The sequence below is a fragment of the Mya arenaria genome, chromosome 13 (assembly GCF_026914265.1).
Source record: "Mya arenaria isolate MELC-2E11 chromosome 13, ASM2691426v1".
NCBI lineage: Eukaryota > Metazoa > Mollusca > Bivalvia > Myida > Myidae > Mya > Mya arenaria.
In genome coordinates this window covers 26,216,032-26,276,979 of record NC_069134.1, presented here as the reverse complement: position 1 = coordinate 26,276,979, position 60,948 = coordinate 26,216,032, and the positions used below count along the sequence as shown (strand labels likewise).

General features: G+C 33.6%; 1 protein-coding gene and 1 long non-coding RNA gene across 3 annotated transcripts; one reads left to right on the top strand and one right to left on the bottom strand.

The window, feature by feature from the left end:
• Window positions 1-295: 295 nt before the first annotated feature.
• LOC128214002 (protein patched homolog 1-like) lies at window positions 296-45,251 on the bottom strand. Of its 2 annotated transcripts, XM_052920159.1 has the most exons (21): window positions 44,889-45,251; window positions 44,350-44,542; window positions 36,048-36,234; window positions 35,481-35,550; window positions 35,065-35,159; window positions 31,737-31,935; window positions 27,258-27,527; window positions 26,889-27,020; window positions 26,144-26,302; window positions 23,444-23,542; window positions 19,504-19,629; window positions 17,106-17,224; window positions 16,649-16,890; window positions 15,612-16,400; window positions 15,085-15,365; window positions 13,671-13,808; window positions 13,389-13,531; window positions 5,033-5,447; window positions 4,682-4,784; window positions 4,298-4,398; window positions 296-3,992 (listed from the first exon to the last, which is right to left on the bottom strand). In XM_052920159.1, the coding sequence occupies exons 1-20, from the start codon at window positions 44,991-44,993 to the stop codon at window positions 4,304-4,306; spliced, it is 3,960 nt and encodes a 1,319-aa protein (XP_052776119.1). In that variant the 5' UTR covers window positions 44,994-45,251; the 3' UTR covers window positions 296-3,992; window positions 4,298-4,303. The 2 variants fall into 2 exon arrangements, with proteins under 2 accessions (XP_052776119.1, XP_052776120.1); XM_052920160.1 differs by lacking the exons at window positions 36,048-36,234; window positions 44,350-44,542; window positions 44,889-45,251 and adding an exon at window positions 35,728-35,750.
• Window positions 44,001-45,901, top strand: LOC128214003 (uncharacterized). Its single transcript, XR_008257846.1, has 3 exons — window positions 44,001-44,247; window positions 44,516-44,600; window positions 45,182-45,901. It is a non-coding gene; the product is annotated as an uncharacterized LOC128214003 (long non-coding RNA).
• Window positions 45,902-60,948: the final 15,047 nt, after the last annotated feature.

Here is a 60,948-nt window from a genome sequence, read left to right as displayed (position 1 = left end):
GACCAAAAAGCAATGTTTCAAATAGAACATTAAAAACTTTGTTCTTTCAACTGAACAACCCTCGTATATATATATATATATATATATATATTTATATATAGGCCGTAACTATCAATATATTTTTTTTATTGCTGCACCATTTGACAATGGTGGACATGCACATGGAAACAATCTCACATTCCAGTAATTATGATATTTAAGAGTAGCGTTCCATTTTCTGCCCTATAATCTTTGAGGTCTAGGTCAGTGGACAATAATAGCTGATTTTTCTAAAGAGGTTTTCAACAAACAAATGTAATTTTTACAACTTTTTATTTGTCATATTTTTGTAGTTTTGAAAATATCAATGCCCATGTGGGGCTACCCTGCACAGTTCAAGTACAGAGCGGTAACATACTGTACATTACATTTATGAGTATTAAATACACAACAGGAAAATCACAGCCAGAATATAAGACATGACATAACTTTCATTTTGTTTTCTCCTTTCAAATTCCATATCTATTTACTTTCAATGATATTTTTAATCAGTCGCTAAGTTTTGGCGACTACATATGCAAAATATGATGCATGGTAAAACCACTCCTTTTTTAGTTTTTTCTTCAAATTTCAAGTAATGAAAGTAATGCCCTGTCTTCCAAAAGATTATACACTAGTTATAATAATTACAAGTATATGCATCAATCAACATATTTGTCAAAATTTGCAACAGCATCTCAAGAAAAACAAAACCTATACATTAATCATTTTTGATGTTATTATATATGTGAAAAAAGTCGGCTATTTTGACAAGTATGTTGATTCAAGTCTTTAAAGTAAACTAAGAAAGTATGAGGTAATTCTGTAAAGCAAATTGACTTCACCTTTTACTGTACAAAAATCTCAAATGCATTGTCAAACATGAATATTGGATTTTTAAAAATTCAAAACAATTCCATAAACGATAAAATATTTTCAGTAACTGTTGTTACCAAAATTCAAGTCATGTACAACTTCTGAGCAAGTAATTTTTACTAAGTGTAATATCAATTATGTAATTAGTTAATTATCTATTCATTAAAGTAACTTGGACAATGTTCTTCCCATATTTTTTCAAGGAATTTACTAAAAAGCTTCATAGGGAAATAAAATTTCATTTAATGAGACCAGAACGTTTACTGCATCTGTTAATCAAGTACATGGAAATGACTTTAGGCATTATTAAATCAAGATTCCTGAGAAAATGTAATCCTACAAAATATTTCTTTGGTTATAAACTAACACCCTGTTTTAATGATTTACGGAACAGAATGATTACAGCACACACGACCGCTACAATGGGCTGGTATATAGTTTAATTAGTTAAACATTGCTGCCAAATTACAGCACAAAAAATATTTGCTCCATTGAAAAAAGTAGTACCTCATTAATGAAAAATAATCCTAATCCTTTTTTAACAATGGAAATGATTGAAAAAAATCATATTTAAACAAGTAGATAAACAAATACTTCGAGTTTTTGTTAACAGAAAACTAAATACCAGCCCAGGGATTGAAAAAGTTGACCTTTATTCCAATTTAATGGAAATTTGTCCACGTAAACTACATGTATTGATACATTTAGTTAAGAATATGTGAACATGGAACTTTTAACACTTAAACACGAATGAACTCAATAAGTTGCATACACTTATTAATAATTTACAGATTTTAATAATGTTTCGATACTGGCACTTGTAATAGAATATAAATATGTATTTCTATACAAAAAATGGAAAGAATCAATGTGAAAATGCCATTATTTGTCGAAAATGCATATTAATTAAAAATATATATCTCAGTTAGATGCGAAAAAGATCCAACTTCAGATAGCACTTATGATAGCACATTGAAAGTGATGATAGATTAAATTTTACACAGATTGCATAGCACTTTATTGGAAGACTAAAATGTAAAACATATTCAGTAAATCATAAAGCACTTTGTGCCAGTAAAAATGCATATTTTCACGCTATCTTCATTGAAGGTTTAAAACGTACAAAGATCATATTAAATCAAACAGCCGATGTATTAAAATATCGTCTACAGAAAAATGTAGCTTAACAATAAGAAAAAATACTAAACAGGATATGATAAATGTTTTATAATACAATGATTTGTTTGTGTCAATAAATATGATTGTAAGAATACATCAAAATTTACCAATATACACATAACTTTGTTAAAATGAAATTACGAGGTTGTATGTTGAAAAAATGACCCTGCAAAAACCTGAACTCAATATATGCACCGCACCCCCTCCATTGTGTTTGTCAATAATTCTTTAAACAGAATAATTATAAACTAAACCATTTGTATGTTTTCTCTCCGGTTTCAATTTACTATAATTAGGCTCTGATGTTTTATCAATCCCATTTCTATGCAAAGCATAAACTGATGTAGGTACATTCACTTAATGATCATGTTAAAAATAACTGAATTGAATTTAATTACAGCTTTTTTTTGTACACAATATTTTTTTTATAGTTTCACTTAAAAAAATGGGAAATCAAACTTTAAATATGGTTTCAATTTAAGTCCATAATGGGAGTTTTAAGGGGCTCTGTCATGATCATCAGTACAAATATTTATATAAACAAAATTACTCGTAAAGAATATGACTGGATGCAAAATAGAATTAACACCTAATCATTGTGGATGATGATAGGGCTTTCATAACTTACATTCTGTCATTCATATGATGATGAACATTACAGTAAAATTACCCGTACATTAAAACATTGCCATAACATAATACATAATTACAAGGTCATGGCTGACAATATCAAGTGATGAACATAATAATACTCTTTTTTGACGCCCAGCTGTAAAATGTAAGTGTTTGAAAAATACCACATAATAATATTGAAATTCATGTCCAACAAACCTTCTTATTAATAAAAGTTGATAACATATATTCTATAAAATAATTTAACAACAAACTTCCATCTGAATGACATTTTCATATCATAAAAAAGAAATACTTCAAATTGTAATTTTACACAATGTTTATGTGTCATATCCTTGCGTTAATTTAACACTTATCATTAACAAAATTTTACGGAATTCTGTGAACAGTGGAATCTACCACAACAAATATATTGCATTTAACTGCAAACTGAATTATTGGCATAGTTTGTCTTTCAATATAAAAACAATGGCAAATGGTAGTTAATGTTCACAAAACAATACTGACAAAATACAGGCGTAGTTCCTGAAGGGGATAAAGCTTAAAATCTGCGTAAATCCGGAAATACCCATTTTCATTTTCTACAATTCGTAACTTGGTCAATAACTGTATATTATTGAACCATATGCTAAAATTTGTAAAACATTATGTGTATCATTGTGCTTCAACAATGAGGAAAAAAATCGCCCTGATTTAGAATCGTTCAATACTTCGTAGCTGCCTTCACTCCCCAAAATTTATATCAGTCATGAAAATCAACACATAAATAACATTACAAGTTTTGAAAAAGAAATATCACAATGAACATCCAATGTCCAGTCAGCAACTTCCAGCAATGCATGCTTCATTTTTCTTGCTATTTTTTCTTCCATACTCATAACTCACTTGGAAGCTTTCTTGGGTTAACAATGTTCATAACCAGCTTGAAACTCCATTCTTAATGTTCTGTATGTCCGAAAAACTTTCTTTTGGTCAACCTTTTCATTATAAAGCTTAATCAAGGCTCGTTCCATTCCATTCTGTATAATTTATCCGTTGGTTTTTAAAGACATCGTTTTCCATCCACATTCCGATTTCCCAATTTTACTATCTCCCGCATTAAGAATCAAATTGCAGGAAAACACTGGCTGAACACTGGATAAGAGGTGCATTGAGAGTCCGAAATCTCTCTCGATGAATCACATATAAATACTGATAGGAGAGGTGTGTGTGTGTCACATATATAAATATAATGCTTTCTGTACAAGTGTATTGCAGATATAGCACCATCGTAGCGCCCAGAAAACCTGCAAATAAAAGAGAGAAACTTATTTATTATGTTACACAAAGACTATAATAATATACATCATATGATAAATCTAAAGCAATTTCTGATGTGTTAAAGGCCCTGCAAGAAAATGGAGAACCAATGCAATGTCATTTACTTAAAAGAAATTAACAAAAAAATCATATTAAAAAAAAATCTTGACAAACCCTTTTCAATCCCATTTACGTGTATAAACATACTATACGATGCATTGAACAAAGTTATGATACATGTACCGGGTAAGTGTACACTGATGTTGAAGTTAGCAAACAGATAGATGTTTACCTAATGTTAGGAGCTACTGGAGGAGGAGGAGGAATCCGAGTCACTGTCTATCTCCTCCCTCCGTCTCCGTCTCTTGTAGTCCTGAAGCTCAGGTACCGTCCCTATAGAGAGAAAAGTTGGGAGGAGTTAGTTTCATTAACTAATTAAAGATGTTAATCAATCAGATTTCTTTTTTAGATTCTACGGCCATTTAGCTTATGATAAATTGTATCAAGCAATCTTAAGAATATGCATATTTTAATTTTGAGTATATGACTGGACAGATTAATTTATTTTTTTCTTATGCAAATACATTTATACATTATTTGTAACTTTAACAAAAATAGAGTCAAATTTAATCTTAAAAATATTTTTATATGCCTACTACTAGCAATTTAATTGTACCTGGTATAGGTGTGTGAACTTCCACCTTGACAGTGGCTGTGGCCCTGACCCTTGTCACATGATGTGTGGGTGGGGTCGACATCACTGACCCTGGAGGTGTACTCTGTAGAGAAATCACAATAATATTATACAAAAGACTACACCATTAGTTGGTAAAGCAAAGCGTTTTGTGGAAAGTAAAACAAACACAAGTATGCATTTCTGTTAGATTTGATTTCATACCCTTTTGTTACAAGGATATTTTCTGTTCTGTTCTAATTTTCTCAGGTTGTTGTGAAGTGAAAAATAATACTCATTTTTTTCATTAACCCTCTTATTAATAAATCTGATATTTATACACAAAGTACTCACATTTTTACTCTGTGAACTATGTCTACTGGTAGAGTCATCTGCAGACCTCTGTGACGTCTGCTGATCGTTTCTCCCGCCATTATTTGGCACTGATGTTTCCACAACAACCTCAGGATTGACAACAATCTCTGTGGAGGAATACTGTGACGGCTCCTCAGAAATTGTTGTCAGGGAGAGATCCGAGGGGATTCTCTGTGGGTATCTCATCTTCCGACTTGATCGCGTGGCCCGTACTGGCAAGTTGCGGATTTTCGCCCTTGGTGAGGCTTCTGGGGACGGGGTAGGGATTCTGTCTGTGTCCTTCTTTGGCCGCACCTCCGAAAGTGGGCCGCACATCGATAAGATGACAGGTAACAGGAGTAGACCATTGAGTAAACCAATCACCACCAGACCCGTCAACACCAAGAAGAAGTACCTGAAATATAAAACAATCCATTGTAAATTAAATGTGGTGATTAATATGTAACATTGCCACATTTTGAGAGCCACCTACAATGTAATTACCAATCTGTTCTTTAAATTGTTATTCTAAGAATGATCTTACTCATACAAAGCAATGACAGTACATGGAGTAATTTTCGTTTTCTTTCTCTAAGTAATGAACTAACATACGTAGTTAGCATCATCAGTTAGAATAAAATGAGAAGATAATTTACGACAATTATCAATTAACTTTTTGCAATATAATAAGAAATTCATAAATGTTTGATGATAAAACTGGCATTGTCAGGACCAACTAAAGCATTTAAACTTTCTCTTTTTGCAAATTATCTTACAACCATGAAATAATTATCAATTATCAAACTATTCCATAAACTCACATGTGCATGTTATTTTGCTTTGCTTTAGTTAATTTCATTACATAACGCTCAACAAAATGCACGCTGGTTAAATGCATATATACTTGAAATGCACCCGGAAAGCATGTACTGGCACACCATTTCAAGAGCTTAGAGTTAATTATAATATGAATGCTTTCTCAAGAAAATCAGGTATTTTGATTAATAAAACCCCTGGGTGGGCTTGTTATTGCAGATTTCATTTGCCTGTCAAGAACTTCTACTGCTACACCCACTATCAAAAACATAGACAGAAATCTTCAAAAATGTTACCCTTCCGGTAACAAGCGAGTGTTATGCCTTGAGAAATGATATACAGCTATAAGCCTACATACTTGTGTTCCAAAAAACAAAGCTTGTTTCCCTTCATTGTCAGGTCTCAGTTTAAGACCTCCCATAAATCGCCTTGTTATCCGACCTGATTAATTTGCTAAGAACTGTGTTGAATGACAGCTAAATAGAAAGTTGTCTGTCGGCCAAAATCCACAACAGTGTATCTCAGATAGAACCAAACTTGCTGCAATGCCAATCTTTTACTGACTGACAATGTGTCAAAAAATATCTCTTCGAAAAAAGGAAGCACTTAATGTATATAAAGAGATCAAATTTAGTATATTATGTATGGCGTATTTATATCAGTCAAAATATTGCAGTAACCCCTATCTTTCGGCACTGCAAAATGTACACAAAATGAAACGAACGTTCAACTCTAGACCATATACCAAGTTGCTCAAAAACAATATAATTTATACCAGGCCCTTTCTGCATCTCAATTAAAACAACAACATTAATTAATTGATTCACATATCTTTCTAAAATTAAACATAAACTGAAGAATGGACAAGGAACAGTAACCACGCAATAATAATATCTAGCACGCATTGAGTTATCTACCCTGAATCAGTAGCAGCCTCCAAAGAGCAGTAATTACATTTTTTTGAGAGAAAACCTATTATCTCACACATTCTTTTCTGCAATTTTCAGATGATAGTTTTTGTTATTAACTGTCACTACTATCATTTGAGGAGGTATGGCAAAAAAGCAGGCTGTTAAGGCATACAACGCCACCTGAACCACACATACTGTGATTGCAGAGCCAAGAAAATGCAAAACTGACATAAAATAACAAAGACACATTGGGAAAGACTTGAAATAATAAATATTCTTGGATTTTGCTTTCTTAGCAAATTTTTTAGATAAGATTTTTTTGTTTAATTTCAATTAGTAAACCTAGATTTCTGCCAAAAGTAATTCTCGCAGAATTATATGTTAACTCACAAAATCAGGAAATTGGTCATTCTGGCCATTATGGAAAACATCCCCCAAAAAAAACATCAAAGAAATAAAGAATGTGTTTGTTTATATGCAGTGATCTATGGACAGACATTGAATAAGCATTAATCAGCCATTATAAGCCCCTGTGGATTGGCAGCCAGGCAGGCAGGCATCAGTAAGAAACAAGAGGCACAGATTCAGGCAAGACACTCCGGCAAGCCACTCTGAGACCTCCAGGGAAGATAGGGGAGGCAGATTATGGCCTGTAAGCTCAAGAAGGCCGTATCTTTCCGTATCTCTCCTATCTTCCTATCTGTGCTAGTGAAGATGCTCCCCATTTATCTCAGCCTTGTAAATCTTGGAACAGGTCTGCCTCAACTTTTCTGATTTGTGTGAGTAAAGCTGCATTACAAACCTCTTCATGCATAGTATGTTGATGATTTTGTTTTTTTGGTCAAAAAGACCCTCTTTTGCTGTTTGGTTGGTCAAATGTCCATGTACCGGTACTTCACACAATATTTTCATATTCTTTATAAGGTCATATTCTTAGGTTACAAAGTACTATAATGTCAAACCAAATTTATGAAATGATAAGCAATTAGGCTTTAAAAGTAAGTTTCACTTTCATATTTTTCTCAGATAAAATAAAGACATCTTGACAAAGACAAATTAAGTCCAGCTCATAATTTACAAAAACAATGAAAATGTCTTTAACTCAAGACCTCACATGATTCTAAAATGCCTCGCGATCTCATCCAAAATAATCCAGTAAAGAATCGGCTCCAGAAAACCTCTAAAACTTTGCCCCTTCCGAGAGCAGAGCTACAAAAAATATATCCCAGACAATTTTTATAACTTACAACCGCATAAACAAAAGAAATGAGAAGAATAAAAAATAGTGTGTTGTGATTATACATCTAAACAGAGATTTCCTAGAGAATGGAATTAAAACCAAGTCAAGACCAACTTCAGATTAAAACCTACATTTCAAACCAATGAAATTCCATATAGTACCATGCATAATCATTAAGACTTGCAGTTTAACAACTTGACAGACATGACCTCATAATTAGGTTCCCTGCTGAAAACACCTTATAAACCAAGTCAGTTATAAGATATTGTTTCGCAGAGCCCTTCTTAATCATTATGGTTTAAAATAATGCTCCGCCCTTTTTAATCATTAAGATTTTATATAATATATTCTTACAAGCACTTGGCTACCACATACCAAGCATTTAGGGGTATTTGGGATGGGGTTGGGGGTTGAAATTGAGCAATAGTCAAAAAAAGTATCTGTACTAACCAGCTTACAGAGAGGTATACCAATATGTGGTATTCTTTGGCAAATAAAATAGTGGCAACAGGGATACAGTACAAAAATCATATCCGTTTGCATAGTTCAGAGTACCTCGCATTTACTGTATTCAGTGGTACCCAACAACCTCATATTTATTGCAAGAAACAAGGCAGCACAAAAAATTGTTTTATATGCATTGTAGAATTGTATATACTGGTTCCTTTAGAAAAAAAATTGATAAAGAAAGTCTTAACATTTTATTACTGTTATGGTGGCTCATGGCATTAACACACTTGCATGCTAACTTCTGTTTTATTTTATAACTCGGGAGTGTTTGCATTAAAACCTCAGGGTAGCTGGAAAAATAGACTTTTAACTCCAAATTCAATTAGCTTTCATAGGTATATGTACATAAAATGTTTCTGTTTATTCTGAAATCAATCAGGAAAATAAATCAACGTCAATTCAGATATGTCAAATGAATATACCTATCTGGGTTATTTTATTTAAAATCCACTTTCAATGATTCAAAAATTTCATTAACTTTTTATCAGGGCTGCCATCACTCGAATGCTTTTAAGTTAGAATAAACATTTTTAAAACCTCAATCTTGTTATAATCTGGAAAGCGATGAACAAATAAATTCTTAAACAGATCAAGCAGCAGTGGTAGGCAAATTTTTTTTGGAAGATCTTGAAATTCACAAAAAGGAAATTCAGATAATTGAGAAAAGGCATAGCTATACAAGTATTTTATGTAATACCCTAGAGAATCAAGAGCCTACCAATCTTGGCTCCCTTTTTTTTGGGCCCTTTTTTCTGTCATTTATCAAGCTTACTTTATGCAATGTGAGTTTCCCCATATCACTAGCTGTGCCCTTCTTAGCACTAATATTTCAGGCCATGAAAAACAGTGATCAAACCTTATTTCTTTTTACTTTTTCAAATTAAAAAGTACTTCTAAACATTGAAATTCGAAAACTTTAAAAGCCATAAACTTAGCAAATAGAGGAGACTTGAGGTGGTCTAATTGCTTCTAGTAATGTAGTAATGTTGTACAAAACCTTTGTGAAGTAATACACAACCTAAGATCTTACACTTGCCAATTATTTGTATAAAACTTACATCTTTTCTATCATCTCAGTGTGACTGGATTGCTCATTGGGTGGTCCATCAAACAAGAATGGGAAGTTTGTTTGTGCACTGACAAGTGTATAAAGATGTGGCCAACCGACCAAGACATGGCCCATCTTAATGATCATATTGTTCATAGTGATTGGCAATGAACAATCGGCAATAAACGACCAAAATGAGCAAAATAATTAATGTTCTAGCCTTGAAAGCAAAAACTCAATGTTCATCAAGTACTTTATACTCTATCTCAGATATTAAAATCTGTGTTTGTTGGTACTTTAATTTAAACCCAGGACACATCCAGGGCTTCAACATGTGATAGAGTCCTTGAATTTTGACGCATGTCATTAATTTTTTTAATTCATAAATTGCAAACTATATATTTATATAAACATGTGCATTAATTACAATAATAATCAACTTAAAACTTTAAGGCATGTATTACTTTTTTACAAACAAACAAGATTAGCCTTGCAATATGTTAATGAAGTAAGCATGTGCAAATGACATGTCATTGAAAACCAAAATCCCAACAACATTTTTTTGGTAATTGAAACATCTCTAAGCCTGTTTTTGTCCAGAATTCTTTTATCCTATTTTATTTATTTTTTTAGGAATACCTGTAAGTGCAAAAGACTTGAGCTACTAATCAAACTCAGGACAAAGAAAAACTGTAACATAATGGTGAAAGAAATACCCCTATTCTTCAAATGGCTTCAACTTTACCCTCTTCAAATGGCTTCAACTTTACCCTGAATTTGTAACACAACATAATTGTTTGATGTACAGGTTGAAGAAAAACAACAATTCCCCATTTCAAGAGGCAAAAGAACTTGCCAATTCTGCCACTTTTTTCACAACTTCTCAGCTTCTTTATTACAATATTACTACTTGAAAAATGCGGAGAAAATTTCAAGAATTCTCCATCAATAACCTATTGGCGCTATTGTTCTGGATATTTTTCTGGCTAGGAATCATTGTATTAAGTGGTTGTTTTCTATTTTGATGTAAGTGTATCTTGGCCTTACTTTACCGATATTTCACTCTTCCCAAGAACCTAATTCAATCTTTGAATTGTCAGTGACATTCCATGAAATGTTTTCCTGTATCCCACCTACCAATGCTAAGAAAAGAGCTATCATTGGGATGATATGCAGATCAACTTCTATAAAATATTTTTTGGGGCCTGGAATGTCTCAAAACATATTTTTCAAATGGGCCATCTACACCCCATTAGCTACAGGTCTGACCAAGTGAAAGAGCACTTGAACATTAATGCTAGGTCACTTTGCTCCGAGGTAATGGTATTCACAGGTGTAAGGATACATCCACGGCCAAATGTTTAATGTAGCCCACCTTCATGTAACAAATAACTGACCAGAATAAATTAATAAACCAGGTGTGCAACCATCACAGTGTGTACATTTTGTATGAATATAAACTTGGGTTTTTCATTTTTGTTTCCTTTACATTTGTTGAAAAACATTGTAAACATGGTTGTTGTAATATATCTAATTAAATACTCCTTTCAATTTTACCACCATGTTTATATCTTTAGAACATGTTATTATAATTGCGCATTATGTATGTAATTCAAATGAATAGACCTATCAAATCTTTCATGCACTTATCTTTGCATCTAAAATCTCTTTCTTCAAAGAATTTACAAAGAAATCTTCAGTTCATTCAAAAAACCTAAAATCATGATCCTCAATGAGAACTCATCAAACAGGCTAAATTAATTTTGAGTATCCAGCATGTTTAATTAGTAATTTGTCGAATTTTTCCCCCAAAGTAGCCCCCACAAGCTTGCGGCTATCTGGAGAGTGTCAGTATACGTCTAATGTGGGTGGTCCAACTAAACAGAGGCCAAGCTAGGCCACTTATCCACCGAACGGCTGTGTAAAACAATCCTAGCTGTACAGTAGGGCACAAGAGTGGCGTAATTGGTTCTACCAAGTTTATCAAGTAGCTGCTTTTGCCACTACCTGTTGCAGACAAAAAATGTTACATACAAAAAGCTACTGTTTTCAGCATAAAAGGTTTACTGATGAATGTAGAATATAAAGATTAAACAGATAAATGTTAATGTAAAGACAAAACATGACAGGTCTTTAACAAGGGTCCAGACACTGTCAGACCAAACAAGGCCTACTAAACTGTCAAAAAGATTTCAACATTTGCTCAATCAGTGTATAGGTTATGTTTTAACCGCTTTAAGTGCAACTGGTGTATTTTTTACAAACTACAACAAAAATGCATGCTTTATGTTACAATTTATATAAAACGTTCATAAACTACATAGAAAAATACTCTTTCTGTGTCTAAGTTGCACCTTGGGCAAATTTGGAGGATATAAAAAGAGCTACATTTCAGATGATAAAAGTACAAGTTGCCAGAGATTTTTGGTTCATTTTATGGTCTGGTGATTGGAACAGATTTTCATAAACAGAAGCCAAATTTATTATATCATTTATCCCAATCAAGATTGATATAGAGCTACAGTTTTAACATCCAAATTCTTTCAGAACTTATTTTAAACATCTTTATTTCTAGTCAACCATAAATCAAATAATCTTATTTCAAGATGAATAATTCTAGAACCGAAAAAAAACCCTGTAAAACTAGGAAGAACTGATTTGTTTCATGTGACCTCAAAAAAATTCTTGTACCTCATAAAGGATATCAAGAGATTTTGCGTAATACAGCATTGACATAAAGAAATAGCTTAAAATCATAAAGAAACAGTTTCAAGTCATACCAAATGCCACAAGCCATGAATGAAACTGACAGGAAGAAGGAAATGTGAATTTCGGAAGTTGTCAGCAGCTGGTTGCCTGTGTGGCACGTTTCTATGACATAACCACGGAAATATGTCAAGGCACACCCTGGCTCCGCTCAAATTAGCAAACAACTGGTCAACTATACGAAAATATTGGTAGCACTAACAACAAGGACCGTTTGAATAAAAGTAAACACCGTCAAAGTTAAAACTCCTTTTGGCCCTTCACCAAGTTGGCTTAAATTTAACACGTTACATATTGACCATCTTAAGCAAACACCCCAAGAGTCCGTGAAAGTCCACCTAATGAATAATCTGTTTACATCAAAAGCAGCTTTCTTTTTTGGCGCAAGGCACTTGTTTGTATTATAACCCGTCCATTTCTCACCAACAGTACAATGAAGATTGGATTAGATCTTGAAATATTTAATTAAATTAAACATTCCATTTTCTAGAGTACAGCTACAATGATCTTCAGAAACTCTTGAAACGTTTATTGCTATTTTTTCAAATTAACATCGGTCAGTATCATAAAAGTGAGGGACACTAGTAAAAAGTAATGATGAAGAAAAGTATGCATTCAACTCACGGTCACATGAAAGAAACTATCAACAGAGCATTTGAAGTTTTATAAAATTGTTTAAAGGAATGATTGTGGCTGTATTTGGTATTAAATTAAAAGGCTATGCAAGGGCACAAGTTTGATTGGTCTTACAATTAAAAGACCAATGACTCATTTTGAATATGAAACAGATTATGAGATAACATAAGTACTGAAGCATTCCATTTTTATTGAATAACTGATTTATTACAATCAGACTATTATTCATGTATGCTAACTAAATGTATGTCTACCAAATCCAAATAGTTGGTCAAATCACCCAAGAAAATGTTTACAAATCAAACTTGTTAGTATTTTACACATAAATATCATAACACAAGTCCAAATTTAAGGGACAATCTTTTTCAACAACCCAAGAAAACTTTGTAAGACGGATCTACACATTAAAACTTTCAAATCAAAGCTCACCTGACAATGAAGTCAAACTCTGCGCCGGCCAGCATGATAACACCGAGGAATGTAGAAACTCCGCCGTGGAGAACGGGAGCAAACGTGTGCTCCAGAGCCTTGGCCATTCGCGAATTTCGCGTCCCGACTGTTGACAGGAACGCCTGTTAAAAATATGACACCAGTTAAAAAATCATGTTACATATACTCCTTACATTCAAGCTCATAATTAAACTTCTTTTTTTTTTAAAACATAAAGCACAAAATAATTTTAATGGAAGATTTTCTCAAACGTTCACTCACCACAGAGAGATGGACAGTGAAATCGACGCCAATACCCACAGAGGATATAAGGATGACGGCGGGAATGGCGCTCAGCTTCAAACCCACGATACCCATGAAACCGAACAGCTCCACGAGGACGAGGGTCAAAACAACAACCTGAAATATTAGATCGTTTTATTGCAGACAGTGACCTAAACTATAGTATTATCATATTATTCTATGGCCTATGTTCAAAATAACTATTGTTTGCTTACATTTATTTCTTGGAATACAAATTAAATATACCGTTACTCTTATCCTACTGATGATATGAATTTTCTTTTTCACTTTCAAGGTACAGATTTCATTCAATACCAGGAAGAAACAGAAATGTTACAGATAAGGTGATAATTCATCTAAGGTTTGTTGAGTGACTACTGCTTTAGGAAAATCAAATGCTGAATGATTTTTAATTTTTGCTGATGGTTATTCTAAATGAAAAACATTACCCCCAAAATGACTACAGTTGGAAACTTTATATAAAAAAATCATTTGTTTTCAATTGTATTTGGCCAAAATATAATTTTTTGAAAGTAAATATTACAGAACTTTTACCTTAGGCAGACTAAAAAATATTTCAACACAAAACATACTGCATTATTTTCCAGCGATCTACCGTATTTCAAAGTTATTGTGAAATATACTTCACAAAAAATTATGGCAAGTCATAAATGCCTTATGCCAGGTCAAATCAAATACAGACGATCTTCAATTTAATTAAATTCTGTAATATAAACACAACTTCCAAAAAAATTCTAATTTGAAATCTGTAATAAAAATGGAATTATTATTCCCCTATCAGATGAGGAGCGATATGTACAGCTTTATTATGGAAATAAACACATATGTTCCCTGCGCCCTGGGAAATATACAAAAGCCCACCTAGAAAAACACTAGGCAATTATAGAATTGTATACCCGCCAAGATAGGCGAACACCGTCATAAGCCACCAGTTTTAAACTGACGTTTTATTATTCCTAAGTTTGCAATTAATGAATTTAAAGTCACCTGTTTTATTCAGATTTTGTCTTTGAAAGAGTGCAACAAATTAATGAATATATCATTGTTGTTTTTACGATGATAATAGCTGATAATCATCAAAAATCTAGTAGAAAAAATAATTTTTGAAAAACCAATAATTTAGTCAGAGTAGCTCATTACCATCAAAAGACCCTCAGAAAGTGAGACCGCAGTAACTTAAAAATCCTTTAATATAGGAAACTAAAATAATATATTGGACACTGAATGATTTTGAAACTGTCAATTCAATGTTGACCACTAGATTTTAAAGAGATGACAATTATTCCTTTCTTCCCATTTCTTATCAAACAAGCACACAAAAAACATTTGTGCCTGAATCCGTAAATTGGAAATTTAAAAAATAGCCACTTACAATAATTCCGGCCATCCAGGGATTTACAAGAGTAACGGAGAGAACAATGAAGGTGACAGCTAGGATGCACAGCAGCGCCATCATGAGGTAGAAACGCAGGTGGATATACTGTTCCCAGAATGTGAATGGTACCCCCACAGGGTAGTTTGGGAGCCCACGGGCGGAGAAGTCATCGCAAATCTTCCGGATTTGTAATACAACATTTAGTATTTCCTCCCCGCTTGACAGTTTTGTCAAGAAGAATGGAATCTGGGCATACTTGATGCTCTTTGCTTTTGGCACTGAAAGACAATTGCATTTTTTTAGTCCTAATTCACACACTGTGATGTTTATTTGACCATTTCAAAATTATTATACAAGAAAATGAGTCTTGCTAATTTTTTTTTAACAAAGTTGAAAAATTACGAATAGATCTCTCATATACAAATGGTTACAACTAAATTAACATCAACTTTACAGCAATAAAAATTCTTTAAAAAACATTCTACCAACATTTACCATAATATAAGAAAGCAGTACCATTTTACCTTGTACATTGTTATATGAGGCATCGAAAGGCCAAGACTGAGTTGTGGGCCTTATTTCTGCCATTGTGTATGAATACGCCAGGGCGTCATTAGACACCCACACTGTGAGGTAATTGTAAAATGCAGGCGGGTATATAATCCCTTCCTTGCTCACCAGACGAACATTTTTCACCTGGTTAAAGTCTATAGAATTGTCCACGTCACCCGTTTGGACAAGCAGAGTGAACGCCAGTATGGCGTCATACGAGGCATTCCGATGCCAACCCGTTGAGTGGAACGTTCCATTGGCATAATCTCGATCAAATGCTTCTTGTAAATCAACAAGCCATGATCGAAATTCATCAAGCCAAAATATTGGCAGTTTGTCATTTTTCTCACGAAGAATGTTATCCACATTGCTGAAAGCGGCATGGAACTCCCGAATAAGTCTTTGGTTATTTGGATAATCAAGCTCTTGAGTCACTAAATAAATATTATAATATCCAAAGTATTTTGATTGTTTTTCCAGAAAATCATATTCACTAGTATCACGAGGGACAACTTCTGTCAAATCGAGCCCATCTTTCACTTGGGCTGTGCCCCATGTACCGATTATTAAAAACACAACAAAGAAAACTATGGTGAACACTTTGACAGGAGTCTTTTGAAGAAATGGTGCATATTTCTTTGCAGCTAATGATGTCAATGATGTGGTTAGGCACTGTTTTTGAAGAATAGCGAACTTCTCTTTGCATGTCACACGCTCCCCATCTGTAAGGCACTGGCGGGAATTGGTAGCCGAGTCAAACCCTGAATCAAATAAAATTTATCTTTCAGTGAAAGAAATCTGATGTGGATAATAATACAACAAACATATTCAAAACCTTTCTACAGTATAAAAGCATTTCAATTTTCTGACATTCTTTTCAATTTTAAACACATGATGTTTAAAAATGTAAACAGCCATGCTAACATTTCTATTTCTTAAGTCATTACAGATCAATACTATCAAATGATCAAAATCCAAAGAAAAAAACATCATTGTAAACTTCACGAACCTGGTACGGGAGACCCCATCCTTGTGACAAACTGCCCCTCATGAGGAGCCAAGGTTGTCTGGGCGGGCCCGCCATTGGGTGTTGACTGAGCAATCATGTCTCGGGCAAGAAGGTCACTGTAGGGTGGGGGAGAGTATGCAGGGCGAGGCGTGTAGCCGGGTGGGGGACTCGACTCACGTTCCATGGTGTCATGAATATTAATGTGAGGCTGGAGCTCAATCACAGTGTTGTTGTCTGTGAAACTGGAAAACATGATGAATTCTCTTTAGCAAAAGTAATTTTTTTATCAACAATAAAGCTACTTGGTATATTAAGATACCATATTAAATCAGTGAAATTAAATAAGCATGCAAATAATTTTTTTGGCTTACATCCCTAGATATAAAAATACATAAAAGGTCTAGATAAATGCAAAATATGAAGAAACAGAAAAAGAATACTCGAAACTGCAGCCTACCTTTCGAAGCAGCAGAAGATGTCAACCCTTTTATTTTTGCGGCGTATAAGGTCAATGCTGCAGATGGCTGGGTAGATGAGCAGGACGGACACAAGGTTAAATAGCACCAGAATCCCCGCCTGAAAAACGGGAGTACAAGTTTTAGCTAGGTACATATAGCTGACAACTTAGTTACATTTGTATCTTATTCTATATTAGTATAATGATTTTATTTTCGAGTCAACATCAGAAATCCCCCAGCTGAAAAATGCAGGCTGGTCACGTAGTCATTGTTTCATATGACAAAGTTGGGTTACAGGATTTATTAAAGACTATTTTAGTATACACCCATTCCTAACATTTAAATATTTTATGCACACGTGTTTATCAACTTCTTTTTTTCTAATGAAGGCATTTTATTAAGATGGGTATTTTTTAACAATGTTTTTAATCTAAGTCTACCAAAGGCATGCAGAGATCAGTGCATGAAACATTTTTATAGAATTCACCAAACCAAAACTAGTCTTTAAACTTACGATCAAGGTTATGTAGTTTATCAATGTGCAGTCATGGAAAGCAGCAAACTGCATCTTAATAAAGCAATGCCTCTCAAATACCAGTTGTAATTTTACATCACTTTAACTGCTTCTTAAATTTCTGGTATACTGTCAAACAATTTAACTGTTGAAATACACAATTATGATCGCATTCAAAGACAAAATACATGCAAAATAAATGTGTAAACCAAAATATTTCTATGTAAGCTTATTAAATGATTTTGCTAATCATCAGAACTGACCATAAGCCTTTGAAGAAATAGGCATCTCTTTTTTTCTATTTGACACATAACAGCGAACATATTCACATCAATAATGCATCCCAAAGTTAATGCGCAACAATACATAATTGGCCTATTCATAACTCGAAAAACTTCTAGGTGGTCTGAGATATTATTAAAGTGTTCTGCACTCTGTCATGATTTGAATATGCTATACATCTGATTTAAATACAACCACGCTTTTCAATAGAACCTCCTATTAGTTCAAAGAGAGTTCTTTTTGTCATACATTAAATTCATGACCCATATTTGTAATTATATACATAGTTTTCTGCTCTTGAACAATTACTTTTCCGATGCTTTCACATTTGAGCCATTTGAAAACATTTAGAAACAATTAACTGGGGTGTGTGCACTGTAAGAAAATACCACTTAGAATACATACACTGAATATATATAAAAGAATTTAAACTGTTGATGATATACTGCCATAATATTGTAATGCCAAATATGACAAAACTTATTCTGTGCTCATAAATTTATTAACACATGAGATGATGGCTAACTCACTAAAGATTGCTACTTCTTCAGAACAAATATGTCTTGAATTTTTAAATGTTTTTTTTTTAAGCAGCAGTTCCTCACCAAGGTGTGAAATATGTGACTTCCAACTGGAGTTCCATCACATTAAATTAAAAAATTGCTTTATGAAGCATGAACGATGGCTTCCGTTAACCCTTTACGTACTTGCTTGTTGAATGAAAAGTAACAAAATATATCCACTTAAGTTTTAACATAATATTTCTTATAAACTTTTTTATGTTCAAAGTCATTTTACACAAATAATATGGTTCATTGAAGAATTTTGGCATCAGCATGTTTTTAAAATTTAGCCCAAAATAAAGGGTATAATAAAATATTCAAAATTACCCTTATTCATTATAAATAAGACATCAAATTTTAATATGAAAAAAAAGTTGCAAATTGCATGGAAAATTGCAGCAATTTCATCGATATGCGTATGACATTCCTTCTGATTTACGACTATGCACTGATAACGCCTCATTTAGTTCTAAAGAATGGTTTTGAAACGACCACCCAAATTTTCATAATGTAGCGAATATACGTGAAAAATTGTATCAGATTTGGCAAGTAGGTAAAACTGTGGGATATAATCACACTCTGTTTAAAATATTCAAATATTCTTTTTTAATGACACAAATTAGCATCTTTAGAATTAGGAATAAAATGACAAGTTTCTTGGGCAAAACTCAATAAAAGAAAAGGTGCAACAGGTTAAATCTTTTCGAGATCTAACACTCGTACTACATGTTACAACTATGTGTTATATGTATTCTATTTAAGACATAAAATTCCCAAGAACCATGATGGTATATCAAATTTAAGAATCAATTTTTTTAAATAAAATTCTGTCAAACCACAACTATTTTCATACATTTTAGTATTTTGAAATTGCATAAAAAAATACGCAAAAAGATAATAGAAAATTTTAGTACGAGCAGGCGTCAATTCTCTTCTGTTTTGATAATGACAATGCATATGACACCTAAACTATGGAAATATTTTGATTTATTAAAAACTGTAACTATATTTTGGTTCAAACACTCTTAAATCACAAACCTGAAGTGCGAATGAGCGCAAAGCAGGGATGGGTATGATCACTGCCGAGAAAAACGCCAGCATGTTCGAGACCGACGTCAGCAATATACTTGTACCAGTTCGCTTTAAACACTCACCCGTCTGCTCCTGAAGAAATTATAAAAATTATAAGATACAAGAAATAAAATTTACATTTTATGCACTTCTAGTTGTACAAAGCAGTATTTTTATTGAAAGGCAAGCTCTGAATGCAAGGCCGGCATTTAATATTAACATGTGCTTTCCCTGTTAATGTCAAAAAGAAATCCTTCACCATTTGTTATTCTTCATGGACAGTTGGCTTGATAAAGCTTATTTTTTTACATGACGGCATTTATAGGACAAAAACTTGTAATGAAGCAAAATTACAGTCTGTTTTACAGCAGCACTTCTTTGTCCTATCGCCAGCCAGACATTCATTCATGAAAATTATTACATCACATGCATTTTACGATAACAGAATGATTGCGCCACAGTAAAACATTGATTAAAGACATCAAAACACCACAAAACACACCGAAGGGGAAAAAAACCTGCATCTCGGCACCACAATAAACAATTCCAAGGTGCACAATTCATTAGAGCTAATGTGAGCTATACTCATATACATATTCATTGGGCAAAATGATCACAGCTACACGAAAAATCATCATGGGCGGCCTAGAAGGTACATCTGCAAAAACCATTACATTCTGCAGAGTAGAAAATGGCTGTAAATTATTAACAAATTGATTGCAATCATCCAGGTTGTATCTTGCCAATCTATCACTTCAATCTTGTTTATCAATTAATTTTGCTGTGAAGTTGAGAGGGGTGTCTCTCTTTGCCACAAAATGCAAGCTGTTTTGCAGCTACCTTTATTTGAGTATATGTTGCAACAGATCTGGGATTAATTAGAGGTCAGAACCAGTTTTCATGTGGAGCCCTAGAGTAGTGAATATCATTAATTTATTTTGCAATGGAATGATATTAAAATCAATTGCACCTTTTCTGAAAACATGATAAAAGCTTTGAGTTGAAGCAAATCACCAACATTTCAACTTTCAAACCTATTGGAAACAAATGTGTTTCTATAGGAAAGCTTCTCATTGTAAACAAAAAGAGAATCTTCTTTAACCTATTAAGTGTAAAACTACTGTTTATTAATTTTGACCATTCACTACATAAACCATCTTAGAGGCTGAACCAGAAACTTCAAAAACCAGTATGTTTATATTGCCTTTTTATTGTTACTTTTATTACTTTTAGAGTAAATGGACATTTTCACCCGCCTACCCCCATCAAATGTACCATGAAATGTGTAGAATGGACATTACAATTTTTCAGCCAAGCCTTAAGCCCCAGGGACCAACATTGGCCCACACACATTCAGTATGATAATGATACACAGAGGTCACCTTCAAAAGAAGAACCACCCAGGTTTATTTTTCCTAAAGGCTTTAGATGTTTACTGAATAAACATGGCAGACTCTTGAACCCAGAAGAGACTGTTCATGCCTCTATATTTATTTTGTAGGAAACAGATTTTGGTTGATATTACTAACAAGCTTTTTTCATTGAAAAGATTTTTAGTGTTCCCCCCCCCCCCCCAAATATATGCCCTATCATGATATTCACATTTTTTGAGGTGAATAATGTAAAACTCTGTAAAACTCTGTCTACACTATTTGGAATAACCACAGCTCATTCTTCTGGTTAGTGAAGTAATTAGTGCACGCGCTTCTCAACAAGGTGCCCGGGTTTGATTCCCCGCCTAGGCCCATGTGAGTTTGGTTGGTGGCTATCAAGCCTTACATGTGGGTTTTCTCTGGGTTTTCTAGTTGCAAACACAACCCAATACCACACTCTAGTGCAACATCGTGCCAACGAGAGAGACTTAGTATAAGTTAATATATCTTTCTTCACAATATTTGTAATATGAATAAAGTTTATATCAATTAGTTGAAATGTGCACAAAAAACTTTCAAATATTTTTTAATAAAGTAAACAATGTCCAGTTAGTTCCAAGTATTGAGAAAACCCATACTAGACAGATAGGTTAAAAACATCCCATACATCAAAAACATCACACTCAGGGAAAATGCAGTAAAGCCAGTTAGTGCAAAAGCCGTAAAAATGCCAGGATGGAGACCTGCAAAATGTGAGGGGTTTTTTTACCCCAGAGGCACTGGAGTTCATTTTCTTTTTGCATAGTTCTAATGGGCACAATATCTGACATTTGACACATCCCGTTCGAAGTTAACACCCCTTGGAATCAAAAAGCAGAGGGAAATATCATAACTGAAATTAAGTTATTCTCTAGGCTTCTTGTAAGATCTTTGTTCAAATATCTCAACATTTTTTGAAAAGGCTCTAACGATATTATGACCAGTGAAGCTTAAACTCTGATGAAAGCTGACGCACTCAAAGAAATATTGGAACCCCTCCCATTTTACGTTTAAAATACCTGAGCGAAGCTAAAATTACAAGTTCACTTCAGTTAAAGCAATAATTAACAGGAATTAAAAAGCTCAAATTTTCCTTCGATGGTAGATCGATTCTGCATCTTAACAATGGCCTTAAGAATTGTGTTATGTTTTGTGGCCCTCTGAATCACAGGTTGATTCAGTTTTATTTTCTCTTTTGAAAAGAGAAGCCTTGAAACCTAATTCGGCTCTTCATAACTGTACAAGTTCTGACCCAGACATTAAACTGTGCACAATGTTTATTTGTTGTGCAAATGTTAAATGAATCCTCTGAAATGTAGGGTGCATGTTGTATTATTACCGTATAATTTTGTTATCAATCATATGTCTGTGTATTGTGGGAGGTAGGAGATATTTATTCACTGTGATACCTAAATTTGCATTATATTTTCTTCCTATTCAATCCCATTTATAATAATAAGTATGTGTATAAAACATCTTACGAAGATTTTATGAGAAACACCCATATGGCATTCTGCAAAAGCAAGAGGCAAATCTGAAAAACCATTGAAATTGTTATCATATATTAGCCAACCAAAAGCTGTCTAAAATCATCTTAATTTGATTTTTGTTTTTTAACTATTTAAACTTAATTCATTTCAGATAAAACCAAATTTTCTATTAACCTTAACATCTGCAAGTTATGCCTTCACATAAGTGATAGATCAAAAACCATTTCATATTATATTATCTGCACACAGTTTAGTACCCAGTAAAATCAGTGGAAACGACATCTGTTGATGAACAACATACAAACACACCAAACATACCCAAGCTTCTAACCAATTTCCTCTACATTAATAATTGCGCAAATTAATTTGAAAAGAGCTCTCCTAAAGATTGCCAGAAGACCACACACTTAGCGATGGTATCTGGTTTTGGGTCTACACTACAAATATCGGGGGGAAATGTATACACATAAAAATACCCAAGTTTTTTTTGCTTCACCGACCTGCCTGCTGGCTATAAACTAGCAATGTTGGAGAATGATACATACACACTCCCCCAGTATGGTTTTAGTAGCTTACCTCTACAAAAGCCGTCAATGACTTAAAAAATATCAGCTTTTTATTTGAACATAGAACCATGCTGTTTTTTTCCTGACAGAAGATTTTAGGAAATTTTAAATACATGCATGATTTAAATACACTGATTGTATTAAAGACAATATTATTTACATAATCAAAGCACAATTAGATAAAACATGCAAATTTGTAAAGCACCAACTTTTAAGCAGAATACAGCATTATTTTTTATGTGAGAAAAGCACAAAACAGAGGTTGTACATTTAACACATATCTTTTCACCCGGAATGTTCACATTTGACGTACTTCTTTAAGGTATCACATTCAATGTTTAATATGTCTATTTTTCATACAAATCTTCATTCTTTTAGTAATAAAATGGTTGTAAAAGCACTTAGAGGCTACATGTACATTGGTTCTAATAGAACTTACCTTATGGGGAATATTGTCTTTGTTGGCATTTTCTGCGTATGTATGTGTGATCAGAAACATGTCATTCACCCCAAGACCCAGCGCCAGAAAGGGAATTATCTGAAATAGAGAACAATTTTCAATTGTATATTTAAAAATTAATTAAGAGAGTAAGATTTCTACATATTACTCAGTAAATGGGAAATTCATATGTTTATTTCACAGGACAAAGTTGTGTTTTTTTTAAATATCAATTGCTCAAATAATGTTTACTTCTTTTTAAATGCCATCTTCTTGAAATCCAATATTAAAGCAAACATTTGTTTGGCCTCACATAAAAGCTAATAATAATTATGACCAAAAAACTTTCTACTACTTTGTACCTGCATGAAAAATAAACATTATTTGTTTGTGTGCAAATTATCAGAAAACCTATCAAACAATTTTCCTATTAACCGATTTTTCCATGGGTTTTTTGTTGTTTGTATATAAATAATGCGGTATAAGTAAAGGTCTACACCATGACGGTGGTCCGACTAATTAAAGACTCATACTGTACTAAAACCTTAAACAACTATTAACAAATATGTCAAAGTTAATTTCAAATAGCTCACACAATTTTTAAGACAGCATTACATCTTTTTATTTGATCGTTAAAGGTTTAAAGACTGATGTTTTTTAAAACAGGCAACTAAAATTGAATGGAGCATGCAAGAACGCAATCAAGTTTAAATAGTTTTCCTGTCCTTGCAATAAATCTACTGTGTCACTTTTTTACAATAGATGGAATCCAAGTACATTTTTGAGATATTTTAATGATATGAAGTGTTTCAAAGAGATAGAAATCAACATTATTCTGAAATATAAGTTATAACAAATCAGAAAAACTTTCCAAACTTATTAAAGTTAAGACATAAGTGAACGGGTTAACTATTTAAACGACAAAGAAAGTGGACATCACTGACCAAATGCCGTAAAAACACGGGACTTAATACTTTGCTGTGACAAGAGTATTTAATGTCACAAAGGTGAGTCAATGGACTGTTTTATTACCAAATGTCAGGTCTTGGATGATGGAACATTCACAATACAGGTCCTCAAATAATGTATGGGGACAGATTGTTCATGTTAAAGCTCAACCTAACATCCCTCACCTTCGTACAGCTTGATTGACTTCAAAACAGATTAATTTTATAGAAATATAAAAATAAAAAAAAAACATTTGTGACAATATTTTATAAATATTAATTACAAGGGAGGTCAAGGTTTTATTACACCACTCGTTTGTTACAAAGTTATCGAATTTAACACAGTTATAAAGTAAAATAGACAAGTGTTTTGTTTTTTGTTTTTATTTTTTTTGTCTATTTATTTTATTTTCCTTTAATAAACTGCAAACTTTCAGTTAGAAACCAAAATGCGCAACCTTTATTATTTTAATCTAAAACTAGGGATGAAAAGAAAGAAATTTATATATGAATTGCTTATTATTATCATTACCATCATGAAATTATGATTGTTCATAAATGTATGTTAAATAGCATCTTCAACATTTTATTATGATGGATTTCACAACCATCTAGATGTGTAAAAACAATTATCACATAAAACCTTGTTTTTTATTTATGAATTTGTATTTTATGCAAGTTGGATCTTAACTGCTTTAGCTGGAGGGAGGAAAAAAAAACATTGTTTTATTGACTTAACTGACAATTACAGTTCAGACCACCCACATTATCCATTGTCGTTACAGTGTTTTTGTTCATACCACACATTACACACTACAATGATTCGCCTTTTACTTACAAAAGCGGTGGTTTAAAGATGTGCATCTGTTATTTGAAAACCATACTAATGCACCACACCTTTGGCGAGATTTGATCTAAGCCAAATACCGAAAGACTTTAATGTAAAACAAAAACAAACTTATTTATCCTGTGGGGTCCATTTATTAACAAAAGGTAAAGGAAAACTTCAAACTCGCACAAAAGCATGTTTTATCTTAAAAAAGGATTTTATGTCTTTTTGCATCAAAGTGTTTGCCATCGATGTGCAAAGAAAGCTATGAAATCATTAAAATTATTTTTATAAGATTAATATCTAAGCCCAGTTTTCCTTTTAAACAGTAATCTTCTTAAACTCAAACAAGCTGCTTGTGTGTTCACATGGAAACAACAAGAAGAACTGCTGGCAAGGCTTTGCAATTTTATGTTACAGATTTTTTAGATCTAAAAGGTGAATATCTAATAATTAATTCTAGCAAAATCTGAAATATAGTACACTAACTTAAAGAAAATACTTAAGCAATGTTGCTAAACTCTTCTACTGGGGGGGGGGGGTATTCATATCACATTTAAAGTATTTTCTTAACTTAAATCAATTTCCTAAAATGTTCAAAATCAAATTAAAAGAAAAGTACAAGTGTTTTAAACCAAAAAGTATATATTTGAATTAAATCCATGCAAATAAAGCATTTCAGATATTATCCCATTATTATATCATATGATTAGTGAGATACTTAGCTAAAGAAACGAAGCCCAGACAATTAAATACCTTCATTAACAAAATTACTGAACTATTTACTTAAAAAAAAATCTTAAAAAAATATACTTCATTTTTTTGAAACATCCTTTTCCAGAGGTTGTCTATCCCATCTTGTTTACAAAATAAAAAAGAATTTAAAAAGACTCTAGCAAATAAAAATATATACTACTTCTTTACCTGAGTTGTCGAGGCATTGAATGTAATCCCGAGCAAGGAACAGATACCAAGCCCTGCGGCCACAGACAAAGCGATCAATAGCACACCCACTATCCCTATACCGCTCTGGGACAGGATTAAGTTGTTCCAGCGCAGAAGGATTATGCACGCATAAAACACCTGGAAACAACGAAGGAAATTTAAAATAATTATTTTGCATAATTGTACTATTTTTATACATATATATACTCTATGTTTTAATTCAACAAGAGCACGGCAGAGCAAATGCCCCTGTGGTCTGTATTTTTCAGACTAACAAGGGGCATTACTTGACAATTACTAAAGCCAGAGTTATGGTCGTGTTATACACATGCATATTGTCCTTGATGATATGTGTTTCATGTGAATATCTTGACTGTTCGGAGATTGGCTAAGGTTGAAGTTCTTGTGAAAACTACATCCACGAGATAACACAGAGTCTTGTTTAATCATCTTTCTTTCTTCGAAAAAAGCAAACAAGTTAAAACATTTCTCCATTGATTGCCAAAAGGGCTAAACACATATTAACGCTTGATGAGCCATTTTGGAGATCAAAAGAAGACATTTTCTATGCTGATAATATTGCAGTCTGCACACGGACAATAATTAACAATGTGGTAAAAGATCTAACCTCTTGAATTTCATTGGGGGAATACCTTAAAATTTTGTTATCGATTTCTTGTTTGGCATTAACTAAATTTTTGGGTGAAAAATTGTCAGTACTAACCATAAGGATGTAACCAATGGCAACTCGTGGAATACTGATGTTGGAGAAATCCTTGATAATATCCATGAGGGAAGTCATGGAAAAAGCGTACAAGTTGTCAGGCATACTTGGGGAGCTAAACGTGTTCATCTCCTGAAGTAATAATACAGCCAATTGCAAAATCATCAAAAATTTGAATGGTACAATAGTTTATGCTACTCACAAGATATTAGTTTAATTTTGATAAATGATTTACATGGAGTTCAATTTATGTAACCACAGCAAGGCAACGAAAAAGATCAACCAGCCGGAGATTCTTTTCAATTTTAAACCAAATCATTATTTTTCCCCCTTTATCATGAATTATACGTTTCAACTTTTGATATTTACCTCAGTAAACTTTCTGTGCCATTCCTCCAAGACAGCCCTGGCTTTCTCGAGTGTCCAGTCGATATTTGCCGTCTTAATGTCTTTATCGTATTTTTCAAACAGCTGCTGTTCCCCGAGGAGGAGAATAATTGACTGCAGGGCCTCCGCACGCACGATATGGCCGGACTGGTTCTTCCTTACCCCACCCACTATCAGGTCCTCTGCCCAGTGCATGTACTTTGTAGCGAAGCCATAGCAACCATCCGTCAACTCTGCCCCAAAGTCAGGCACCTGAAAATTCAAGAAAGGCTTTTATTTTAAGATGCACTATGCAAACACAAAAAAACACCACAATAAGGCATTTCAACCCAATTCAGGACAATAGCATACTAGTTGTTGGGAAAGGAAGATGAATATTCATTCTGAACCAAGTTATGGCCAAAGGCAAACATGCCAATTTGCCAATAAACTCTGAAACTCTGATCTGCTATTAGAAACAAGAATTTTCATTACATTAATGCAATATATTTTGTATACATATCTACCATGACATTTAAGTATCCACAGTCATGTGACCTTGCCAAGTGTGGGCATGGGCAACATATGTAGGGCAATGTTATGTACCAATTCTGAATGAAATACAAACATTTCTCACTTGAACATACATAGTATACCAAGCATGAGTGATGCAACGGGCATATGCAAGCTGATTTATTTCATTCAGCCAAAAGCTTCAATCAAAGAACTATTTATAAGCACCCTGAATTAATTCTGACGAAGCTATGATCCACATTATTCCTCAAGTTTGCGTAAACTAGCGCACAATTAAAAGAAGGTTTATTTCTCTGCCAGGTATTCATATTGGAGCCAAGTTGTCACACTTGAGAAAGACAGACACAATGGGAATCTATCTTGACATAATACTACCCCTCGAACCCAACAACAAGGGCGTGTTGTGTTGTATGCACATCACAAGCCAACTGTTTACTGGTAGACTTGTAGAACTGAACATGTCAGCAGAAGGAAAATGCCGTTTAGTAGGACTGAACATGTCAGCAAATGAAAATGCAGTTTAGTAGGACGAACATGTCAGCAGGATGAAAATGCCGTTTTGTAGAACTTAACTGAAATCAGTCAGATGGCAGAGGGACATATTGTCGGAAACTTGGAATCTTCGCAATGACTAGAAGAAAGATTTTTTCTAGATCCATGATTATTATTCAGGCTGACATTCTGGCAGCTGAGGGCAATTCCGTTTACCTTTCTGCAAAAACGCTTTAATCAAACCAACCATCTGGATGTTGCTAAACTATGCATTTGATTTTTCATCACTCATTGTATTCCTGAACACAAACTGCTTATTCGCCAACTTTTTCAAGTTGTTGTTATACTTATTATGATTAAAATCAAATGTCTTTGTACATCATGGTGTTGTTTATATACTTTAAATTGCATTCAAATAAATAATTGAACGTTTGCTTTCAAGGGACAATTTTTCAGTTTACATTTCAGTCTTCCAATACAAATGGACAGGTAGTCCTTTAGTTTCAGAAATAATTATAAAAGCAAACTATGTGCCTTTCTTTTTCAATCAAGAACCTAATTATGCAATAACTAATTATATCACTTCACACATATATATTGTTAACCATGACTTTGCTCTTACGACAATGTGTTATATATTTTATATGGCTGTGAATTCGGTAACATTTAGTGCAGAGTAAATAAAATGTAATATTTTGTTATATATATCTTCTTTTAATTTTCACAGATTTAATATTTTTTCTTGAAATGTTCTTCTACCAGAAGGGCTGACAATCAGTCCAAATGGTAAAACAATGAACAAATATGGATCATCTCTTTTCCAGACACACAGAACCAGATCAAGCATTTAAACAATGTTAACATATTGTAGTATTTTTTACCTAACCATTCTATCTTTGTTTTCCAGTTCTCTAGGCAATCGGAAATCAGTGCCAACAGAGTGGCTAAATTTTCATTTCGTTTCACCTTTTTCTCCCAGCCTTTCAGCCTAATTCCACTGTATTCATAGTCTTTATCCTTGATGCCAATGTCCCTATAGCTATTTACTTGTTATTATTTTACCATTTGTCTTTTTAACCAGCAGGGCTGAGTTATGGCCATGATCACAGAAAATTACTGAAGAAGTCAGTGGGAGGCTATGCATTCCTAACCTTTGGCTTGTACACAAAAAATCAGGCTCCAAATATCAGAAACATACTGATGGTCATTATCCCACAAGTCTACATAAATCATTTCTAATTATTACATCTAACTGGGGTCCAACTTGTATTCATTTTAAACATAGAAAAGAAGGGCTGATTTCAGTTCAGTGTGATGAATCTTGATCTGAAAGGTTAAATACTTAAACACGTACAATACTGACACAGTAGCGAAAGACAGAAGGTATTTGTTGACGTTTTATAAGCATACAAAATAAAGCACACTGTGAAATGCTGATATCTAGAGTTTCAGTCCTTTTAATATTTGTCAAACTTTGGCTTCAATCTGATAAAAATTTGACTTTAAATCAAGATGAAAACTTTTTTATTCAAAGTGTAACAGTCTAAAATCATAATGTTCATCAGAGTAGAAAGATTGTACACACACGAACGCCAGTCAATCAACGAACAAGCAATACAGAGCTATTGTGTCTGCTAACGCAATCATAAGAAAAAAATATGATTCCATGCACTATGAACCACACTTAAAAACTGTTCGCGAAGAAATGGTTTCAGTGTTTTGGTTAAAAAGCTATTGCTAATAAATAATCACCATCAACTCTTGTTTTCTTTTCTCAATCCCACTCAAACAACTAGGTGTTATATGAAGACGGTATTCAAACTTCAAAACAAGAACATAAAAACTTTTATTAAGAGAAGCTACTTAAAACGTTCAGTTTCGGTATAAACAAACTATATCCATAGTAACAAGCACTACAGATAGGATGGTACACTACAGACCTCTCTTAATTTTGGGCTAAGAGAAACTGAAGCATGAAAACTGATGATAACCCTACGAATTTAGTGTAACTTTACAATAACTTTCCGAGGAATGTATGCCACTGAAGTAAATGTACCACTCACGTGCAAGCCTGGGGTTGTTATTCCCAAAAATCAGAAAAAGAAAGTTCGCACGTCCTCATGCTATTTCACACTTTATAATTAAGATCTGGTTATTCTGTACAAACATTTGGAAAAACCCCTCTCCTATTACCAAACGTTCCTGGTAAACCATACCACTCAGCAGAAAAAAGTACAACCGCAAAATCTTGTTCTTATAACAGTAGTTCCAAAATGGATTCATATAAAGTGATAAGTTTAAAGAAGACAATCAACTAAATAATTAATAAACTTTAAACAAGTCTTTAATACCAATACTGAAATCTTAACAAGTAATGGCTAAGTTAACAAGATATGGCTTCAGTTCTTGAGAAACTTAGATTAAAGCAACTGTAATAGAATCTCAACAAATTCAATTAATACTGACACATGGCTTTTACACAATTTGTTGTTATAATAAAATGCAAGTTTAATCTGAACTCATCATAGTTATCTCGATCTTGTTAAAATTTCCATCTAAATCGCTACAAGATTGCTTACAAATATGTTGGGTTTTTTTTTTTTATATAAAAACTCTGATTAGAAACAGTCTGATCTTGACATTTAGCTATATGTAATTTTTCTTCACTTCATCTGGCTCAGCTTAGCAAATTCTGAAATTATAATCCAATTAATATTCAGGCAAAGGCTTTACATAACTATCTAAAATACACACAAAAAAAATGCACCTCCTTATTAAAGGGGCCAATGGTAAATTCTACTAAATTCCTACCATTTTTTCTATGACTGCCATGAGAAAACAAGCATATATGTCAGGAGTGATCATAGTTGACAAGGAATGTCAAGATCATAGTTGTGATACTGTCCCCAATGTTTCTCCGAACTCTCCGAAAAAAAAGGCCGGGTAACTTGCCTGCCGCCAACAAGGATCATATAGACAGCAACAGCATGGTTTGGAAGGCACAAGAAGCAAGTACAAGAATTCCTGTTGTCAGATGTTACCATCTTGGGCCACAGTCAAAGCCCTGATTAACATTTCCTGATAAAATAGCTAACAACGGGGGTTGTTTTGCCGTCAGCCAATGTACAAACTAAACTTCTTGAAATGGCTCAAATATGCCAAACGTATAGATACACAACAAGAGCATGGAAGCAAAATAAAAGAGTTAAATTTCAACAAATGTCTTTGTTTTTGTTTTATTTTTATCCTTAGACTTACAAATGTTACCCACTTATGACGCAGTTTATATTTTGAAGCCTCCAGACTCATTGTTAGTAATATTTTGAACCAACAAGGACCCTTTTTCGTATCCCTGTTATTAGACAACATATCTGTGAGGTAATTTTCATCAGTGTTACTTATCCTTCCACTATTCAGTTGAACATTTTGCCTAAAAATCTATCAAGAAATCTTTACCTCTTTGGATTGGTAGTTAGCTGCGGTGTCTGGACAGTCAAAGTCATCAGGATCGATGCATGGTTTCTCCACATAGCCGGAGGACACACCAGCATCAAGGAGCACCTGTTCCATGGCGGCACCATCCACGTAACTTTCCTTCATTTTCTGCACTAGCTCGAGTGGGTTCAGGTTCTCCCAGCGCAGCTGAACGAACCCACTGAAATCAAACGAAACATGCTTAATTAGTGCATGTCTGTATTACATGTAAACATGTTGGAAACATACTTTTTATTAAATATTTTAGGACCATGTTTTGTATGAGTAACTGGAATTCCTATATAAATGTTATATCATTGTTAAAGAATTGTAAAACAAATAAAATCACAACTGCAGATGGCTTCAGATGGAGGTTTCTCAGAGCAAAAAACACCCCCAACCAGAGATGGATTGAAATTAATTGGGGCATTCTATCAATGATTTCCTACCATGTGTCTGTTAAAATAATACTAAATGCTCATGTGGCATGTATGTTGGTTATCTGTTGGCCAAAAAACAGGTAAATTTCCAACAAAACTGAATAAAATGCATCTTTGAAACAATGCATTCAAGGACATCAAAAACATGCTTACAAGCATTAAAGTTTATAAAAATTAAATATCTCAATTTTAATATATTTTTTCCAATGGTATTTAATTAGAACGTCTATGACTAATTGAAGAATAATGAATTTAATTACATGTCCTATTAAATGATATAGTTACACAATATTCAAATTTGTTTAAATGATAAAGTAGTTATATTTGAAACCAGCACAGAGTATACTACAGATAAATAATGTACCATTAAAATATAATATTGTAAATCTTAATAAACATAAACCATTTACACCTCGATACACAATACAAAAGATGATAATAGATTTGAATATTTCTTCAATTTCATGTAATAACAAGAAGCTGATCTATGGCATATAATGAATTATAGCTTATTTTTATATGATTTAAAAAAAAAATGAAGTCTTGAAAATCGAAATCGGAAGTCTTGAAGATCGTGAAATCAGGTAACCTCCCGAGAATCGCATCTTTCAGCACCTTCATTCTCCTGATTATCTAACACAGAGGATAGGGTGTAGGTTTTTTCTTATCTTGCTCTCAATCTAAACTCACTGGGAAATAATTGATTAAAAAAGGCTCCCATCTTTATCCTGACATGCAGTGAAAATTCAGGGCAACTCAATGAAATGTAAACACTGATGTAAAACTGCTGTTGGTAAAAAAGTAAGACAACCTTAAATCTTTATATTAATCCAGTTACAAGCCAATGAATGAAAGCAGTTTACATTTGCTTAATAAAAGAATAAAACAAGAGCAACTCAAATGGGTGCCACACTAGTCTATTTTTCTGAATTGGTTAGTTAAAAAATTGGTCATGAAACGATATCTGCTGACATAAGCAGTTGCCTAGCACAATATGGTGTAGTTATATATCATTGCTCTCCATTTTTCATGCAAATGTCCAAGCTTCACATCTGCTCATGTCATTTCATAAAGCTCACCCTTTCCATTTTTCTACCTTGCGAATAAGCAATCAAGAAGCACCCACCACCAAGTCAATAATATTATGCATGCGCAAGTGCGAATTGCAAATTACATATTATTTAAATAACGAGGGTCATGGGTGCAGTAACTTTTTTGTACCGATTTTGCCAGACGCATAAGTGATTACCGTTGTGATTTATCTGCATGCTACCTTTTACATGGTAGTACTGGTTATAGGTCTGATATGAAAGTTAATGCATAAACCAAAACAAAGGAACACTCTCAAATATGATACAACCCCCATTATGAAACTTAAATAAACTTAAATTACAAAATATAACTACTACAAGTCAACAGATAATTCCCAACCATTTAACATCATTTTATTGTTCTAAGGTATATTCAATATTCATGTTGTTTTTTTAGCAAAAATATGTTTAACAAAACCACAGCAATAAGATCATGAAATGTAAGAGAAATTTTATTGCAAGAGTAAGAGATACTCCCATTGAGAGAAAAGCCGAGAAGAAGTTGTACGTGTCTTGTTGATCAAGAAAACACTCTGTATTCAACAGCGAGATTTCCCCCCACTCTCTGCCATGTGTTAAATTCACATTTGTGTATTTAATTCACATTCAAAAACTACCGAGTTGGAACAAGTGTAAATATTTTTAACCCTCGGCCACACAAGAAGATATAGGATTTTGCCTATCGCGCTTCACTGCCCTTTAATACTCAGTTATTCAAACAAATGCAAATTAAAAATTTCGTTCAGTGTTATTATGAAAGAAGTTCACCTCTATACACAGTAGGCACGATTTTTATTTCAAGGTTTTATCAAGAATTAGGCTTTAAACCAAAGTTTAACATTTGTCAGATTTTTATTCAATCTTAATTTACCTAAATTTGGCTAACCGAACAAGATGTCTTTGTTAAATATTGCACCAGCCACACAGGAAAAGGATTTGTAATGAAAACCAAATACTGTTTGACAATCATTCAATTGAGCATGTACAAGTGAACTGTAAAAAGGATTAAAATACAAACGATGCCCCATTTCTCAAACATATCAAATATCATATTAAGATACACAAAAAACAAGAAAAAATTGAAGTGAATAATTTACAGTTCCTTTTATAGGAATGAGTCCTTTACATTTTTGTCTGTAACGGTAAAGATTATTATAGCAGATTATGTTATATTACGACTCTCGAATACCACTAATAAATTACAAATTATGCATATAATACCAAATAATTTCATAAGCAGACCACCCAAATGTTAAGCAAATGCAAGGAAAAGAATGACAAAAACAGTAAGTATCAAACTTTGACAAAATGTCAGGAGTTTGTTTTATAAAAACTCTTAGGAGCAAGCAGGTTCCAAGGAGTAATTTTCCGCACTAGAACTGCACTGTTAAAGCTTTCTCCTAGACATATATTGGGACAGTCGAGTTTTGGTTTAGTCACTTGTTAAGTCCCAATGAAAACATAGATAATATGGATCCTGTATGACTTACTTAACAGTTGGTTGGTATATTTTTATGGTCTGTGACTTGTCCTTTGTTCAGTCCTAATGCATATGGGAGCCGTATGACTTACTTTACACAGGGTGGGAGGACTATATTTTGGTCTGTGACTTGTCCTTTGTTCAGTTCCAATGCATATAGGGCGCCCTATGATTACTTTAACGTGGGTTGGACTATATATCGGTCCGTGAATTGTTCTTGGTTAAGTTCAATTGCATATGGGAGCCCTATGACTATAATATTTTACAGAGGAATGGACTATATTTGGTCTGCGACTTACTTGAGTGTGAATCCCTGAGGTGACAGGGCCTGAGACCCCTCCCAGAAACAGTCCAAGGGTGAGATGATCACACAAGGTAGGATCTCTTCCAGCATCTGAAAATATATGGGCAAATTATCTAATATGGCTATCAAATGTTTGTTTTTAAAATAACAAGTACATAAATACAAACATTCACATTGCATGTATATAGCACACATCAGACTGATGGGTCTGGGTGATGAATTTATTTAAAACTTATATTCTATTTGCATAAATGTCACCGACAGCATTTTTAAAAAATACTATCTAAATGACACATGTACTACGAATGGCATTTCTCTCAAACTCTGTCAATCCAATGACATACAAGCATAACATTTCATTTTGTCATTTTGCAGTTGACTTAAACAAAATAAAAATAAAGTGCTACTTACGCCCTCCAAATATCCATCTGCAAACAGCGGAAACTGGGCCAAATAACAAATATCCCGGAAACGCCATGTCCTACAAACAACAAAATTATTAATAGAATGTTCATTAAGAATTTTATTAACTGGCAAAAAACATTCACATGACAGACTGGGTAAATGTCACATTCTTAACACCTTCAATTCACCTAATATATAAATGCCAACTAAACAATTTGTACACCTTAAACAATTTGATAAAATCTAAATTCACATATCAAACATCTTGATGTTGATCTCGGACCAGTACTCACATATCAAACATCTTGATGTTGATCTCGGACCAGTACTCACATATCAAACATCTCGATGTTGATCTCGGACCAGTACTCACATATCAAACATCTCGATGTTGATCTCGGACCAGTGCTCACATATCAAACATCTCGATGTTGATCTCGGACCAGTACTCACATATCAAACATCTCGATGTTGATCTCGGACGAGTACTCACATATCAAACATCTTGATGTTGATATCGGACCAGTACTCACATATCAAACATCTTGATGTTGATCTCAGACCAGTACTCACATATCAAACATCTTTATGTTGATCTCGGAGGCCTTAACAAGAGCATCTCGGTGTTGCAGGAAGGATTCCTGGGTGAGGACGTTGTTCGAGGACTGCGGCGTCTGAATCAGAATCTGGTTGGTCACTTGGCTGCCAGCGCCAATGTGCGTCTGTGTGTATGTCAGCTCTTCCTCCAGACGGCCACCCTCTGGAAAAATGAAGAATAAAATAATTGTAATACATCTGTTGAAAGTGATAAAAATTCTCATCAGCCCAAATGAATGATTTTTCAAAGTAGCATAGGAGGTAACTGAGTTTCACTTCCGTTCACTTTTCAAATAGTAATTTCCTTCATCCAAAGTTTGTTTTAAATGATTGTTTATTGCAAGGGTCGAAAATCAAATTTGTTCAAGCATTTAGCAATGGTGGATATATATTATATGGATAAGGCATATCAAGAAACACTAGTCAAAAGTAAAATAGTTGTTTGCAACAAGTATTTCTTTTCTAAATGTTGCCATTACGTGAGGGCTGTTCATGAAGTGTGTTTACTATTTATATTGATATTTCATTCAAGTGGAATTCAACCAAAATAGTCCTATCATGATATTTGTCAGGGATTCTGCTCTCCATATGCAACAGTTCATTTCGGTACACTGACCTTTTATGGGACATATTGGTCTTTAATAACATTGGGCAGAGCTAGGTGGCACATACCAAATGACGTCAAATGATTCATAGCATACCTTAATGACAGAAAAGCACCTTTTAAATATTAAAAGTTTTATTAGTTAATGTTCTTATTTTCTAATAAAAATGAGTATGGTTTAATCAAAACAGTAGAGAAAAGTATAATACAAAAACTACTATCATCCATTATTGCCTTTGAGGCATAAATCATTCATGTACGTTATATAACATACCTATGTATGAATAATCTTTATATGATAGGGCTTGCACCACCTTAGTGATACACGACTTCACATATTGTCTTTCTTCAAAAAGATCAGTTCAATTTCAGGCTTTCGTTCATGGGTGATAAAAATAAACATTTCGGTGTTTATCCTGTCCAAAAATGATCTACATATGTTATAAAGTTAGAATTTATTAAAGAAGTTTACTAACTTCTTGAACAGCCCTGGTATTTGTATTAAATATTTCATCCATAATCAATCAGCAAGAACTACAGCATACATAATATGCATGTTAAGATTTATAAATTAGGTCATAATTACAATGAAAACAGATCTACAATTTGACATCATTTCCGTAAATGCATTTATGCATAACCATAGTCACTTATACCTCAGAAACTAATATCAAACATTGGCAAAATGTGTTTTCATTTGATTTAGATTTGTGTTTTCATGCACAATGAAAGATCATTTATTTAAAACTTGGCACATTTCTTATGTGACCTAGAAGGTCCCCAAATGCGGTAGGTGACATCTATTCTACCAAGATGGTTGAGTGCTCTCGAGCAGAACAACGCAGTGAATGAACCTTCCCCCATCCAAGGTTTCGGTATTACAAGTACTTCTATTTGCTTTATCATGACCTAGGTCACAAAAAGAAAGAAATAAATGAAAAGAAACTTCAAACAGAGCTGTTTTGTGGTGAATTGAATAGAAACTGCATACAATTTGATGTGGCAGGTCCTGTATTTATATTTGCTGCAATCATTCTGTGATATTTGCTGCATTAGAAATACAAATTGACAATAACACTTTGTTGTAACTTGGGGAATTATATTATTAGACTAAAAAACTCGTATGATTTCTTAAAAATGTTTATTACAAGGACCCATGTAGCATTATTTGTGCAACCGGCCTATTATCATTTTCATTCGAAGCTTTTTTTTTGCATTTAAAAAGTATTTGAATACAAATTTGAAGCTTGATATCAAACGGTCTTTGATGAAAATGCATCACAATAGAAAAACGCATTGCAGAGAGCTTTTACCAGTTGCAAAAAAAACCTGTGCCATTGAGGAAATCAAACAGTGAGTTTTTTACAAGTCATGACAGTGTCTGCAGAGTTCTAAAGGTGGCTTATTACATTAAGGAGATCAAAGGCTCCAAGCGCGGACATATCTGCAGTGAGAACAGTGCACTTGATGTTTGCTTATCAAAACATTGGTTGCATTGAATGGAATTGCTTCCTGACTTCATCCTGTAATTCCAGACAACATCTTTCTCAATCTGGGTGGCACAGAATACTTAGAATATGCAATGATAATGACTACATTTCCATGATTTTTTTATTCTTTGAAAAACCAGATGAGCTTAACATTGTATAGTTTGGTAACCATCTTTAGATTAATATTGTACTGTTTTGGATGACTATTTCAAATTCACATAGTGAATTACAGACAGCATTACACTGGTTGAAAAAAAAATGTCAGAGGTTTTTTTTGATAACTTTTTAAACATTAACTGAGATACTAGAACCTTAATTGTAGCAGGAGTTAACCTAAAAGTATAGCAAGTATAAAGGATAATCATACATATATATATATATATATACAATGTTAAGAATATCATAATTAATGGCTGTTCATAATAATGAGGTTATTAAATATAGGAGAAACACATAAATCAAACTGAAACATGCAATGGCTGACATAGTTTACTTCTGTCAATTACACTCTCCTTATAACTAATGAGATATCTTTCCAAGCAATTACAGCCTTACAACAGAATGCACAAGCAACAACTGAATAAAAATAAACAGAAAACAAAACCTCCACAAATTGTATGCACTCTCTAATGTAAACGAACATAAACTAAGAGTTTACTTCATTAACTGCAAAAACAATGATATATTAGCTATGACACTGGTGTCAGCTTCATGAAAACAGATCAAATACCGCCATTTATCAAGTGCTGCACACAAATCCCGCTCTGCAACTATTTCTGCCTCACACAGGTGATATGATCAACATCCATGTGTGTGGCTGCACCAGAATAACAGTGCAAATGAACATCATTTTAGTTTATACTAAAATATTTATGCTTGATTGTGTAAATGCTAATGTGGATCACTGTCGAGTCTGTTTTCTGAGTAAAAAAACAGGAATCGTAACCTTTTTTATAAGCAAAGAGAATGTGCCCCTTAAGGTTGAAACTATGACCTCTCCGATGAGAGGAAATTCCTTGAACATATTTGAAATACATAAAACTGAATCATGTAAATATTACTCACAACAGTTCTTGCATTTTATAGATACAAGACATAATTATAGCATAACATTTGAGAGAAAATTATCTTATCCTTCATTATAAAAATAATAAATATATTATTAAAACTATTTAGTAATATATCTGCATGTGAAGCACACCTCAATTTTTGCCGTTTTTTTAACTTTAATATTATACAGAATATTAGTCTTACAATACCATCAATTTCAGCTTTTGCTGTTTGAAAAAGATGAATATTGCCAGTTTCTATCACAGTTGAATGGTAGAAGTAATATGCAAAGATGTTAACCACTGCTAGATAATGATATACAAAGATAATATATGAAAGGTAATAGGCTCTGATATCCATTAAGCATAGAGGTTGTGCTTTGTTCTGCATACTTAATGTTTTAAAATGTGGGAGAAAATACATCAACAAACACATTTTCAACAGCATGTTTTTATTTTTAAATAGGTCTGGATGGGTATGCCCTGAAACTGGAGACATTTAAAGGCTCACAACATATGTTGTTGCATTTTTTAATGCATTATTGTGTTTTACCCATTTGACTTCTATGATACTAAAAAACAACAACAACGTAAGATCCAGGTATTGATAAGAAACTTTAGAAATGTTTTTAATTAATAGCTATGAGGCCACATATTCCCAAATTAAAAGAGCACTAAAACTTAGATATTATTTCTTTATATGTACCTAAACCATACACATTTTTATTTTGACCATAAAAGTCAAGAGTTAAACGCAATAATGCATTAAAATAAAATAAATGAAAACTTGCATCAACCTCTAGTGTGTGTCTCTAATATCATTGATAGAGATTCAGTTGATAACCCTGCCTACTTATAGAAAATAAGCACAAAAAATGTTGCACCCACTTTGTATGAACTTTCATCCAAATTTGTGTTTAATATGATCACTTGAATAGGATTATAACGGCCACCAAATAAGATGGAAAGAAATTTGTTTACCACAGTGATTTTTTTGCGTTGAATGCATTAACCTTTGTTGAAGGGAGAATTAAAACATATTTTCAATGTTTAGACATTTAAGAAGATATTCCCTCATTAAAAGCATACCATAAACTTGATTTATAAATTGTACAAGTTATAGTTAATAATATATTAGAACTATAATGTTTTATATTAAGCAAATCTTAAAATAACAAAATCATATAACTACAAAAAGTATACTAAAATATGAATAACTGTATGATTTGTTTTTCTTCAGAGTTACTAAACAAAGCTTTGAACATTTGCAAAAAAAGGCTGCTTAATATATTGTACATAAAACCAACAATTAACTAGCTTTTACACATAAATCATACAATAGGGGGTCTTGCAAATTTGGACAACAGAGATTAATTGCTTGATATGGGTCATAACACAAACTGATCTTTAAACATTATGCCTGAGTTGGCCATATTTCTACATGTAATAAAACCAAACCCCCCACTCCTATTAAAATACCATCAGATGCTGGGCTCAGAGCTGGGTCATAAAATTGTAATAACCTCTGGAAAGATGAGGAAAATAAGATGAAAAAAAACTGTAAACTTTGTGAACATGTCAGGACCTATAGCAAGTGAAGCAAACGAAATGAAATTCAAACAACCACTTTTGGATCAAAATAAGTACATTGTATCTATCTTCAACCTCTAAGTTGTGATTTAAACAAGAAACAAAAAACTACATAATTATAAACATACCATCACATGCAATGTACTGGTATGTAAGCATAATGTTACTCCAAAAATCATGTTTTGACAAATACAATCATATCTGTCTAAATGCGAATCAACATAAGCAATCATGTTCACATCATTAAATTTTATGAGCATTATTATTAAGCTTCTTCATCAAACGGGCTACATTTATAGTTCTGAGGGACAAGGGACAGTCATGTAGGCCTGAAGCCCACAGTTTAAATCAAATAATTCTTTACTCAAAATATCATAACACTTATGAACACTATAAATTTCCATTTATCAATATCTTTCTGTTCAATTTTCATGCATGACAGTATTAGTGTTACTATTACATGGTAAGCATATAAGAATGTGTACTAAGCTCAGTAATGTAGAAGGGATTTCCCTGATGCTGAAAATAGGAGTCTCCGATACATTTTACTAGCTAGGGGATCCCATTGTCAACTCACTGTACATCCATAGGACTCCAAAAATAATCTTGAATTGAGTACATCTACTTTGTATTATAGTGGTATGGTAAACGTAAAATGCACTTTTTTAAATTACGAAATCAAGTGTGGCAAATCATAAGGAGTGTTAAAACAAAAATACCAAAAGCTGGAACCCTTCAGCAAATGTTGATATTTGCTGAAATATCCTGTTTGAAGACCACAATTTTCAATAAGTGTTTATAACGCGATTGAAAATTAATTACGGCTGTGGTGTTGCGTGATTGGATGATTGACATTATCACGAGATGTTATCAATGTATCCTTAACAGGTCAACATATCCACCAAGTCCCAGTGGCAGTGTGGACAAGCCGGCTCTAATTTTTTCTTTCATTTAATGGCATGGGTACAACCCAACTGAAACCAAAATACTTCTTTATGCTATGAATGTATTTTTTCTGCAGCATTGATATCATAGCGTAAAATAATGATAAAATAAGTGTTTTCAGATGCATTACAGTGTAAACAGATTTTTGGTCCAAAAACATGAGCGAGTCACTTTCAAGGTCTATATCAGGTGGTGGTGGTCGTGGTGGGACTTGTTTTATATATAAAATGATGATAAATAAAAGAAAAGAAAAAGAAATCAAATTATTGAAACCCAGGTAGTCCGAGTCTGCAGTTGGGGTTTCATGTAAAATATAAACACAATATAAAAATTGTCAACAATGAATCCAAAGTTATCGTTATTATATTAAAGGCTGTTGTGGGTTGTTGGATGAACCTTGAAACAATGAAATCATTTTGGGCGATATTTTTTGCTATCAGGGAGTTGTTAAGTGAAAGTGGCCTAATTAATTTAACAAGTTATTTTTTATTGCCATAAGCAATATTGTCCACCTTCATATTGAACAGCCTTTGTGAAAATCACATTTTCAGCATTGACAACTTTGTGTAGCTTTAAGTTTGAGATTAGGTAAGCGATATAGAACCTGTATGAATCGGTGATGCCGAAAAAACGAGCCACAACTAAATAATTGATCCAGTAAGTTTGGATTCTTATCACTTAATAACTGCTAAAGCATGTAAAGATCAGAAATATGTCAATGTCCATCAAATTATATGGAAGTTTTTTGGAGTTCAGTAAGACAAAATATGCCAGTCACACAGACCATCATCTATGAAAAAGCTGCCAGACCAGTGTGACAATGTCCCAAACGTGGCCCTGGATTGGAATTGGAAGAAGAAAAATTTGCTGGTTATGTCTGGCGGAATGACACGATGTTAACCCTCAAATCATATTTACTCTGGCAAATAAATAATAACTAGAATAATTCACATCCAAAATTGCACATATTATGTTATGCCTTTTCATAGAGCAATTATTCAACTACCCTCAAATCTTTGATGCCAGTTAGAAAAATAATGACATTGTTTATGTTTTGAATTTGAAAAATTGAACAAAATTATTTCTAGGATAAAATGAAATTGATCAGAAATTGCGATAATATAATATATGGAAAATCTTCAAATAAATGCACTATCGCGAAATCATGTGACATATATACATTTCTGGCACAAATTAAAATCAAAACAACTTAAATAATAGTATGAAGATTTTACAAAATAGAATAATACATATAATTATTATTTTTGCTGGATATATATTATACAATAATGATTTAATCATGGTTAACCTCAGGTACATTTCGTACACATCACAATCACACCACAAAATTAACCGCCCCTATTTGTTTCGAACCCCTACTATGGTCAAGAAGCAGCAACTTTGTAAGTTGGAAATGAAAAAGGTAAAACATGGGTATAACTATTGAATGTATAAAAAAAAGATGACAGTCATTTATGCAAATTTGAAAATCCCACCACGTGTACATCCACAATGTTCTCCGTCACGACCGCACCCCCCCCCCTCACCCACCACCAACCTAGCCACTATTCCAACCCTCGTTTCTCGGAGCTTGTTTGGAGATGTTAAGTGCGAAACAGTCATGAATAACTAACTAATAGCACAGTAACAGCTAAGGCACTTAACAAAATTCTGCAAATGTTTTCTAGGGTTTAAGTTGTGATGTGGGTGTGTGTGTGTGGAAGGGGGGGGGGGGGCACTGTATGAAATACATTTCTTTCAATTTACTATAACTTATATGGGTAAATGAATATCCAATGGTAAATATTGATAAAAAAAAACTCGCTCAACATAATTTTACATTGAAATTAATCATTTTACGGTGTTGAACTGTTGTTTTACTAGGATATTATATGCATTTTGAAATTACATGTACTTCAATTGGTAGTATAACTACGATTTTTATAATGAAATACGTTTAATTGTAATAACGCCATATTTCATAAAATTTAATCTCATTCCTTGGTCCCTAAACCCTTATTATAAGCTGTCATGATATTAAAGCAAACATATATAGATATATAATCTCAAAAACCAATATGTATCCACGTTTTATAATAATGACAAGAATATAAATTTTAAATGGTACGCAATGTTATGGAGTTACTGTACCGAAAAAAAAAACTGAACGCGTAATTGTTAAACGGAAAAGAATTGAATGATTAATATGTGTACAACGAGATTATTCGGTATATCTGCCATGTAGGTCTTCTGCTAAGTCGGATGAAAGCGCAGGCAAATCGGCAATATTTCCTCTTGAATGCTAAATATCACGCAGAATATTTACTTGAGTTAATACTTATGAAAACAATCGGACACGAAGTAAAGAAGAGGGGCCAATTTCAAGAAAGAGAACATCTCGCATCGGGCCAAAAATAGATGGGACCACACACCGTCTTGATTGAGTTTCATTCTTTTCTGGGTCACAAACCAAGATGGCGGCGAGAGGCGCCATTAAGGTAATGCTCTTCTACTGCAATGTATTAATCGGAGCTTATAATCAAATGTATCATCATTAGAAAGATAGATTGAACAAAATATTAATAATTAAAGATGCATACCTTCAACCCATAGTCGTTCTATATCCGTTTCCATTTTAATTGATTTTAGTCCAACGCAACACAATGATAACAATAGTAATCCAACGAAGCAAACTTTTCCACAGTGTTGATTTATGAATATTCCTATGCTATAGAGGTATCTCTGAATGTGTTTTCTGACCCACAGGGCTTGTTTGTTGCCATCAGCTTTACCCTGCAAAAGAATGGATACGACAATGTATGAAACGATGTCTTAGAGGACCACATACAAGGTATTGATATTTAATAACTAATATACAATGACCGGATATCGTAATGATCATTTGGAGCTTTTCAATATGAACAAAACTGCAGTTAACCACAAACGTGAACAACATATAACAAACAGGTACAGAAACAGGTATTTTTGAACTTAAAAACCTAGTATTGTCTCAATTTCATACACAATATCGCAATACTTCGACGGTGGTTTGAACGAACCCCTATTGGGGCCTCTTTCTATTCACCACATGTTGGTTTCATGTATAAAGAATGTGAGATGAAAAATTAGAAACGCTTACTTTTCTAACTTGTCTGTAGGCTACCCTAGCATTGACCCAACTGGGTCTTTCTTGGTATTCAAGGTCCAAATACTTGTTGGACCTCCTCTTCCTCTCCGAGGCCATCCTAGCACTCTAGAAGAGGGAAGGTACACAGAAGTTTAAAATATCCCTTTATATCACATTTGTTATTTTTTATATCTTATTCTCCTCTTATACATAAAACACAAAACACAACTATTTAATGTAACTGGCCAACACATTGTTCGTATAGTTACATGTTAACGTATCTGAAAACGTTTTTATTAACACAGGTATTTTCCAACAGAGAATGTAACACTCTGATCCGTTCACTCAGAAAACGACCATACATTTTCATCTTCGCTCCGCCTCGGTAGAGTAACTGACACCGGTTAAAAGGTAAATATGCAGGTTGATTGGGCGCCTGTGCCGGTGGGCTGCTCCTGACGTATGCGTTCGACACGAGGTTGCCTAGCAACGCTCCCCGTGGTTGAAGACCACCCAGGCTGCCTCGAACCTCCACGTTGAGATATAAACAAGGTTTGCTGTGTACGGAGCGCCTTTAATTGCTTCATTTAGGAGAGTTTGTCATGGCCAAAGGATTTCATAGTTGATATGAGTTTTTGCTTTAGACATTTGCGACTTTGTAAATGTTGCTTTTGGGGTTAACTATTTTCTTGAGAAAATTATCCCTCTAAAATATAAACATCCAACAATCGGTACTCTTGTCATCACATTTGTCCACACTTTTGTCGAGTGTTATTTTTTTCTTACATTCATAGATCAACATGAATGCGTTTTAAATATAACCCTTTTTAATACATTTGAAACTTCAGGGACAAGCCCAACACTAAACCCACATGTTTTTTTTAACCATTTATGTCCCTTTTTATACACAATTAATTAATGTGATTAACATATTTCCTTTTTATTATTTACAATTTGAATTCATTTATTAAAGAATACGTTACTGGACAGTGTTGACGGAATTCTTTTCGAATACACATGTGTGTTTTTTTCATATTTAGACTCTTGTTTAGCTAAGTTAAAACTATGAAAAGTGTCACTTTTATTATAAAGAAAAAAATGTAGCGAGACCCTTGACCCTGTTTGGACCCCACTTAATATTCTTTACGCCAGAGGAGAATACCTGGGACAAGCTTCATCTCTATCTATCCTAACAGTTACCGTTCTTCTCAGCGGCTGTGGTTTAACGGCCAAGAGTTCTTCACAATATTAGGTTTAATAGTCAACGTGCTTTACTAAGTGAAATTCATATCGAATGAACGTGGAACACTATTCAATATAAAGACAATCTAAAATAAAATGTGTAAAAACAATTAACAACAATTAAGCTCAAGCATTAACGGTCTTTCATGGTTCCCCCATTGTTGATATTTATATCTGCTTTTTGATTATGTAAAACTAATAATAGATAATATATTAAGAAAATATATAACATTAATTATGGATCTAAATAAAGCTTTCGATCATTAAGGTCATAAAATGAAAGTCAATTCAGAAGCGGTATCGGTATAAGGAAAATGGAGATAAAACGTGAAGATACTGATAACCAAGATTTAATAAAATACCAATAAGTACCATTGCATGTATTGCAAAGTCTCTCTAAGTGACCGCGACAAGGTTATGCATTGTTTCGAAGTCATTCATTTAATTTGATAATATACAACCATTTTAAAGGAATTAATCGGACAGACAATTGTAGCGGCGCCGCATAATCTAACCTAGAATGCGCAGAAGGACATGATTTTCACAATGCCTGATTGTAGTTAATTGTATTTAATAAGTCACTGCAATACTAAATGGTGCCACTTATAAGAAGAAAACATTCACCAGCAACGTTTACGTCTGGTAAGGCTATTTACCGGCACAATTATCGCCGACACCGTCATCGAAAAAAAAATGTCAGCCCCTAGCTCATCTCTGGAGATGGACATGCCTTCCCTGCCCCGGCTAGGCCAGATTTTATTCATAATCAGAAAAAAGTCAAGTGAATTAGTTAATTTTATTTAATCAATAAGACACCAGTAAAACACAAATAGTTTTAAAATGATGCAATACAAATAAACTATATATAGCAATCTTTCTATCAAATAGGGTAGGTTGGTAGTCATACCTTTTTTCTTACTTCAGTTTCGAGAACCGGCATTCTGTGCCAATCTCCAAGACCTATATCAGGATCATATCACAGATTTTTTCAACACAAATAAATTATATATGTATGTATCGATGGATTCTGAACACATTGATTTGTAAACCCAGATCTGTGCTCTTAAATATAAATGTATCAGGTTATTGTTAACAATATTGCAATGCATTCATGTAAACTACATTTTTGTTTATCTATTTTTGTGATCCACTTTATTCAAAACCCGTAGTTTCAATATGTTTATAATCTGGCCTGGCCTCGTATGGGTCGTCGTTTTTGACATAAACATGCTATTCTTTGTAAGACTTTACGACCGCGGCAAGTTAAATCAGAATCTACTGTGCCATATTGAAGGTTGTGTGACACGATTATGCTAAAAATCCTGAGGGGCCAGGGAAAGTAATTCTGCAGGCTTAGTGCAAGATAATTGTAACTCAGTCAATAAATAGAGGCATTACAACAGTCTTGCGCGAGCCCCTCGTTTTCATGGCATTGGAAAAAGTTGGCTCTAAATGGATGAAATGGCTATAGACAACGACAACAATACCGATAAAGAAGATCGTGAATGGTATCGGCTCTTCTGAAATGACAAAGCTAGTTACAGTCTACAAAATGCAATAATTCCAAGAAACAGCAGAAGATACTTTTAGATAAAAATAATCTTTAAATACAGGACTATGAACATTGACAGCAAATTGCAGTACCTTAATTCTTGAGTTCGTAACTTTATATTGCCGTTATATGTTCTCTCAAAGGTCATTTTAGGCCACTGTTTTAGAATTTGTTCGAACTTCCCAATCCACTAGAGTTATGCACCAGGCTGACACACGTCCTGTCGCTTCTACATGACATGTGATCGTTCTAGCAGAAGTTGCACCACGAAAGCAGCTCACCCAGAACTAATGAAATACCGCGTAATAATTGCTCGACGATGTTCTACCGATCTTGCACCGCAGTTCGAAATATAAACTGGATCAAGAAAGTCATTAAATACAAGAATAAAAACTGATTTGAGAAGCAGTATACAGTATATATTAGTACATTTTCCCAGAAATATATATGAACATAGGAATGAAAACACGGCCCAAACATGTGTTTAAGTCTTAATTATCAATGCTGCAATTTTAAGTGTTAGGTTCCGCTTTTTAATCATTGACAATATTACATTTATCAAAACCTATCATTGAGACCGGTGTGGAACTGGACTCTACGAAAACCGTGTAAAACTCCATGTGATTTCAACAACCGTCCTAAAACCCTGTTTTTAAAAGTCAACTGATTTCGCTGATCGTGCGATCTGCAAATCCGATATTTATCGATGGTGGCATTAATCAATGCATACTTTGAATATACCACCAATTGTGGACTAGCCCAACAACATAAAGAGAACAATACGTAGTCTAGCAAATGGCCCCAAACAACAGAATGTGCACTTAAGACTACAAAAGTCACAAACAAACTTAATGTAATGCACTGTTCTTTAAAATAGAAACACAAACATCACGAAAAGACATAATCAAAATAATGTTGGCAAAGTTTCACCAAAGAGCACACGTGTGCACAAAACCGTATGGACATTTTACATTTTAATACAGCCCGGATTTATGACAAATTTTGAGTCGATATGTACAACTATAAAGCGATGAAATCATTTATAAACTATAATTTATATTAACACTTTGATATGTTCAATGAAATACAGAAGGGGCTGAACTTCATGGAGAAACATTCCTTTGGATATAATCTTTTCTAACATAACCTTTATACCAGAAACTTGGCTGAAATTGCGCTGCATGTTATGAAAATGTCCAAGCCTGCGCACTTTGTAGAGGAAGACCACCGTTTCAAACTTTGTAAAGAACCGATACAAACTTGGTAGAGGTAGAGGACCGATAACATTTGACAGAAGACCACGGTTGGAAGAGGATCATTACAAACTTGCAATTGGTAGAGGACCAATAAAATAATGTCTATTGGAGAAGCCATTCCTAGGTCACAGGGCGAATATTAAATTTTGATTAAGTAACCTTTGGGAACCAATGGCCGCTAAAGACACTATGTAAAGCATTTGTATACGTTTCAGGCTTTGCCTTATGGACCAGATGATTAAAAGCCTTTCGACCCTTCTATTCCTAGTGTAATCATAATTTTGCAAAAGTTGAAGGTTTAACCATAAGCATTTGTAACGGTTCGTGCAATGGCCATTCCTGTGAAAGTCCATGAAGTTATACCAAGAGGTTTACTGTGGATCACATGTGGACGACGGACGGAGCGGCATGCTCGATCTTGTTTGTAGCTACTCTATATATACGCATACCTAATTCTATATGTCACGCAATACATTAGGTTTCGGAAATGGTTGTCGAAAAGAAAACGGACTTCACAGAAGTCATATCTTTAAATGTTAAAAAAAACTACAAATATTATGCGAATTAGAGGAACAGTCTGAAGAAGCATTGTTGCCATGTACGGCAAACATCGACACCTAAGTTAAACTTTAAAACTGTTTTGGATCAGCAATACTTTTCACATAAAGTGTACGTATTCAAGATAACATTTATATACAATGATGGTGTTGTTTTTAAGATCATATAAAACCGGACATATGTCCCCCCTTCTCTTATGATGCTTCCTTTAGTACAGCATCAACGCCAGTTTCTAGACATAACACCACGTACCCCTTCATTTATTTGTATGAAGCATTAGACAAATTACAAATCCATAATAAAAAGCTAAAACATTGGAAATCAAATCACACTTGTCTAAACATCTTGATTATCACACATCAACTATAAAATGTTTAGTAGAGTGAAAATGTATTCTTGGGTATAATAAAGTATGGGTGGTCTAGATGTAACATTTCAATGATAATTTGTCAAAAGAGTATTTAATGTTCACCTAAAGAAATAGTTTATCGTCTGGGTCTTGCTTTTATTTCGCGTTTCTTAATTAAATTTAAATATACAAAAGCTATAAGCAAAATAAAAATAGACGTCTTAAATGTCATTTCATTGGTTGTATAGTGCAACTAATAGGATCGAATCTGTCAAAAAGATCAGCGTACGGTTTACAATCTTGAATATGATATGTGGGATTATGATATTGCTATAAAACAATAGCCCACACGTTGGTAAAAGGGCCAATATTTGTGAACGTATAGCCCACCCACAGATAAAAGCTAATACAAGAGAGCCACCCTCGGCGAAAAACCTTGGGTAAAGAGACCTACAAAGATGATTTACAGTCGGTTGTCGAGTCCATATTTCGGCGAGCCTACTGTACATAGGTGGGTGGGCTTGTCCGGCAATAGTGTATAGTTATTTTGTGAGCCTGTTAAGAGATTTTGAAAGATTGACATTATTCATTGTACCTCTTGCGACTTGTATAACTTTACATGAAGAGTCCACGAAGCATTTTAACATGTCATCTTACATCCCTAATATACCCCATTCTATCACATAATCGCAATGGAGAAGGTCTGAATTCCTATGTCTCAAAGTATTGTGGATATCTAACATTTAGAAAAAATATAATGCATAGTAAACTGATGCATCATTGAATATAAGTGCTGTATGGAATGCGGCGTACATCACAACGTTGCTTTGACTTTGACATAATCATGAAGTTCTAAACAACTCATTTTATTATTATGGAAGTTTTGGAATGGAAGTTTTGCTACGAAGCAAACGCATACTGTATTAATACATCAATTTCGATATATAGCGGTTATTTGTTGATAACAGTGAAATGAACAAATTTATGTTTCATAAATGCTTATTTTCGGAATTTTATTTTTCTAACTTACCCGGCCGTTATTTGAAAAGAGGGTTTTCTACGCCGCTACCCATGGGACGCCCCTCAAGCAAAATTATAGCTGATGACGTAGCTGTCAATTCTCTATTTCCGGTTCGTGGAGAAAACGTTCTAAAAATAAATATTTTATAGTTTTTTTTAAGTCGTTTCTTACTGCCAACATTTTATGAACATTAAAAAATGAACTTTTATGAATGCATCTTTGTTCCAAATAATAACAGTTTATGCACGAGAAAAACACTTTAAAATTAAACAGGGCATGGGTACATGACCAAATTACTACGCCGCCACGTATTGAATGAAACTTTGAAGGTCGAACGTGTAAGTAAAAGAATTGCGGATGATCAGTGGAGGAAAACATATTTCTCAGTTTTAGAGTTTGTTTCATGATACATAGATATGCTGTCAGAGACCAGTCTGATTCGCTTGAAGACATGTCGTTTTCAAGGTAAAGACCAGTGAAGATCACGCTAGGTTGTTGACAAATTTTGAGCCGTAGCACGGTGTGGTAAAAATATTCAGTTTATCTGTAAATTGTTATTTGAATTATGTGGTGTTCGTATTACGTATAACAACGACAAACTGTTCAAAATGGTATTTAAACGATGCTTTTACAGTTGCAGTTGTTTTCGAATGTAATTTGTTTTGTATGAAAGCCAATGTTTGAACATTCAGTTTTAAAGATGCCTTCTCACAGATGTTTGCTGTGTATGATCCATTATTTGCGCAATCCAGTGATAAAAGAATGCTTACAAAAGATCAGATCGCAGATTTTCATGTTTCCGTCCGAAAATAATTTTTATTGCTATCTAAATAGCGTTACTTTGTTTAAGGAAAAATAAATAAAACATTATTTTTAGAACTTAAATATAAAAATCTGCGATCAAATTTTTGTCAGCAGTCTTATATGACTGGTTTCCATGCATGTTTGCATAAACTGGCTCGTAAGAAGACAAAAATAAAACAGTTGTCAAAACGTTCAATCTGTGAGAGTGCAGCTTCACCGAAACGTTTAAAAACATGATTAACATTTTTCTCATAAACGGTAAGTAGTTTTTTCCCCAAATATTTATTTAAATTTATGTAACCTCTTTTATTTTATTTTAGTTGGCAACATTTTCTGATTCAAAAGTGACGAGTTTAGTTTTGATCAAGGGAAAGTAACTACGATGGATTCTAAAAGAAGTTCTTTAAGTTGATATTTCACTCCTTGGTTAATATTTTTACCATTGTTATTTCACTGATAAAACTGCATACCGCTTCGAAAAGAATGCAAGAAAGTTTTGGGGTTTTTTTATTACATATTTTTACCTCCAAGTCAGAGATGGCGGTAATTTCAACTATATATTCATTATCGTTATTGGGTGGGGAGGGGCCGGGGTATAATCATAGATACTGTAAGAAGGTATCCAATACTGTTTCCACCCCATGTCCGGCGATAAACACGATTCGAACTTTTAACGTAGTGAGACGAAAGTAATAGACACATACGTGCATTTGCATTGAAAAGCTGGGGTGCGCAATTACGCAAGAGAACGGTGTTCAAAATATTAAATGGGTTTCAAGAAACTTTTATCCAATTTTAAGCAATACATCTTGAACCACAAACAATTGGAATACACAGTTAGTTTTTTTCTAAAACCTTTGAAATGACAATAACGCTTTAGCGGAAACGCAGATGCGTGTATAAGTGTGTGCGTGTATGTAATTTCAAGTTCAGATACTGGAGGAGTAAAACATATATCATATAGAAATATAATCTTAGATCTTCTAGTTCATGTACAATGATTCCCCTTTTTATACCAGTAGAGAAACCCTTATTGTTCATATGATTGTATCTCGATTATCACTAGTGTTTTACGTTAATGATAACGCAACGAATAGTATATTCGCATAGGCCAGTTGTTTGTAAACTAAATATTCCTAGTGCTCACGTCTATCTAAAACCAACAACATCATCAACTGGCATAATGTGAAGCCGGATAGCCTCGAGAAATATAGTAAGTTCTATGACAACAGCGAGGTTACTGCGTGTTGCACAAATTCTGCCAGAGGATTCCACATCGTCGGGTTGGCTTCAATCATGAACCTAAGTCCTTGCAATGAACTTGTTAATCCCACAATTGAAGTTTAAACTCCGTATCAAACCATATTGGAATGGAAATATGGAAATTTTTCATTTTCATTTTGTAACTTCAAATCTATATAAACTCAAATATATACTGGAGAGCTCTTTAGATATCTCATAGAAATCATTTGGAGAGCTCTACAATTCAATTGAAGATATCTCAAAATCAATTGAACTTAAGAGCTCTTCGATTGAATTGGAACCATCACCAATTCAATTAAAGACCTCTCTAATTAAATTGAAGATGTCCGAAACATATTTATGATACATCTTATTGTTATAAATTAAGCCGAAATAAATGAATTAAAAAAACTCATTAAGAGAACAAGAGCTATCTTCAGTTGATCATGGTTTAGTAGAATTGGAGCTAGTAAAAATCATTCACTTCCCTCATTAATTATTATTATTAAGACCTCTATATAATTGATTTTAAGAGCTCTCTAGTTCAATTAGTGAAAGCAACAAGAGGTCTCTAATCATTTGAAGATGTATCCACGTATTTGAAGAGCTCTTCAAAGTTTATGTTGCCTGATTTGGCGTTCTATACGCATGCGGCTTGGATAATCGAAGGGAGGTCGGGTGACGTCATTTCCGAATATTTAATGTTTAATAACATGTACTAGCTCTGATATACCGACATGCACATCGCCATCCTGTAGTTACAATAATATGAAAAGAAGAAGATCTGTTTGATAAACTGACATCGATATTGTATATAATGAGTTACGGAAATTAGTCAACAAGCACAGACCAAGCAAAGCTTTCACATGAATGCATTTCGACAGTAATAAAGATTCCGACAAAAGCCTCAACCAAGGACGGATATTTTCTGGCAATAAGGACAAATGGTTTGATTTGCAATTCAGAACATTTCATTTCATTCATTATACTTAGAATTGAAGAAACTCAGACTTATGTATGATATTATAATCATATCACCAGTTTATAAGGTATTCCTTTTGTAATATCTTTGTTTATACAAAATGCAAATATACATTAACTCAACACCCGGCATAGCTGGTAATACAGAGTTTTGAATGATGTTACTGAAACGAATTGCACAGTTCCGCATATGCAACTTGTTTTTACCACGGAACCATTTGCGCAACACATTAATAATTAATTTTATTTCAAAACAAAACTGAATCCAGTTTCTACAATTTTACACACATATTTAATACAATCATACACACGCTACATAAATTAAAACTCTATGACAAATTAAAGTATTGTTAGGATGCACAATATATAATTATCAATGATAACTATATAAACAATTAAACCTTTTACACACATATTTCCCAAACGTCTGTCCTCAATATCAGCTCGAGCATTCATTTAATGTATTACGCAACATTTGATTACTATGATGCCATCATCAGGCAAAGACACCGTATATGATCTGTTTATCATAAAATAACATGTTTTTAACAATGTACAATAGACGTTGAGCTTGCTAGCTATGCCTTATTTGACATTCAGAAAATGCATGTGTAAATTATCTTGAACATGAACGTGAAAGGCGTTAACCTATTCCGAGAATATCGGTATGACAAGCTGTTTTATGTTTATACACATATAAAAATATATGAATTCAAGAGAGGTAACAAAACAAGATCGGACTAATCAAGTTAACAGAGCTATTTCCCCTATGTTTAACACTACACTGGATCACGAAAGTCATTGAATACAATAGTATATTTTGAGAACAGTTTATAATTATTTTAGTATTTTTTTCCAGAAGTGTACTGGGTGAGTACCTAAATCGGAACACTTTCGGCACTATTTTTAAAATATTTTTAGTTAGACTTGCACCACAACTACAAAATGTTCCATCATCATACTAGGATTCAAGACCAATTGATTGATATAAATGGCATTTTTCAAGATACTACCAATCTTCATGAAAAGTACTTTATTAACCGCACAATTAAGGACTGCCATTTTCGTCCTCGGAGTACCTAAATATGGAACAGTTATTATTCGTTATTTATTTTTATGTATTCTTTTAAAATTATTGCTCCGTGATTTGTTTAAGTAAATTAATAATTTTTGTTATTTCCAGCTTGTTTTTTTGTCATTTTTGTCAGTAAAATTTGATGATTTCAGTAAAATACAGGCTGTACCAGTATGCTGTCATTGTGGCAAGCATGAAGTATTTCCCCCGTGTGCCATGTATTGACATTTGAACATGAAAAACTTCAAATGTTAGCAGTATTTGAAATACTTACCGGAGAATCGTGTTCTTTGGAATATGTATCTAAGACAAACATCTTTATTGATTAAAATCGTAATAAACTGATCTCAATCAGAAAAAAAACACTTTTATGATGGGTGTTCCATATTTAGGTACTGTTCCGATTTAGGTACTCACCCAGTATGGTGCTCTTAAATCATTGACAGTATTACGTATTGTGATTAATGTGTTATTGGACTCTCCGAAAACCGTGTCAAACTCCATGTGGTTTGTGAAACCGTTCTAAAACCTGTTTAAAAGCCTGTTTAAACCTGTCTAAAGCCAAGTGATTTCGCTGATCGTGCGATTTGCAAATCGGATATTTATCGGTGATCGCGTTAATCAAAGTATACTTTAATTGTTCCGCCATTTGTAGACTAGCTCAACTGCAGAAAGAACAATACATACGGCGTTTTTATTGGTAATAAACTAGTTTGGGTGTAATGTCGGTTTCAGGAACTGTGTATTTGTTGTAACAGTTTCAAATAAATGAAAACCAGTTTTCATCTTTACCCCCGCCCCAACCCTTGGATGATACCCCTACCCCGACCCTTATATCCTACCTCTACCCCCGCCCTCGGATCCTACTTCTACCCCCGCCCTGGGATCCTACCTCTACCTCCGACATGGGATCCTACCTCTACTCCCGCCCTCGGATCCTACGTCTATCCCCGCCCTGGGATCCTACCTCTACCCCCGCCATGGGATCCTACCTCTAACCCTGCCCTCGGATCCTACCTCTACCCCCGCCTCCTGGAATCCTACCTCTACCCCCTCCCTCGGATCATTTTGGAATCAATGGCCAATATAGACAATATTTATATAAAGTATTTCAGGCTTTGGGGATGTGCCAAATGGACCAAATGGTTTAAAAAATTATCTTCTATTTTTAGTGTTACCATAGCTCTACATAGGTTGAAGGTTGAACCATTTACCATAAACACTTGTAACAGTTCATGAAATGAACATTCCTGTGAAGTTCCATGAAGTTGTGCCAAGCAGTATATTGCAGCGCACATGTGGACGACGGACGGAGTCGAATGAGCAATCTCGTTCTTTTCTGGCCTAGATGCTAACCTAATTCTTTGTCACATATGGCATTAGGTTTTCGAAAAGGTGACGAAAAGAACAAGAACTTCTTAATTCATTGTTTTAATAAACTCAAAAGGATGAACAAATGTCGAAAACAATGGTTTTCATGAAATATACCGAGTTTAATTTAATAGAAATGTGCAGAAAACAGGGTATTTCTACCGTATGAAACCATAATAAATCGCTCTGAATCTTTTAGCATTCACCAATCATTTAATAGTTTTCAGTTATTAAATACACAGTTGTAATATTGTTAAGACCGGAATGTGTTCCCTCCTTCTCCTGGGGCTTCTTGAAGTACAGAACCAAAGGTAATGTCTGAAAGTTACACCAGGCATACTTTTCATTTATTTCTATAAAGCAATAGACAAACAATTAATCCAAAATAAAAAAAAGCTTTAACATTGGAAATCATATCCCACTTTCCTAATCATCTTGATCATCGCCCAAATCTATAAAATGTTTAGCACAGTAAAAAGTTGTCTTGAGGTCAAATAATGTATGGGTGGTCTAAATGTAACATTCCAACGATGACTTGTCAAAGATGTATTTAATGTTTTCCCAAATAGTTTGTCACTGGATTTGAACGTCTTGGTCATACTTTTATTTCACGTCCCTTAATTGAATTTAAAAATTAAAAAAGCCAGCAGGAAAATCTTAAATAACATTTAATTGGTTTATAATATATATTATAATGCAACTGATTGGATCGAATCTGTCAAAAAGATCAGCGCACGGGTTACACTCTTGAAAACGATATGAGGGATTATGATATTGCTATAAAAACAATAGCCAACACGTTGGTAAAAAGGCCAATATTTGTGAACGGATAGGCCACCCACAGATAAAAGTTAATACAAGAAAGCCACCCTCGTCGAAAAACCTTGTGTAAAGAGACCTACAAAGATGATGTAAAGTCGGTTGTCGAGTCCATATTTCGGCGAGCTTACTGTACAGAGGTGGGTGGGCAATAGTGTGTCATGATTTATCCTGTGAGGGTAGGGTCCACGAAGCATTTTGTCATGTAAAGTGTGATCATCTTACATCCCTAATATAATCCATTCTATCGCATTATCGAATTGGAGAATTTCTGTATTCCTATGACAATATCTCAAAAGTTTGTGAATGCCTTACATTTGGAGAAATATTATTCATATACGTAAATATCAATAAAAGCCGTAACATTTTGTTACAAACAAGTTTGGTTCAACTTAGGAATAGTTTGTCTTTCATGTTATATATAAATATAATTCATACCAATGGGTTTGAACTAAAAATACGCGAAAAGGTTGTTACTGATCCGGAATACCCCAAACTACTGTGTTGTAAAATAAAATGTATTATTGTATATAAATACTTTAAAAATGAGGTGTATGAAAAATGTAGATGTAAAATTGTTAAATATCACATAGCAATATAATCTTAGATCATCTGATACATGTAGAAAGATAGAAAGTTTATTCAAGGAAATATAACACACAATATATATTTGAAACAGGCCAACATGACCCGTGATCAAATTCATCGAATACAATGGCTTACGTATACAAATTCAACTAGCGAACAAGTAAACTATAAACAAGTATAATTGTATCAAACAAAAAGCAACTGTACCCTTTAGAGCTTGATATACATATTATAAATACACACATGAACTAAAATATGAAATAGTATTTTATAAATAAACTATATTATAGACTGTTAAAGAAAAGGGAAACATCAACATTAAAAAAAACGTTTGTCTTATACCGTTATTACAAACCCTTGGGCACATTTAATGAGTATTTAACAACTTGTCCTCAAACACGTAGACTATGTTTTTTTAATATCTTGGTTGACGAACCGTAGGACCCAATTCATCAAAGCTCTAGAAAAACGTTTCGTATGATGTTTTTTTCTTATTTGAAATAATCTGATTTTCAATAAATGGGTCAACTTGAAAGTCAATGACCATTCATTGCATATAACACTACCAATGATATCATGTAGGAGCTGTACGTAACCCAACAATTATTAAGGCTTACACTATAACACGTCAGCCAATCAAATCGCACGAATTCAGTTAAGATACTTCCGGTTTGAGTTTACCCAATGAAAAACTTATGGTGAAAGGGGTCGGTGAAATTACCGGAAAACATAAATACCGGAAAACACCGGAATGTGAGTAAGTATTCAAAAGAGTATGCAAAGGGGGTTGGTGCGACTGGGGTTCATACTATATTGTGATGGAGGGGTGTGTACAACATATACCAACGTATTAACATTCTTACACAGTGGTAGGTGCTGATATTGTCAGAATAATTGCCGGGAGAAACCATGCTTTTGTACGCTTCTGTTTCTGGTTAATTCAGAAAAATTTAGTAGTAGTTAAATTACGATACCTCCTCTTAGTAACACCTTCCAGAGAGTTTTCCTATCAAGCTAGATTAATTATAACATTTTTACCAACTACACATCAATGGACCATGCTGTAATTTCCATGTTTATAATGCTACTTACAATTTTGCTATGTTTACGATTATCCTTCAAGTCATACTCTTGAAAGAACTAACCGTTTTACAGTGGTATGTCAACTAGCGGAGCCGTGCGCTTGTGGATTGCCCGTACAGCCTTGTTATCACTGTGTTCAGTGCTCAAATGCATCTTCTTTTTTTGTAATTATATCCATGCATACAATAAGAAACAGCTTTTGTAATACTTGTTCCAATATTTGTACCTATTTTAAACTATATGCTTTTACTTCCATGTCACAAGCTCATTATTATGTTTTGATATGTTTATATGTATGTTTGTTATTCATGTCGCTAATGTTTTCTTGTTATCATATACCCGACTTTAAATAAAAATTATTTAATCTTGTATCTTGTATATTTGTCATAAAATTGAAGGTAAATCTAATTGATTTGAAGTCATATTCACTTAAAAAGAGTTGTATAGATATGTAAACATACATGTGTGTAAATCTTAGTTTAGTACAAGTTCATTAAATTATTAATGATTTAATTCTTTCTTTTTTTCTTGCATTGGAGTACAAACAACAACAAAGTTTAACCTTTTATTATAGATATACATAACGATCCAGTGGCAGGTCATACAATAACTGGAGAATGCATATATCGACGTTCCTCAAACTTGGTATCCTGATTCAATGCATCTGATTCCTTTTAGTCATGTTTCAAAAACATTCGCTACGTCTTTGATGCTTGCATCAACATTAGTCTTGTTGTTCATATGATTGTATCTTAATTGTCACTAGAGTGTATTAACTAATGCTAACGCAACGAATGTAATTCGCATAGGCCATGCCAGTTGTGTGTAAACTAAACATTCCTATACAGTAACGAGTGCTCACGTCCATCTTAAACCAACGGCGTCATCAACTGGCATAATGTGAAACAGGATAGCCTCGAGAAGTAGAGTAAGTTCTATGAAAACAGCGAGGTTACTACGTCTTGTACAATATCTGCCAGTGGATTCCACATCGTCGAGTTTGCTGTGTTAATGAACCTTGCAACGAAATTGTTAATCCCACAAGTAAAGTTTAAGCCCCATATCAAACCATATTGGAAGGAAAATATGGAAACTTTTCAAATTAAGAGGAAATTTGCGCGTGTATGCAATGTCAAATCCATCTATACAAAATTATTTCTGAGGAGCTTTTTACATAATTATACACCTTTTCAATTCAATAAATGATAGCTCCAATCAATTTAGTGATAGCATAAACTGAAAACGGGAGATATCTCAAAACCATTTCGAGAATTCTACATTAATTGTACATATAAAAAAACTGATCTGAAGAGTATATCTATCTTATTGGAACTATCACCAAATCAATTAGATATCTCTCTATTTCAATTGATGTACCCGAATCATAATTATATATTTTGTTGTTTCAAATTTAGACAAATTAATTATATTAGTAATTTAGGAAAGGGCTCATTAAAATAATACGAGCTATATAGTCAAATACATTATTGATAAGTACTGACTTGTTTGAATAGGAACTCACCATGAACAAATCATTTGTTGCATTGATTAATTATCAATAACCAGAGGTCTCTTCAATTCAGATTTAAAGAGCTCTCTAATTCAACAATTCGGAGCAACAAGATAAAGAGCTCTCTAATTTAACAATTTGGAGCAACAAGATGTCTCTTATTATTCGGAGACGTCTCCAAGTATTTGAACAGTTCTTTAAAGTTTATGTAAATTTGTAATGTTTGCAGACATGTCAAACCTATATCCCGATGAGCATACCGCCATGCTTTACTCATATATAGGCAAAGAAGAAGACCTGTTTGATCTCCTGACTTCGATAATATAAGGTGTTATGGAAGTCAGTCAACCAACACAAACTAAACCAGGCCCCAATTTTCGAAACATCTTAGGCTTAACAGGCTTAAGTAGGTTATTTCAAATCGACAAAAAACATACTTAAATTGAATTTCGATAAATGAACAATGGTTTATTGTGATTATCATAAAGATAATTTCTATCCACAATATAAAAACTCAAAAAAGAAGTCAATATTAGGCAATTTATTGAAAACCAAAAATAATGAAATTAGCTTAATCCTAAGGGACTTAAGAAGTTTCTAGAAATTGAGGCCAGGCTTTGA

Excerpts from the sequence above, each read along its gene's own strand:
- LOC128214002 (XM_052920159.1), bottom strand. The coding sequence starts at position 44,993 with ATGGCCTCGGAGAGGAAGAGGAGGTCCAACAAGTATTTGGACCTTGAA. Across the intron at positions 31,936-35,064 it reads CCTCAGGGATTCACACTCAA|TGGGTTCGTTCAGCTGCGCT; the intron begins GTAAGTCGCAGA and ends GTTTGATTTCAG. Across the intron at positions 27,021-27,257 it reads GGCACAGAAAGTTTACTGAG|GAGATGAACACGTTTAGCTC; the intron begins GTAAATATCAAA and ends TTATTACTTCAG.